Below are 72,089 nucleotides of genomic sequence, written 5' to 3'. Positions count from 1 at the left end.
TTACTGTGGAATGCGAATCCAATGGCTCCATTCCTCTTCTGGAAACGCTCGCAAAACGCGTTTCCTACAGCATCAGAAGCTTTGTTTAACGTTACTGTGGAATACGAATCCAATGGCGCCATTCCTTTTCTGGAAACGCTCACAAAACGCGTTTCCTAAAGCATGAGAAGCTTCGATCAACTTTACAGTGGAATACGAATCCAATGGCCCCATTCCTTTTCTGGAAACGCTCGCAAAACGCGTTTCCTACAGCATCAGAAGCTGTGATCAACGTTACTGTGGAATACGAATCCAATGGCTCCATTCCTTTTCTGGAAACGCTCGCAAAACGCGTTTCCAACCGCATCAGAAGCTTTGATCAACGTTACAGTGGAATACGAATAAAATGGCCCCATTCCTTTTCTGGAAACGCTCACAAAACGCGTTTTCTACAGCATCAGAAGCTTCGATCAACTTTACTGTGAAATACGAATCCAATGGCTCCATTCCTTTTGTGGAAACGCTCGAAAAACGTGTTTCCTACAGCATCAGAAGCTTTGATCAACGTTGCCGTGGAATACGAATCCAATGGCTCCACTCCCCTTCTGGAATTGCTCGCAAAACGCGTTTCCTACAGCATCAGAAGCTTCGATCAACTTTACAGTGGAATACAAATCCAATGGCCCCATTCCTTTTCTGGAAATGCTCGCAAAACGCGTTTTCTACGGCATCAGAAGCTTCGATCAACATAACTGTGGAATACGAATCCAATGGCTCCATTCCTTTTGTGGAAACGCTCGAAAAACGCGTTTCCTACAGCATCAGAAGCTTTGACCAACGTTGCCGTGGAATACGAATCCAATGGCTCCACTCCCCTTCTGGAAACGCTCGCAAAACGCGTTTCCTACAGCATCAGAAGCTTCGATCAACTTTACAGTGGAATACAAATCCAATGGCCCCATTCCTCTTCTGGAAACGCTCACAAAACACGTTTCCTCCAGCATCAGAAGCTTTGATCAACGTTACTGTGGAATACGAATCCAATGGCTCCATTCCTCTTCTGGAAACGCTCGCAAAACGCATTTCCTACAGCATCAGAAGGTTCGATCAACTTTACTGTGGAATACGAGTCCAATGGCTCCATTCCTCTTCTGGCAACGCTCGCAAAACGCGTTTTCTACAGCATCAGAAGCTTCGATCAACTTTACTGTGGAATACCAATCCAATGGCTCCATTCCTTTTGTGGAAACGCTCCCAAACGCGTTTCCTACAGCATCAGAAGCTTTGATCAAGGTTACTGTGGAATACGAATCCAATGGCTCCACTCATCTTCTGGAAACGCTCGCCAAACGCGTTTCCTACAGCATCAGAAGCTTCGATCAACTTTACAGTGGAATACGAATCCAGTGGCTCCATTCCTCTTCTGGAAACGCTCGCAAAACGCGTTTCCTACAGCATCAGAAGCTTTGATGAATGCTACTGTGGAATACAATTCCAATGGCTCCATTCCTCTTCTGGAACGCTCGCAAAACGCGCTTCCCAAAGCATCAGAAGCTTCGATCAACTTTACTGTGGAATACGAATCCAATGGCTCCATTCCTCTTCTGGAAACGCTCGCAAAACACGTTTCCTCCAGCATCAGAGTCTTTGATCAACGTTACTGTGGAATACGAATCCAATGGCTCCACTCCCCTTCTGGAAACGCTCGCAAAACGCGTTTCCTACAGCATCAGAAGCTTCGATCAACTTTACAGTGGAATACAAATCCAATGGCCCCATTCCTTTTCTGGAAATGCTCGCAAAACGCGTTTTCTACAGCATCAGAAGCTTCGATCAACATTACTGTGGAATACGAATCCAATGGCTCCATTCCTCTTCTGGAAACGCTCGCAAAACGCGTTTCCTGCAGCATCAGAAGCTTTGATGAATGCTACTGTGGAATACAAATCCAATGGCTCCATTCCTCTTCTGGAACGCTCGCAAAACGCGCTTCCCACAGCATCAGAAGCTTCGATCAACTTTACTGTGGAATACGAATCCAATGGCTCCATTCCTCTTCTGGAAACGCTCGCAAAACACGTTTCCTACAGCATCAGAAGCTTTGATCAACGTTACTGTGGAATACGAATCCAATGGCTCCATTCCTCTTCTGGAAACGCTCGCAAAACGCGTTTCCTACGGCATCAGAAGCTTCGATCAACTTTACTGTGGAATACGAATCCAATGGCTCCATTCCTCTTCTGGAAACGCTCGCAAAACGCGTTTCCTACAGCATCAGAAGCTTTGATCAACATTACTGTGGAATACGAATCCAATGGCTCCATTCCTCTTTTGGAAACGCTCGAAAAACGCGTTTCCTACAGCATCAGAAGCTTCGATCAACTTTACAGTGGAATCCGAATCCAATGGCTCCATTCCTTTTCTGGAAACGCTCGCAAAACGCGTTTCCAACCGCATCAGAAGCTTTGATCAACGTCACAGTGGAATACGAATAAAATGGCCCCATTCCTTTTCTGGAAACGCTCGCAAAACGCGTTTTCTACAGCATCAGAAGCTTCGATCAACTTTACTGTGGAATACGAATCCAATGGCTCCATTCCTTTTGTGGAAACGCTCGAAAAACGCGTTTCCTACAGCATCAGAAGCTTTGATCAACGTTGCTGTGGAATACGAGTCCAATGGCTCCACTCCCCTTCTGGAAACGCTCGCAAAACGCTTTTCCTACAGCATCAGAAGCTTCGATCAACTTTACAGTGGAATACAAATCCAATGGCCCCATTCCTTTTCTGGAAAAGCTCGCAAAACGCATTTTCTACAGCATCAGAAGCTTCGATCAAAATTACTGTGGAATACGAATCCAATGGCTCCATTCCTCTTCTGGAAACGCTCGCAAAACGCGTTTCCTACAGCATCAGAAGCTTTGATGAATGCTACTGTGGAATACAAATCCAATGGCTCCATTCCTCTTCTGGAACGCTCGCAAAACGCGCTTCCCAAAGCATCAGAAGCTTCGATCAACTTTACTGTGGAATACGAATCCAATGGCTCCATTCCTATTCTGGAAACGCTCGCAAAACACGTTTCCTACAGCATCAGAAGCTTTGATCAACGTTACTGTGGAATACGAATCAAATGGCTTCATTCCTCTTCTGGAAACGCTCGCAAAACGCGTTTCCTACGGCATCAGAAGCTTCGATCAACTTTACTGTGGAATACGAATCCAATGGCTCCATTCCTCTTCTGGAAAAGTTCGCAAAACGCGTTTCCTACAGCATCAGAAGCTTTGATCAACGTTACTGTGGAATACCAATCCAATGGCCCGATTCCTTTTCTGGAAACGCTCGCAAAACGCGTTTCCTACAGCATCAGAAGCTTCGATCAACTTTGGTGTGGAATACGAATCCAATGGCTCCATTCCTCTTCTGGAAACGTTCGCAAAACGCGTGTCCTACGGCATCAGAAGCTTTGATCAACGTTACTGTGGAATACGAATTCAATGGCTCCATTCCTCTTCTGGAAACGCTCGCAAAACGCGTTTCCTACAGCATCAGAACCTTTGATCAACGTTACTGTGGAATACAAATCCAATGACTCCATTCCTTTTCTGGAAACGCTCGCAAAACGCGTTTCCTACAGCATCAGAAGCTTCGATCAACTTTACAGTGGAATTCGAATCCAATGGCTCCATTCCTTTTCTGGAAACGCTCGCAAAACGCGTTTCCTACAGCATCAGAAGCTTCGATCAACTTTGGTGTGGAATACGAATCCAATGGCTCCATTCCTCTTCTGGAAACGTTCGCAAAACGCGTTTCCTACGGCATCAGAAGCTTTGATCAACGTTACTGTGGAATACGAATTCAATGGCTCCATTCCTCTTCTGGAAATGCTCGCAAAACGCGTTTCCTACAGCATCAGAAGCTTTGATCAACGTTACTGTTGAATACGAATCCAATGACTCCATTCCTTTTCTGGAAACGCTCGCAAAACGCGTTTCCTACAGCATCAGAAGCTTCGATCAAATGTACAGTGGAATACGAATCAAATGGCCCCATTCATTTTCTGGAAACGCTCGCAAAACGCGTTTTCTACGGCATCAGAAGCTTCGATCAACTTTACTGTGGAATACCAATCCAATGGCTCCATTCCTTTTGTGGAAACGCTCCCAAACGCGTTTCCTACAGCATCAGAAGCTTTGATCAAGGTTACTGTGGAATACGAATCCAATGGCTCCACTCCTCTTCTGGAAACGCTCGCCAAACGCGTTTCCTACAGCATCAGAAGCTTTGATCAACTTTACAGTGGAATACGAATCCAATGGCTCCATTCCTCTTGTGGAAACGCTCGCAAAACGCATTTCATACAGCATCAGAAGGTTCGATCTACTTTAATGTGGAATACGAGTCCAATGGCTCCATTCCTCTTCTGGCAACGCTCGCAAAACGCGTTTTCTACAGCATCAGAAGCTTCGATCAACTTTACTGTGGAATACCAATCCAATGGCTCCATTCCTTTTGTAGAAACGCTCCCAAACGCGTTTCCTACAGCATCAGAAGCTTTGATCAAGGTTACTGTGGAATACGAATCCAATGGCTCCACTCCTCTTCTGGAAACGCTCGCCAAACGCGTTTCCTACAGCATCAGAAGCTTTGATCAACTTTACAGTGGAATACGAATCCAATGGCTCCATTCCTCTTCTGGAAACGCTCGCAAAACGCGTTTCCTACAGCATCAGAAGCTTTGATGAATGCTACTGTGGAATAGAAATCCAATGGCTCCATTCCTCTTCTGGAACGCTCGCAAAACGCGCTTCCCACAGCATCAGAAGCTTCGATCAACTTTACTGTGGAATACGAATCCAATGGCTCCATTCCTCTTCTGGAAACGCTCGCAAAACACGTTTCCTCCAGCATCAGAAGCTTTGATCAACGTTACTGTGGAATACGAATCCAATGGCTCCACTCCCCTTCTGGAAACGCTCGCAAAACGCGTTTCCTACAGCATCAGAAGTTTCGATCAACTTTACAGTGGAATACAAATCCAATGGCCCCATTCCTTTTCTGGAAATGCTCGCAAAACGCGTTTTCTACAGCATCAGAAGCTTCGATCAACATTACTGTGGAATACGAATCCAATGGCTCCATTCCTCTTCTGGAAACGCTCGCAAAACGCGTTTCCTACAGCATCAGAAGCTTTGATGAATGCTACTGTGGAATACAAATCCAATGGCTCCATTCCTCTTCTGGAACGCTCGCAAAACGCGCTTCCCACAGCATCAGAAGCTTCGATCAAGTTTACTGTGGAATACGAATCCAATGGCTCCATTCCTCTGCTGGAAACGCTCGCAAAACACGTTTCCTACAGCATCAGAAGCTTTGATCAACGTTACTGTGGAATACGAATCCAATGGCTCCATTCCTCTTCTGGAAACGCTCGCAAAACGCGTTTCCTACGGCATCAGAAGCTTCGATCAACATTACTGTAGAATACGAATCCAATGGCTCCATTTCTCTTGTGGAAACGCTCGCAAAACGCGTTTCCTACAGCATCAGAAGCTTTGATGAATGCTACTGTGGAATACAAATCCAATGGCTCCATTCCTCTTCTGGAACGCTCGCAAAACGCGCTTCCCACAGCATCAGAAGCTTCGATCAACTTTACTGTGGAATACGAATCCAATGGCTCCATTCCTCTTCTGGAAACGCTCGCAAAACACGTTTCCTACAGCATCAGAAGCTTTGATCAACGTTACTGTGGAATACGAATCCAATGGCTCCATTCCTCTTCTGGAAACGCTCGCAAAACGCGTTTCCTACGGCATCAGAAGCTTCGATCAACTTTACTGTGGAATACGAATCCAATGGCTCCATTCCTCTTCTGGAAACGCTCGCAAAACGCGTTTCCAACAGCATCAGAAGCTTTGATCAACATTACTGTGGAATACGAATCCAATGGCTCCATTCCTCTTTTGGAAACGCTCGAAAAACGCGTTTCCTACAGCATCAGAAGCTTCGATCAACTTTACAGTGGAATCCGAATCCAATGGCTCCATTCCTTTTCTGGAAACGCTCGCAAAACGCGTTTCCAACCGCATCAGAAGCTTTGATCAACGTCACAGTGGAATACGAATAAAATGGCCGCATTCCTTTTCTGGAAACGCTCGCAAAACGCGTTTTCTACAGCATCAGAAGTTTCGATCAACTTTACTGTGGAATACGAATCCAATGGCTCCATTCCTTTTGTGGAAACGCTCGAAAAACGCGTTTCCTACAGCATCAGAAGCTTTGATCAACGTTGCTGTGGAATACGAGTCCAATGGCTCCACTCCCCTTCTGGAAACGCTCGCAAAACGCGTTTCCTACAGCATCAGAAGCTTCGATCAACTTTACAGTGGAATACAAATCCAATGGCCCCATTCCTTTTCTGGAAAAGCTCGCAAAACGCATTTTCTACAGCATCAGAAGCTTCGATCAAAATTACTGTGGAATACGAATCCAATGGCTCCATTCCTCTTCTGGAAACGCTCGCAAAACGCGTTTCCTACAGCATCAGAAGCTTTGATGAATGCTACTGTGGAATACAAATCCAATGGCTCCATTCCTCTTCTGGAACGCTCGCAAAACGCGCTTCCCAAAGCATCAGAAGCTTCGATCAACTTTACTGTGGAATACGAATCCAATGGCTCCATTCCTATTCTGGAAACGCTCGCAAAACACGTTTCCTACAGCATCAGAAGCTTTGATCAACGTTACTGTGGAATACGAATCAAATGGCTCCATTCCTCTTCTGGAAACGCTAGCAAAACGCGTTTCCTACGGCATCAGAAGCTTCGATCAACTTTACTGTGGAATACGAATCCAATGGCTCCATTCCTCTTCTGGAAAAGTTCGCAAAACGCGTTTCCTACAGCATCAGAAGCTTTGATCAACGTTACTGTGGAATACCAATCCAATGGCCCGATTCCTTTTCTGGAAACGCTCGCAAAACGCGTTTCCTACAGCATCAGAAGCTTCGATCAACTTTGGTGTGGAATACGAATCCAATGGCTCCATTCCTCTTCTGGAAACGTTCGCAAAACGCGTTTCCTACGGCATCAGAAGCTTTGATCAACGTTACTGTGGAATACGAATTCAATGGCTCCATTCCTCTTCTGGAAACGCTCGCAAAACGCGTTTCCTACAGCATCAGAAGCTTTGATCAACGTTACTGTTGAATACGAATCCAATGACTCCATTCCTTTTCTGGAAACGCTCGCAAAACGCGTTTCCTACAGCATCAGAAGCTTCGATCAAATTTACAGTGGAATACGAATCCAATGGCCCCATTCATTTTCTGGAAACGCTCGCAAAACGCGTTTTCTACGGCATCAGAAGCTTCGATCAACTTTACTGTGGAATACCAATCCAATGGCTCCATTCCTTTTGTGGAAACGCTCCCAAACGCGTTTCCTACAGCATCAGAAGCTTTGATGAATGCTACTGTGGAATACAAATCCAATGGCTCCATTCCTCTTCTGGAACGCTCGCAAAACGCGCTTCCCACAGCATCAGAAGCTTCGATCAACTTTACTGTGGAATACGAATCCAATTGCTCCATTCCTCTTCTGGAAACGCTCGCAAAACACGTTACCTCCAGCATCAGAAGCTTTGATCAACGTTACTGTGGAATACGAATCCAATGGCTCCATTCCTCTTCTGGAAACGCTCGCAAAACGCGTTTCCTACAGCATCAGAAGCTTTGATCAACGATACTGGGGAATACGAATTCAATGGCTCCATTCCTCTACTGGAAACGCTCGCAAAACGCGTTTCCTACAGCATCAGAAGCTTCGATCAACTTTACTGTGGAATACGAATCCAATGGCTCCATTCTTCTTCTGGAAACGCTCGAAAAACGCGTTTCCTAAACCATCAGAAGCTTCGATCAACTTTACAGTGGAATACGAATCCAATGGCTCCATTCCTCTTCTGGCAACGCTCGCAAAACGCGTTTTCTACAGCATCAGAAGCTTCGATCAACTTTACTGTGGAATACCAATCCAATGGCTCCATTCCTTTTGTAGAAACGCTCCCAAACGCGTTTCCTACAGCATCAGAAGCTTTGATCAAGGTTACTGTGGAATACGAATCCAATGGCTCCACTCCTCTTCTGGAAACGCTCGCCAAACGCGTTTCCTACAGCATCAGAAGCTTTGATCAACTTTACAGTGGAATACGAATCCAATGGCTCCATTCCTCTTCTGGAAACGCTCGCAAAACGCGTTTCCTACAGCATCAGAAGCTTTGATGAATGCTACTGTGGAATAGAAATCCAATGGCTCCATTCCTCTTCTGGAACGCTCGCAAAACGCGCTTCCCACAGCATCAGAAGCTTCGATCAACTTTACTGTGGAATACGAATCCAATGGCTCCATTCCTCTTCTGGAAACGCTCGCAAAACACGTTTCCTCCAGCATCAGAAGCTTTGATCAACGTTACTGTGGAATACGAATCCAATGGCTCCACTCCCCTTCTGGAAACGCTCGCAAAACGCGTTTCCTACAGCATCAGAAGTTTCGATCAACTTTACAGTGGAATACAAATCCAATGGCCCCATTCCTTTTCTGGAAATGCTCGCAAAACGCGTTTTCTACAGCATCAGAAGCTTCGATCAACATTACTGTGGAATACGAATCCAATGGCTCCATTCCTCTTCTGGAAACGCTCGCAAAACGCGTTTCCTACAGCATCAGAAGCTTTGATGAATGCTACTGTGGAATACAAATCCAATGGCTCCATTCCTCTTCTGGAACGCTCGCAAAACGCGCTTCCCACAGCATCAGAAGCTTCGATCAAGTTTACTGTGGAATACGAATCCAATGGCTCCATTCCTCTGCTGGAAACGCTCGCAAAACACGTTTCCTACAGCATCAGAAGCTTTGATCAACGTTACTGTGGAATACGAATCCAATGGCTCCATTCCTCTTCTGGAAACGCTCGCAAAACGCGTTTCCTACGGCATCAGAAGCTTCGATCAACATTACTGTAGAATACGAATCCAATGGCTCCATTTCTCTTGTGGAAACGCTCGCAAAACGCGTTTCCTACAGCATCAGAAGCTTTGATGAATGCTACTGTGGAATACAAATCCAATGGCTCCATTCCTCTTCTGGAACGCTCGCAAAACGCGCTTCCCACAGCATCAGAAGCTTCGATCAACTTTACTGTGGAATACGAATCCAATGGCTCCATTCCTCTTCTGGAAACGCTCGCAAAACACGTTTCCTACAGCATCAGAAGCTTTGATCAACGTTACTGTGGAATACGAATCCAATGGCTCCATTCCTCTTCTGGAAACGCTCGCAAAACGCGTTTCCTACGGCATCAGAAGCTTCGATCAACTTTACTGTGGAATACGAATCCAATGGCTCCATTCCTCTTCTGGAAACGCTCGCAAAACGCGTTTCCAACAGCATCAGAAGCTTTGATCAACATTACTGTGGAATACGAATCCAATGGCTCCATTCCTCTTTTGGAAACGCTCGAAAAACGCGTTTCCTACAGCATCAGAAGCTTCGATCAACTTTACAGTGGAATCCGAATCCAATGGCTCCATTCCTTTTCTGGAAACGCTCGCAAAACGCGTTTCCAACCGCATCAGAAGCTTTGATCAACGTCACAGTGGAATACGAATAAAATGGCCGCATTCCTTTTCTGGAAACGCTCGCAAAACGCGTTTTCTACAGCATCAGAAGTTTCGATCAACTTTACTGTGGAATACGAATCCAATGGCTCCATTCCTTTTGTGGAAACGCTCGAAAAACGCGTTTCCTACAGCATCAGAAGCTTTGATCAACGTTGCTGTGGAATACGAGTCCAATGGCTCCACTCCCCTTCTGGAAACGCTCGCAAAACGCGTTTCCTACAGCATCAGAAGCTTCGATCAACTTTACAGTGGAATACAAATCCAATGGCCCCATTCCTTTTCTGGAAAAGCTCGCAAAACGCATTTTCTACAGCATCAGAAGCTTCGATCAAAATTACTGTGGAATACGAATCCAATGGCTCCATTCCTCTTCTGGAAACGCTCGCAAAACGCGTTTCCTACAGCATCAGAAGCTTTGATGAATGCTACTGTGGAATACAAATCCAATGGCTCCATTCCTCTTCTGGAACGCTCGCAAAACGCGCTTCCCAAAGCATCAGAAGCTTCGATCAACTTTACTGTGGAATACGAATCCAATGGCTCCATTCCTATTCTGGAAACGCTCGCAAAACACGTTTCCTACAGCATCAGAAGCTTTGATCAACGTTACTGTGGAATACGAATCAAATGGCTCCATTCCTCTTCTGGAAACGCTAGCAAAACGCGTTTCCTACGGCATCAGAAGCTTCGATCAACTTTACTGTGGAATACGAATCCAATGGCTCCATTCCTCTTCTGGAAAAGTTCGCAAAACGCGTTTCCTACAGCATCAGAAGCTTTGATCAACGTTACTGTGGAATACCAATCCAATGGCCCGATTCCTTTTCTGGAAACGCTCGCAAAACGCGTTTCCTACAGCATCAGAAGCTTCGATCAACTTTGGTGTGGAATACGAATCCAATGGCTCCATTCCTCTTCTGGAAACGTTCGCAAAACGCGTTTCCTACGGCATCAGAAGCTTTGATCAACGTTACTGTGGAATACGAATTCAATGGCTCCATTCCTCTTCTGGAAACGCTCGCAAAACGCGTTTCCTACAGCATCAGAAGCTTTGATCAACGTTACTGTTGAATACGAATCCAATGACTCCATTCCTTTTCTGGAAACGCTCGCAAAACGCGTTTCCTACAGCATCAGAAGCTTCGATCAAATTTACAGTGGAATACGAATCCAATGGCCCCATTCATTTTCTGGAAACGCTCGCAAAACGCGTTTTCTACGGCATCAGAAGCTTCGATCAACTTTACTGTGGAATACCAATCCAATGGCTCCATTCCTTTTGTGGAAACGCTCCCAAACGCGTTTCCTACAGCATCAGAAGCTTTGATGAATGCTACTGTGGAATACAAATCCAATGGCTCCATTCCTCTTCTGGAACGCTCGCAAAACGCGCTTCCCACAGCATCAGAAGCTTCGATCAACTTTACTGTGGAATACGAATCCAATTGCTCCATTCCTCTTCTGGAAACGCTCGCAAAACACGTTACCTCCAGCATCAGAAGCTTTGATCAACGTTACTGTGGAATACGAATCCAATGGCTCCATTCCTCTTCTGGAAACGCTCGCAAAACGCGTTTCCTACAGCATCAGAAGCTTTGATCAACGATACTGGGGAATACGAATTCAATGGCTCCATTCCTCTACTGGAAACGCTCGCAAAACGCGTTTCCTACAGCATCAGAAGCTTCGATCAACTTTACTGTGGAATACGAATCCAATGGCTCCATTCTTCTTCTGGAAACGCTCGAAAAACGCGTTTCCTAAACCATCAGAAGCTTCGATCAACTTTACAGTGGAATACGAATCCAATGGCCCCATTCCTTTTCTGGAAACGCTCGCAAAACGCGTTTTCTACGGCATCAGAAGCTTCGATCAACATTACTGTGGAATACAAATCCAATGGCCCCATTCCTCTTCTGGAAACGCTCGCAAAACACGTTTCCTCCAGCATCAGAAGGTTTGATCAACGTTACTGTGGAATACGAATCCAATGGCTCCACTCCCCTTCTGGAAACGCTCGCAAAACGCGTTTCCTACAGCATCAGAAGCTTTGTTTAACGTTACTGTGGAATACGAATCCAATGGCGCCATTCCTTTTCTGGAAACGCTCACAAAACGCGTTTCCTAAAGCATCAGAAGCTTCGATCAACTTTACAGTGGAATACGAATCCAATGGCTCCATTCCTCTTCTGGAAACGCTCGAAAAACGCGTTTCCTAAACCATCAGAAGCTTCGATCAACTTTACAGTGGAATACGAATCCAATGGCCCCATTCCTTTTCTGGAAACGCTCGCAAAACGCGTTTCCTACGGCATCAGAAGCTTCGATCTACATTACTGTGGAATACGAATCCAATGGCTCCATTCCTCTTCTGGAAACGCTCGCAAAACGCGTTTCCTACAGCATCAGAAGCTTTGATCAACGTTACTGTGGAATACGAATCCAATGGCTCCATTCCTCTTTTGGAAACGCTCGAAAAACACGTTTCCTACAGCATCAGAAGCTTCGATCAACTTTACAGTGGAATACGAATCCAATGGCCTCATTCCTTTTCTGGAAACGCTCGCAAAACGCGTTTCCTACAGCATCAGAAGCTTCGATCAACTTTGGTGTGGAATACGAATCCAATGGCTCCATTGCTCTTCTGGAAACGTTCGCAAAACGCGTTTCCTACGGCATCAGAAGCTTTAATCAACGTCACTGTGGAATACGAATTCAATGGCTCCATTCCTCTTCTGGAAACGCTCGCAAAACGCGTTTCCTACAGCATCAGAAGCTTTGATCAACGTTACTGTGGAATACGAATCCAATGACTCCATTCCTTTTCTGGAAACGCTCGCAAAACGCGTTTCCTACAGCATCAGAAGCTTCGATCAACTTTACAGTGGAATACGAATCCAATGGCCCCATTCATTTTCTGGAAACGCTCGCAAAACGCGTTTTCTACGGCATCAGAAGCTTCGATCAACTTTAGTGTGGAATACGAATCCAATGGCTCCATTACTCTTGTGGAAACGCTCGCAAAACGCATTTCCTACAGCATCAGAAGGTTCGATCAACTTTACTGTGGAATACGAGTCCAATGGCTCCATTCCTCTTCTGGCAACGCTCGCAAAACGCGTTTTCTACAGCATCAGAAGCTTCGATCAACTTTACTGTGGAGTACCAATCCAATGGCTCCACTCCTCTTCTGGAAACGCTCGCCAAACGCGTTTCCTACAGCATCAGAAGCTTCGATCAACTTTACAGTGGAATACGAATCCAATGGCTCCATTCCTCTTCTGGAAACGCTCGCAAAACGCGTTTCCTACAGCATCAGAAGCTTTGATGAATGCTAGTGTGGAATACAAATCCAATGGATCCATTCCTCTTCTGGAACGCTCGCAAAACGCTCTTCCCACAGCATCAGAAGCTTCGATCAACTTTACTGTGGAATACGAATCCAATGGCTCCATTCCTCTTCTGGAAGCGCTCGCAAAACACGTTTCCTCCAGCATCAGAAGCTTTGATCAACGTTAATGTGGAATACGAATCCAATGGCTCCATTCCTCTTCTGCAAACGCTCGCAAAACGCGTTTCCTACAGCATCAGAAGCTTTGATCAACGATACTGGGGAATACGAATTCAATGACTCCATTCCTCTACTGGAAACGCTCGCAAAACGCGTTTCCTACAGCATCAGAAGCATCGATAACTTTACTGTGGAATACGAATCCAATGGCTCCATTCCTCTTCTGGAAACGCTCGAAAAACGCGTTTCCTAAACCATCAGAAGCTTCGATCAACTTTACAGTGGAATACGAATCCAATGGCTCCATTCCTCTTCTGGAAACGCTCGCAAAACGCGTTTCCTACAGCATCAGAAGCTTTGTTTAACGTTACTGTGGAATACGAATCCAATGGCGCCATTCCTTTTCTGGAAACGCTCACAAAACGCGTTTCCTAAAGCATCAGAAGCTTCGATCAACTTTACAGTGGAATACGAATCCAATGGCCCCTTTCCTTTTCTGGAAACGCTCGCAAAACGCGTTTCCTACAGCATCAGAAGCTGTGATCAACGTTACTGTGGAATACGAATCCAATGGCTCCATTCCTTTTCTGGAAACGCTCGCAAAACGCGTTTCCAACCGCATCAGAAGCTTTGATCAACGTTACAGTGGAATACGAATAAAATGGCCCCATTCCTTTTCTGGAAACGCTCGCAAAACGCGTTTCCTACAGCATCAGAAGCTTCGATCAACTTTACAGTGGAATACAAATCCAATGGCCCATTCCTTTTCTGGAAATGCTCGCAAAACGCGTTTTCTACAGCATCAGAAGCTTCGATCAACATAACTGTGGAATACGAATCCAATGGCTCCATTCCTCTTCTGGAAACGCTCGCAAAACGCGTTTCCTACAGCATCAGAAGCTTTGATGAATGCTACTGTGGAATACAAATCCAATGGCTCCATTCCTCTTCTGGAACGCTCGCAAAACGGGCTTCCCACAGCATCAGAAGCTTCGATCAACTTTACTGTGGAATACGAATCCAATGGCTCCACTCCCCTTCTGAAAACGCTCGCAAAACGCGTTTCCTACAGCATCAGAAGCTTCGATCAACTTTACAGTGGAATACAAATCCAATGGCCCCATTCCTTTTCTGGAAATGCTCGCAAAACGCGTTTTCTACAGCATCAGAAGCTTCGATCAACATAACTGTGGAATACGAATCCAATGGCTCCATTCCTTTTGTGGAAACGCACGAAAAACGCGTTTCCTACAGCATCAGAAGCTTTGATCAACGTTGCCGTGGAATACGAATCCAATGGCTCCACTCCCCTTCTGGAAACGCTCGCAAAACGCGTTTCCTACAGCATCAGAAGCTTCGATCAACTTTACAGTGGAATACAAATCCAATGGCCCCATTCCTCTTCTGGAAACGCTCGCAAAACACGTTTCCTCCAGCATCAGAAGCTTTGATCAACGTTACTGTGGAATACGAATCCAATGGCTCCACTCCCCTTCTGGAAACGCTCGCAAAACGCGTTCCTACAGCATCAGAAGTTTCGATCAACTTTACAGTGGAATACAAATCCAATGGCCCCATTCCTTTTCTGGAAATGCTCGCAAAACGCGTTTTCTACAGCATCAGAAGCTTCGATCAACATTACTGTGGAATACGAATCCAATGGCTCCATTCCTCTTCTGGAAACGCTCGCAAAACGCGTTTCCTACAGCATCAGAAGCTTTGATGAATGCTACTGTGGAATACAAATCCAATGGCTCCATTCCTCTTCTGGAAAGCTCGCAAAACGCGCTTCCCACAGCATCAGAAGCTTCGATCAAGTTTACTGTGGAATACGAATCCAATGGCTCCATTCCTCTTCTGGAAACGCTCGCAAAATACGTTTCCTACAGCATCAGAAGCTTTGATCAACGTTACTGTGGAATACGAATCCAATGGCTCCATTCCTCTTCTGGAAACGCTCGCAAAACGCGTTTCCTACAGCATCAGAAGCTTTGATGAATGCTACTGTGGAATACAAATCCAATGGCTTCATTCCTCTTCTGGAACGCTCGCAAAACGCGCTTCCCACAGCATCAGAAGCTTCGATCAAGTTTACTGTGGAATACGAATCCAATGGCTCCATTCCTCTTCTGGAAACGCTCGCGAAACACGTTTCCTACAGCATCAGAAGCTTTGATCAACGTTACTGTGGAATACGAATCCAATGGCTCCATTCCTCTTCTGGAAACGCTCGCAAAACGCGTTTCCTACGGCATCAGAAGCTTCGATCTACATTACTGTGGAATACGAATCCAATGGCTCCATTCCTCTTCTGGAAACGCTCGCAAAACGCGTTTCCTACAGCATCAGAAGCTTTGATCAACGTTACTGTGGAATACGAATCCAATGGCTCCATTCCTCTTTTGGAAACGCTCGAAAAACACGTTTCCTACAGCATCAGGAGCTTCGATCAACTTTACAGTGGAATACGAATCCAATGGCCTCATTCCTTTTCTGGAAACGCTCGCAAAACGCGTTTCCTACAGCATCAGAAGCTTCGATCAACTTTGGTGTGGAATACGAATCCAATGGCTCCATTGCTCTTCTGGAAACGTTCGCAAAACGGGTTTCCTACGGCATCAGAAGCTTTAATCAACGTCACTGTGGAATACGAATTCAATGGCTCCATTCCTCTTCTGGAAACGCTCGCAAAACGCGTTTCCTACAGCATCAGAAGCTTTGATCAACGTTACTGTGGAATACGAATCCAATGACTCCATTCCTTTTCTGGAAACGCTCGCAAAACGCGTTTCCTACAGCATCAGAAGCTTCGATCAACTTTACAGTGGAATACGAATCCAATGGCCCCATTCATTTTCTGGAAACGCTCGCAAAACGCGTTTTCTACGGCATCAGAAGCTTCGATCAACTTTAGTGTGGAATACGAATCCAATGGCTCCATTACTCTTGTGGAAACGCTCGCAAAACGCATTTCCTACAGCATCAGAAGGTTCGATCAACTTTACTGTGGAATACGAGTCCAATGGCTCCATTCCTCTTCTGGCAACGCTCGCAAAACGCGTTTTCTACAGCATCAGAAGCTTTGATCAACTTTACTGTGGAGTACCAATCCAATGGCTCCACTCCTCTTCTGGAAACGCTCGCCAAACAAGTTTCCTACAGCATCAGAAGCTTCGATCAACTTTACAGTGGAATACGAATCCAATGGCTCCATTCCTCTTCTGGAAACGCTCGCAAAACGCGTTTCCTACAGCATCAGAAGCTTTGATGAATGCTAGTGTGGAATACAAATCCAATGGATCCATTCCTCTTCTGGAACGCTCGCAAAACGCGCTTCCCACAGCATCAGAAGCTTCGATCAACTTTACTGTGGAATACGAATCCAATGGCTCCATTCCTCTTCTGGAAGCGCTCGCAAAACACGTTTCCTCCAGCATCAGAAGCTTTGATCAACGTTACTGTGGAATACGAATCCAATGGCTCCATTCCTCTTCTGCAAACGCTCGCAAAACGCGTTTCCTACAGCATCAGAAGCTTTGATCAACGATACTGGGGAATACGAATTCAATGGCTCCATTCCTCTACTGGAAACGCTCGCAAAACGCGTTTCCTACAGCATCAGAAGCATCGATAACTTTACTGTGGAATACGAATCCAATGGCTCCATTCCTCTTCTGGAAACGCTCGAAAAACGCGTTTCCTAAACCATCAGAAGCTTCGATCAACTTTACAGTGGAATACGAATCCAATGGCTCCATTCCTCTTCTGGAAACGCTCGCAAAACGCGTTTCCTACAGCATCAGAAGCTTTGTTTAACGTTACTGTGGAATACGAATCCAATGGCGCCATTCCTTTTCTGGAAACGCTCACAAAACGCGTTTCCTAAAGCATCAGAAGCTTCGATCAACTTTACAGTGGAATACGAATCCAATGGCCCCTTTCCTTTTCTGGAAACGCTCGCAAAACGCGTTTCCTACAGCATCAGAAGCTGTGATCAACGTTACTGTGGAATACGAATCCAATGGCTCCATTCCTTTTCTGGAAACGCTCGCAAAACGCGTTTCCAACCGCATCAGAAGCTTTGATCAACGTTACAGTGGAATACGAATAAAATGGCCCCATTCCTTTTCTGGAAACGCTCGCAAAACGCGTTTTCTACAGCATCAGAAGCTTCGATCAACTTTACTGTGGAATACGAATCCAATGGCTCCATTCCTTTTGTGGAAACGCTCGAAAAACGCGTTTCCTACAGCATCAGAAGCTTTGATCAACGTTGCCGTGGAATACGAATCCAATGGCTCCACTCCCCTTCTGGAAACGCTCGCAAAACGCGTTTCCTACAGCATCAGAAGCTTCGATCAACTTTACAGTGGAATACAAATCCAATGGCCCATTCCTTTTCTGGAAATGCTCGCAAAACGCGTTTTCTACAGCATCAGAAGCTTCGATCAACATAACTGTGGAATACGAATCCAATGGCTCCATTCCTCTTCTGGAAACGCTCGCAAAACGCGTTTCCTACAGCATCAGAAGCTTTGATGAATGCTACTGTGGAATACAAATCCAATGGCTCCATTCCTCTTCTGGAACGCTCGCAAAACGGGCTTCCCACAGCATCAGAAGCTTCGATCAACTTTACTGTGGAATACGAATCCAATGGCTCCATTCCTCTTCTGGAAACGCTCGCAAAACACGTTTCCTACTGCATCAGAAGCTTTGATCAACGTTACTGTGGAATACGAATCCAATGGCTCCATTCCTCTTCTGGAAACGCTCGCAAAACGTGTTTCCTACGGCATCAGAAGCTTGGATCAACTTTACTGTGGAATACGAATCCAATGGCTCCATTCCTCTTCTGAAAACGCTCGCAAAACGCGTTTCCTACGGCATCAGAAGCTTTGATCAACGTTACTGTGGAATACGAATTCAATGGCTCCATTCCTCTTCTGGAAACGCTCGCAAAACGCGTTTCCTACAGCATCAGAAGCTTTGATCAACGTTACTGTGGAATACGAATCCAATGACTCCATTCCTTTTCTGGAAACGCTCGCAAAACGCGTTTCCTACAGCATCAGAAGCTTCGATCAACTTTACAGTGGAATACGAATCCAATGGCCCCATTCATTTTCTGGAAACGCTCGCAAAACGCGTTTTCTACGGCATCAGAAGCTTCGATCAACTTTAGTGTGGAATACGAATCCAATGGCTCCATTCCTCTTCTGGAAACGCTCGCAAAACGCGTTTTCTACAGCATCAGAAGCTTCGATCAACTTTACTGTGGAATACCAATCCAATGGCTCCATTCCTTTTGTGGAAACGCTCCCAAACGCGTTTCCTACAGCATCAGAAGCTTTCATCAAGGTTACTGTGGAATACGAATCCAATGGCTCCACTCCTCTTCTGGAAACGCTCGCCAAACGCGTTTCCTAGAGCATCAGTAGCTTCGATCAACTTTACAGTGGAATACGAATCCAATGGCTCCATTCCTCTTCTGGAAACGCTCGCAAAACGCGTTTCCTACAGCATCAGAAGCTTTGATGAATGCTACTGTGGAATACAATTCCAATGGCTCCATTCCTCTTCTGGAACGCTCGCAAAACGCGCTTCCCACAGCATCAGAAGCTTCGATCAACTTTACTGTGGAATACGAATCCAATGGCTCCATTCCTCTTCTGAAAACGCTCGCAAAACACGTTTCCTCCAGCATCAGAATCTTTGATCAACGTTACTGTGGAATACGAATCCAATGGCTCCACTCCCCTTCTGGAAACGCTCGCAAAACGCGTTTCCTACAGCATCAGAAGCTTCGATCAACTTTACAGTGGAATACAAATCCAATGGCCCCATTCCTTTTCTGGAAATGCTCGCAAAACGCGTTTTCTACAGCATCAGAAGCTTCGATCAACTTTACTGTGGAATACCAATCCAATGGCTCCATTCCTTTTGTGGAAACGCTCCCAAACGCGTTTCCTACAGCATCAGAAGCTTTCATCAAGGTTACTGTGGAATACGAATCCAATGGCTCCACTCCTCTTCTGGAAACGCTCGCAAAACGCGTTTTCTACAGCATCAGAAGCTTCGATCAACATTACTGTGGAATACGAATCCAATGGCTCCATTCCTCTTCTGGAAACGCTCGCAAAACGCGTTTCCTACAGCATCAGAAGCTTTGATGAATGCTACTGTGGAATACAAATCCAATGGCTCCATTCCTCTTCTGGAACGCTCGCAAAACGCGCTTCCCACAGCATCAGAAGCTTCGATCAACTTTACTGTGGAATACGAATCCAATGGCTCCATTCCTCTTCTGGAAACGCTCGCAAAACGCGTTTCCTACGGCATCAGAAGCTTCGATCAACTTTACTGTGGAATACGAATCCAATGGCTCCATTCCTCTTCTGGAAACGCTCGCAAAACGCGTTTCCTACAGCATCAGAAGCTTTGATCAACGTTACTGTGGAATACGAATCCAATGGCTCCATTCCTCTTTTGGAAACGCTCGAAAAACGCGTTTCCTACAGCATCAGAAGCTTCGATCAACTTTACAGTGGAATACGAATCCAATGGCCCCATTCCTTTTCTGGAAACGCTCGCAAAACGCGTTTCCTACAGCATCAGAAGCTTCGATCATCTTTGGTGTGGAAGACGAATCCAATGGCTCCATTCCTCTTCTGGAAACGTTCGCAAAACGCGTTTCCTACGGCATCGGAAGCTTTTATCAACGTTACTGTGGAATACGAATTCAATGGCTCCATTCCTCTTCTGGAAACGCTCGCAAAACGCGTTTCCTACAGCATCAGAAGCTTCGATCAACTTTACTGTGGAGTACCAATCCAATGGCTCCATTCCTTTTGTGGAAACACTTCCAAACGCATTTCCTACAGCATCAGAAGCTTTGATCAAGGTTACTGTGGAATACGAATCCAATGGCTCCACTCCTCTTCTGGAAACGCTCGCCAAACGCGTTTCCTACAGCATCAGAAGCTTCGATCAACTTTACAGTGGAATACGAATCCAATGGCTCCATTCCTCTTCTGGAAACGCTCGCAAAACGCGTTTCCTACAGCATCAGAAGCTTTGATGAATGCTACTGTGGAATACAAATCCAATGGCTCCATTCCTCTTCTGGAACGCTCGCAAAACGCGCTTCCCACAGCATCAGAAGCTTCGATCAACTTTACTGTGGAATACGAATCCAATTGCTGCAGTCCTCTTCTGGAAACGCTCGCAAAACACGTTTCCTCCAGCATCAGAAGCTTTGATCAACGTTACTGTGGAATACGAATCCAATGGCTCCATTCCTCTTCTGGAAACGCTCGCAAAACGCGTTTCCTACGGCATCAGAAGCTTCGATCAACTGTACTGTGGAATACGAATCCAATGGCTCCATTCCTCTTCTGGAAACGCTCGCAAAACGCGTTTCCTACAGCATCAGAAGCTTTGATCAACGTTACTGTGGAATACGAATCCAATGGCTCCATTCCTCTTTTGGAAACGCTCGAAAAACGCGTTTCCTACAGCATCAGAAGCTTCGATCAACTTTACTGTGGAATACGAATCCAATGGCCCCATTCCTTTTCTGGAAACGCTCGCAAAACGCGTTTCCTACAGCATCAGAAGCTTCGATCAACTTTGGTGTGGAATACGAATCCAATGGCTCCATTCCTCTTCTGGAAACGTTAGCAAAACGCGTTTCCTACCGCATCAGAAGCTTTGATCAACGTTACTGTGGAATACGAATTCAATGGCTCCATTGCTCTTGTGGAAACGCTTGCCAAACGCGTTTCCTACAGCATCAGAAGCTTTGATCAACGTTACTGTGGAATACGAATCCAATGACTCCATTCCTTTTCTGGAAACGCTCGCAAAACGCGTTTCCTACAGCATCAGAAGCTTCGATCAACTTTACAGTGGAATACGAATCCAATGGCCCCATTCATTTTCTGGAAACGCTCGCAAAACGCGTTTTCTACGGCATCAGAAGCTTCGATCAACTTTAGTGTGGAATACGAATCCAATGGCTCCATTCCTCTTCTGGAAACGCTCGCAAAACGCATTTCCTACAGCATCAGAAGGTTCGATCAACTTTACTGTGGAATACGAGTCCAATGGCTCCATTCCTCTTCCGGCAAAGCTCGCAAAACGCGTTTTCTACAGCATCAGAAGCTTCGATCAACTTTACTGTGGAATACCAATCCAATGGCTCAATTCCTTTTGTAGAAACGCTCCCAAACGCGTTTCCTACAGCATCAGAAGCTTTGATCAAGGTTACAGTGGAATACGAATCCAATGGCTCCACTCCTCTTCTGGAAACGCTCGCCAAACGCGTTTCCTACAGCATCAGAAGCTTCGATCAACTTTACAGTGGAATACGAATCCAATGGCCCCATTCCTTTTCTGGAAACGCTCGCAAAACGCGTTTCCTACAGCATCAGAAGCTTTGATCAACGTTACTGTGGAATACGAATTCAATGGCTCCATTCCTCTTCTGGAAACGCTCGCAAAACGCGTTTCCTACAGCATCAGAAGCTTCGATCAACTTTACTTGGGAATACGAATCCAATGGCTCCATTCCTCTTCTGGAAACGCTCGCAAAACGCGTTTCCTACAGCATCAAAAGCTTTGTTCAACGTTACTGTGGAATACGAATCCAATGGCGCCATTCCTTTTCTGGAAACGCTCACAAAACGCGTTTCCTAAATCATCAGAAACTTCGATCAACTTTACAGTGGAATACAAATCCAATGGCTCCATTCCTCTTCTGGAAACGCTCGCAAAACACGTCCTACAGCATCAGAAGCTTTGATCAACGTTACTGTGGAATACGAATCCAATGGCTCCATTCCTCTTCTGGAAACGCTCGCAAAACGCGTTTCCTACGGCATCAGAAGCTTCGATCAACTTTACTGTGGAATACGAATCCAATGGCTCCATTCCTCTTCTGGAAACGCTCGCAAAACGCGTTTCCTACAGCATCAGAAGCTTTGATCAACGTTACTGTGGAATACGAATCCAATGGCTCCATTCCTCTTTTGGAAACGCTTTCAAAACGCGTTTCCTACAGCATCAGAAGCTTCGATCAACTTTACAGTGGAATACGAATCCAATGGCCCCATTCCTTTTCTGGAAACGCTCGCAAAACGCGTTTCCTAGAGCATCAGAAGCTTCGATCAACTTTGGTGTGGAATACGAATCCAATGGCTCCATTCCTCTTCTGCAAACGTTTGCAAAACGCGTTTCCTACGGCATCAGAAGCTTTGATCAACGTTACTGTGGAATACGAATTCAATGGCTCCATTCCTCTTCTGGAAACGCTCGCAAAACGCGTTTCCTAAAGCATCAGAAGCTTTGATCAACGTTACTGTGGAATACGAATCCAATGACTCCATTCCTTTTCTGGAAACGCTCGCAAAACGCGTTTTCTACAACATCAGAAGCTTCGATCAACTTTACTGTGGAATACGAATCCAATGGCTCCATTACTTTTGTGGAAACGCTCGCAAAACGCGTTTCCTACAGCATCAGAAGCTTTCATCAACGTTACTGTGGAATACGAATCCAATGGCTCCATTCCTCTTCTGGAAACGCTCGCAAAACGCGTTTCCTACAGCATCAGAAGCTTCGATCAACTTTACTGTGGAATACGAATTCAATGGCTCCATTCCTTTTCTGGAAACACTCGCAAAACGCGTTTTCTACAGCATCAGAAGCTTTGATCAACGTTACTGATCAACAAGAGAATTGTACAATAAGGTGTGCCATCGAAGTGACTATGACTACAATTACGTAGGCCTGCAGGACAGTCTTGGTACGTGCCACAGTGTGCGACGAACCTCGGCGATGATTTAGGAAAAAGGTACAATTAGTGTGCAAGCGGAGTGACTATGACTACAATTACGTACGCCTGCACGACAGTCTTGGTACGTGCCACAGTGTGCGACGAGCCTCTGGGATGATTAAGGAAAATTGTACAAATAGGTGTGCAAGCGGAGTGACTATGACTACAGTTAGGTAGACCTGCAGGCCAGGCTTGGTACGTGCCACAGTGTGCGACGAGCATCGGCCATGATTTAGGAGAATTGTACAAATAGGTGCGCAAGCGGAGTGACTATGACTACAATTACGTAGGCCTGCAGGACAGTCTTGCTACATGCCACAGTGTGCGACGAACCTTGGCGATGATTTAGGAGAATGGTAGAATTAGTGTGCAAGCGGAGTGACTATGACTACAATTACGTAGGCCTGCAGGACAGTCTTTGTACGTGCCACAGTGCGCGACGAGCCTCGGCCATGATTTAGGAGAATTGTAGAAATAGGTGCGCCAGTGGAGTGACTATGACTGAAATTACGTAGGCCTGCCGGACAGTCTTTGTACGTGCCACAGTGCGCGACGAGCCTCGGCCATGATTTAGGAGAATTGTTGAAATAGGTGCGCCAGCGGAGTGACTATGACTGAAATTACTGAGGCCTGCCGGACAGTCTTGGTACGTGGCACAGTGTGCGATGAGCCTCGGCCATGATTTAGGAGAATTGTACAAAAAGGTGTGTGAGCGGAGTGACTATGACAACAATTACGTAGTTCTGCCTATGACTACAATTACGTAGGCCTGCAGGACAGTCTTGGTACGTGCCAGAGTGTGCGACGAGCCTCGGCCATGATTTAGGGGAATTGTACAATAAGGTGTGCCATTGAAGTGACTATGACTAAAATTACGTAGGCCTGGAGGACAGTCTTGCTACGTGCCACAGTGTGCGACGGGCCTCTGGGAAGATTTAGGACAATTGTACAAATAGGTGTGCAAGCACAGTGACTATGACTACAATTACGTAGGCCTGCCGGACAGTCTTTGTACGTGCCACAGTGCGCGACGAGCCTCGGCCATGATTTAGGAGAATTGTAGAAATAGGTGCGCCAGCGGAGTGACTATGACTGAAATTACTGAGGCCTGCCGGACAGTCTTGGTACGTGGCACAGTGTGCGATGAGCCTCGGCCATGATTTAGGAGAATTGTACAAAAAGGTGTGCGAGCGGAGTGACTATGACTACAATTACGAAGACCTGCAGGACAGTCTTGGTACGTGCCAGTGTGCGACGAGCCTCGCCCATGATTTCGGAGAATTGTAGAAATAGGTGCGCAAGCGTAGTGACTATGACTACAATTGCGTAGGCCTGCAGGACAGTCTTGGTACGTGCCACAGTGTGCGACGAGCCTCAGCCATGATTTAGGAGAATTATCCCATTAGGTGTGCAGGCGGAGTGACTATGACTACAACTACGTAGGCCTGCAGGACAGTCTTGGAACGTGCCACAGTGTGCGACGAGCCTCGGCCATGCCTTAGGAGAATTGTAGAATTAGGTGCGCCAGCGGAGTGACTATGACTAATATTATTTAGGCCTGCCGGATAGAGTTGGAACGTGCCACAGTATGCAACGAGCCTCGGCCATGATTTAGGAGAAATTACAATTTGGTGTGCAAGCGGAGTGACTATGACTACAGTTACGTAGACCTGCAGGACAGTCTTGGTACGTGCCACATTGTGCGACGAGCCTCGGCCATGATTTAAGAGAATTGTACAAATAGGTGTGCCATCGAAGTGACTATGACTACAATTACGTAGGCCTGCAGGACAGTCTTGCTACATGCCACAGTGTGCGACCAGCCTTGGCGATGATTTAGGAGAATGGTACAATTATTCCGCAAGCGGAGTGACTATGACTACAATTACGTAGGCCTGCAGGACAGTCTAGGTACTTGCCACAATGTGCGACGGGCCTCTGGGAAGATTTAGGAGAATTGTACATATAGGTGTGCTAGCGGAGTGACTATGACTACAATTACGTAGGCCTGCCGGACAGTCTTTGTACGTGCCACAGTGCACGACGAGCCTCGGCCATGATTTAAAAGAATTGTAAAAATAGGTGCGCCAGCGAAGTGACTATGACTGCAATTACTGATGCCCTCCGGACAGTCTTGGTACGTGCCACAGTGTGCGATGAGCTTCGGCCATGATTTAGGAGAATTGTACAAAAAGGTGTGTGAGCGGAGTGACTATGACAACAATTACGTAGTTCTCCCTATGACTACAATTACGTAGGCGTGCAGGACAGTCTTGGTACGTGCCAGAGTGTGCGACCAGCCTCGGCAATGATTTAGGGGAATTGTACAATAGGGTGTGCCATTGAAGTGACTATGACTAAAATACGTAGGCCTGGAGGAGAGTCTTGCTACGTGCAACAGTGTGCGACGAGCGTTGGCGATGATTTAGGAGAATTGTACAATAAGCGCGCAAGCGGAGTGACTATGACTACAATTACGCAGGCCTGCAGGACAGTCTTGGTATGTGTCACAGTGTGCGACGAGCCTCGACCATGATTTAGGAGAAGTGTACAAATAGGTGTGCAAGCGGAGTGACTATGACTACAATTACATATGCCTGCTGGTCAGTCTTGGAACGTGCCACAGTGTGCGACGAGCCTCGGCCATGATTTAAGAGAATTGAACAATAAGGTATGCCATCGAAGTGACTATGACTACAATTACGTAGGCCTGCAGGACAGTCTTGGTACGTGCCACAGTGTGCGACGAACCTCGACGATGATTTAGGAGAAAGGTACAATTAGTGTGCAAGCGGAGTCACTATGACTACAATTACGTAGGCCTGTACGACAGTCTTGGTACGTGCCACAGTGTGCGACGAGCCTCGACTATGATTTAGGAGAAGTGTACAAATAGGTGTGCAAGCGGAGTGACTATGACTACAATTACGTAGGCCTGCCGGACAGTCTTTGTACGTGCCACAGTGCGCGACGAGCCTCGGCCATGATTTAGGAGAATTGTAGAAAGAGGTGCGCCAGCGGAGTGACTATGACTACAATTACTGAGGCCTTCCGGACAGTCTTGGTACGTGCCACAGTGTGCGATGAGCCTCGGCCATGATTTAGGAGAATTGTACAAAAAAGTGTGCGAGCAGAGTGACTATGACAACAATTACGTAGTTCTGCTATGACTACAATTAGGTAGGCCTGTAGGACAGTCTTGGTACGTGCCAGAGTGTGCGGCGAGCCTCGGCCATGATTTAGGAGAATTGTACAATAAGGTGTGCAATTGAAGTGACTATGACTACAATTACGTAGGCCTGGAGGACAGTCTTGCTACGTGCCACAGTGTGCGACGGGCCTCTGGGAAGATTTAGGAGAATTGTACAAATAGGTGTGCAAGCGGAGTGACTATGAGTACAATTACGGAGGCCTGCCAGACAGTCTTTGTACGTGCCACGGTGCGCGACGAGCCTCGGCCATGATTTAGGAGAATTGTAGAAATAGGTGCGCCAGCGGAGTGACTATTACTGAAATTATTGAGGCCGGCCGGACAGTCTTGGTACATGCCACAGTGTGCGATGAGCCTCGGCCATGATTTAGGAGAATTGTACAAAAAGGTGTGCGAGCGGAGTGACTATGACTACAATTACGTAGACCTGCAGGACAGTCTTGGTACGTGCCAGTGTGCGACGAGCCTCGCCCATGATTTTGGAGAATTGTAGAAATAGGTGCGCAAGCGTAGTGACTATGACTACAATTACGTAGTCCTGCAGGACAGTCTTGGTACGTGACACAGTGTGCGACGAGCCTCAGCCATGATTTAGGAGAATTATCCTATTAGATGTGCAGGCGGAGTGACTATGACTACAACTACGTAGGCCTGCAGGACAGTCTTGGTACGTGCCACAGTGTGCGACGAGTCTCGGCTATGACTTAGGAGAATTGTAGAATTAGGTGCGCCAGCGGAGAGACTATGACTACAATTATTTAGGCCTGCCGGATAGTCTTGGTGCGTGCCACAGTATGCAACGAGCCTCGGCCATGATTGAGGAGAATTGTACAATTTGGTGTGCAAGCGGAGTGACCATGACTACAGTTACCTTGACCTGCAGGACAGTCTTTGTACGTGCCACATTGTGCGACGAGCCTCGGCCATGATTTAAGAGAATTGTACAAATAGGTGTGCCATCGAAGTGACTATGACTACAATTACGTAGGCCTGCAGGACAGTCTTGCTACATGCCACAGTGTGCGACGAACCTTGGCGATGATTTAGGAGAATGGTACAATTAGTCCGCAAGCGGAGTGACTATGACTACAATTCCGAAGGCCTGCAGGACAGTCTTGGTACGTGCCACTGTGTGCGACGGGCCTCTGGGAAGATTTAGGAGTATTGTACAAATAGATGTGCAAGCGGAGTGACTATGACTGAAATTACTGAGGCCTGCCGGACAGTCTTGGTACGTGCCACAGTATGCGATGAGCCTCGGCCATGATTTAGGAGAATTGTACAAAAACCACTGCCGAAGCATATGCACCCAACACATCACCAATACAGACGAGAACTTAGGGCAATTACCTACAAAAAGACATCCCCCTCGCGAGGGGCACGATCAAAAACACAGCATTTCCGAGGGGGTGCGCCGGCAAGTCGTATCTCTCGATCGCGGGACCCGTGTCGCGATCTTTCGGAGGCGCGGGACAACTTGTGGCGCTTTTGAAACAAACCAGAAATGAGTGAAGGATATAAGGCGCGTTCGGTGCATCGAAATCTGTGTCGGTTTCGTGGCTCGGTGGGTAGTGCGCCGGGCACCTTGCGCTCCGCCCGCGGCGTCATGGGTTTGAAACCGGGCGCCGGAAACTGTTATTTCTTTTATAGTGTAGTGGCCTGGCTGCGGACTACGACAAGGCGCGCCTGCGGACTACGACAAGGCGCGCAGGGCGGACTACGACAAGGCGCGCCTGCGGACTACGACAAGGCACGCCAACGCCGCGTGACATTGTGAGTTACTAAAATGCTATGCATTTAAAAAAGGTGTACGAGGGGAGTGACTATGACAACAATTTCGTAGTTCTGCCTATGACTACAATTACGTAGGCCTGCAGGACAGTCTTGGTACGTGCCACATTGTTCGACGAGCCTCGGCCATCATTTAAGAGAATTGTACAAATAGGTGTGCAAGCGGAGTGACTATGACTACAGTTAGGTAGACCTGCAGGACAGCCTTGGTACGTGCCACAGTGTGCGACGAGCATCGGCCATGATTTAGGAGAATTGTACAAATAGGTGGGCAAGGAGTGACTATGACTACAATTACGTAGGCCTGCAGGATAGTCTTGGTATGTGTCACAGTGTGCGACGGGCCTCGACCATGATTTAGGAGAAGTGTACAAATAGGTGTGCAAGCGGAGTGACTATGACTACAATCACATATGCCTGCTGGACAGCCTTGGCACGTGCCACAGTGTTCGACGAGCCTCGGCCATGATTTTTGAGAATTGTAAACATAGGTGTGCGAGCGGAGTGATTATGACTACAATTACGTAGGCCTGCAGGACAGTCTTGGTACATGCCACTGTGTGCGACGAGCCTCGGCCATGATTTAAGAGAATGGTACAATAAGGTGTGCCATCGAAGTGACTATGAATACAATTACGTAGGCCTGCAGGACAGTCTTGCTACATGCCACAGTGTGCGACGAACCTTGGCGATGATTTAGGAGAATGGTAGAATTAGTGTGCAAGCAGAGTGACTATGACTACAATTACGTAGGCCTGCAGGACAGTCTTGGTACGTGCCACAGTGCGCGACGAGCCTCGGTCATGATTTAGGAGAATTGTAGAAAGAGGTGCGCCAGCGGAGTGACTATAACTACAATTACTGAGGCCTTCCGGACAGTCTTGGTACGCGCCACAGTGTGCGACGAGCATCGGCCATGACTTACGAGAATTGTAGAATTAGGTGTGCCAGCGGAGTGACTATGACTACAATTATTTAGGCCAGCCGAAATAGTCTTGGTACGTGCCACAGTGTGCAACGAGCCTCGGCCATGATTTAGGAGAATTGTACAATTTGGTGTGCAAGCGGAGTGACTGCCGAGGCTCGTCGCACACTGTGGCACGTACCAAGGCTGTCCTGCAGGCCTACGTAATTGTTGTCATAGTCGCTCCGCTTGCACACCTAATTGTATAATTCTCCTCAATCATAGCCGAGGCTCGTCGAACACTGTGGCACGTACCAAGGCTGTCCAGCAGGCATATGTAATTGTAGTCATAGTCACTCTGCTTGCACACCTATTGGTACACTTCTCCTAAATCATGGTCGAGGCTCGTCGCACACTGTGACACATACCAAGATTGTCCGGCAGGCCTACGTAATTGTAGTCATAGTCACTCCGCTTGCGCGCTAATTGTACAATTTTCCTAAATCATCGCCAACGCTCGTCGCACACTGTTGCACGTAGCAAGACTGTCCTCCAGGCCTACGTATTTGTAGTCATAGTCACTTCAATGGCACACCTTATTGTACAATTCTCCTAAATCATGGTAGAGGCTCATCGCACACTGTGGCACGTACCAAGACTGTCCGGCAGGCCTCAGTAATTGCAGTCATAGTCACTCGGCTGGCGCACCTATTTTTACAATTCTCCTAAATCATGGCCGAGGCTCGTCGCACACTGTTGCACGTACCAAGACTGTCCTGCAGGCCTACGTAATTGTAGTCATAGTCCCTCTGCTTGCGGACTAATTGTACCATTCTCCTAAATCATCGCCAAGGTTCGTCGCATACTGTGGCATGTAGCAAGACTATCCTGCAGGCCTACGTAATTGTAGTCATAGTCACTTCGATGGCACACCTATTTGTTCAATTCTCTTAAATCATGGCCGAGGCTCGTCGCACAATGTGGCGCATACCAAGACTGTCCTGCAGGTCTACGTAACTGTAGTCATAGTCACTCCGCTGGCACACCAAATTGTACAATTCTCCTAAATCATGGCCGAGGCTCGTTGCATACTTTGGCACGTACCAAGAATATCCGGCAGGACTAAATAATTGTAGTCATAGTCACTCCGCTGGCGCACCTAATTCTACAATTCTCCTAAGTCATGGCCGAGGCTCGTCGCACACTGTCGCACGTACCAAGACTGTCCTGCAGGCCTAGGTATTTGTAGTCATAGTCACCCTGCCTGCACACCTAATTGTATAATTCTTTTAAATCATAGCCGAGGCTCATCGAACACTGTGGCACGTACCAAGACTGTCCTGCAGGCCTACGTAATTGTAGTCATAGTCACTCCGCTTGCACACTAATTCTACCATTCTCCTAAATCATCGCCAAGGTTCGTCGCACACTGTGGCACGTAGCAAGACTGTCCTGCAGGCCTACGTAATTGTATTCATAGTCACTTCGATGGCACACCTTATTGTACAATTCTCTTAAATCATGACCGAGGCTCATCGCACACTGTGGCACGTACCAAGACTGTCCTGCACGCCTACGTAATTGTTGTCATAGTCGCTCCGTTTGCACACCTAATTGTATAATTCTCCTTAATCATAGCCGAGGCTCGTCGAACACTGTGGCACGTACCAAGGCTGTCCAGCGGGCATATGTAATTGTAGTCATAGTCCCTCCGCTCGCACACCTATTTGTACACTGCTCCTAAATCATGGTCGAAGCTCGTCGCACACTGTGACACATACCAAGACTGTCGTGCAGGCCTACGTAATTGTAGTCATAGTCACTTCAATGGCACACCTTATTGTACAATTCTCCTAAATTATGGCCGAGGCTTGTCGCACACTCTTGCACGTACCAAGACTGTGCTGCAGGCCTACGTAATTGTAGTCATAGGCAGAACTACGTAATTGTTGTCATAGTCACTCCGCTCGCACACCTTTTTGTACAATTCTCCTAAATCATGGCCGAGGCTCATCGCACACTGTGGCACGTACCAAGACTGTCCCGCAGGCCTCAGTAATTGAAGTCATAGTCACTCCGCTGGCGCACCTATTTCTACAATTCTTCTAAATCATGGCCGAGGCTCGTCGCGCACTGTGGCACGTACAAAGACTGTCCGGCAGGCCTACGTAATTGTAGTCATAGTCACTCCGCTTGCACACCTATTTGTACAATTCTCCTAAATCTTCCCAGAGGCCCGTCGCACACTGTGGCACGTACCAAGACTGTCCTGCAGGCCTACGTAATTGTAGTCATAGTCACTCCGCTTGAGGACTAATCATACCCTTCTCCTAAATCATCGCCAAGGTTCGTCGCACACTGTGGCATGTAGCAAGACTGTCCTGCAGGCCTACGTAATTGTAGTCATAGTCACTTCGATGGCACACCTTAGTGTACAATTCTCCTAAATCAGGGCCGGGGCTCGTCGCACACTGTGGCACGTACCAAGGCTGTCTGGCAGGCCTCAGTAATTGTAGTCATACTGACTCCGCTGGCACACCTAATTGTGCAATTCTCCTAAATCATGGGCGAGGCTTGTCGCACACCGTGGCACGTACCGAGACTGTCGTGCAGGCCTACGAAATTGTAGTTATAATAACTCTGCTGGTACACCTAATTATACAAATCTCTTAAATCATAGCCGAGGCTCGTCGCACACTGTGGCACGTACCAAGACTGTCCTGCAGGCCTATGTAATTGTAGTCATAGTCACTCCGCTATCACATCTAATTATACAAATCTCTTAAATCATATCCGAGGCTCGTCGCACACTGTGGCACGTACCAAGACTGTCCTGCAGGCCTCAGTAATTGTAGTCATAGTCACTCTGCTCGCACGCCTATTTGTACAATTCTCCTAAATCATCACCGAGGCTCGTCGCACACTGTGGCACGTACCAAGACTGTCCTGCAGGCCTACGTATTTGTAGTCATAGTAACTCCGCTTGCACACTAATTGTACATTTCTCCTAAATCATCGCCAAGGCTCGTCGCACACTGTGGCATGTAGCAGGACTGTCCTGCAGGCCTACGTAATTGTAGTCATAGTCACTTCGATGGCACACCTTATTGTACAATTCTCCTAAATCATGGCCTGGGCTCGTCGCACACTGTGGCACGTACCAAGACTGTCCAGCAGGCATATGTAATTGTAGTCATAGTCACTCCGCTTGCACACCTACTTGTACACTTCTCCTAAATCATGGTCGAGGCTCGTCGCACACTGTGACACATACCAAGACTGTCCTGCAGGCCTACGTAATTGTAGTCATAGTCACTACGCTTGCGCCCCTATTTGTACAATTCTCCTAAATCATGGCCGATGCTCGTCGCACACTGTGGCACGTACCAAGCCTGTCCTGCAGGTCTACGTAATTGTAGTCATAGTCACTCTTCTTGCACACTAATTGTACCTTTCTCCTAAATCATCGCCAAGGTTTGTCGCACACTGTGGCACGTACCAAGACTCTCGTGCAGACCTACGTAATTGTAGTCATAGTCACTCCTCTTCCACACAAATTGTACCTTTCTCCTAAAACATCGCCGAGGTTCGTCGCACACTGTGGCACGTACCAAGACTGTCCTGCAGGCCTACGTAATTGTAGTCATAGTCACTTCATTGGCACACCTTATTGCACAATTCTCCTAAATGATGGCCGAGGCTCGTCACACACTGTGGCACGTACCAAGACTGTCCTGCAGGCCTACGTAATTCTTGTCATAGTCGCTCCGCTTGCACACCTAATTGTATATGTCTCCTAAATCATAGCCGAGGCTCGTCGAACACTGTGGCACGTACCAGGGCTGTCCAGCAGGCATATGTAATTGTAGTCGTAGTCACTCCGCTTGCACCCCTACTTGTACACTTCTCCTAAATCATGGTCGAGGCTCGTCGCACACTGTGACACATACCAAGACTGTCCTGCAGGCCTAAGTAATTGTAGTCATAGTCACTTCAATGGCACACCTTATTGTAATATTCTCCTAAATCTTCTCAGAGGCCCGTCGCACACTGTGGCACGTAGAAAGACTGTCCTGCAGGCATACGTAATTGTAGTCATAGTCACTCCGCTTGCGGACTAATTGTACCATTCTCCTGAATTATCGCCAAGGTTCGTCGCACACTGTGGCATGTAGCAAGACTGTCCTGCAGGCCTACGTAATTGTAGTCATAGTCACTTCGATCGCACACCTATTTGTACAATTCTCTTAAATCATGGCCGAGGCTCGTCGCACAATGTGGCACGTACCAAGACTGTCCTGCAGGTCTACGTAACTGTAGTCATAGTCACTCCGCTTGCACACCAAATTGTACAATTCTCCTAAATCATGGCCGAGGCTCGTTACATACTGTGGCACGGACCAAGACTATCCGGCAGGCCTAAATAATTGTAGTCATAGTCACTCCGCTGGCGCACCTAATTCTACAATTCTCCTAAGTTATGGCCGAGGTTCGTCGTACACTGTGGCACGTACCAAGCCTGTCCTGCAGGCCTACGTAGTTGTAGTCATAGTCACTCCGCCTGCACACCTAATGGCATAATTCTCTTAAATCATGGCTGAGGCTCGTCGAACACTGTGGCACGTACCAAGGCTGTCCAGCAGGCACATGATTGTAGTCATAGTCACTCCGCTTGCACACCTATTTGTACACTTCTCCTAAATCATTGTCGAGGCTCGTCGCACACTGTGGCACGTACCAAGGCTGTCGTGCGGGTCTACGTAATTGTAGTCATTGTCACTCCGCTTGCACAATAATTGTCCCTTTCTCCTAAATCATCGCCAAGGTTCGTCGCACACTGTGGCACGTACCAAGACTGTCCTACAGGCCTACGTAATTGTAGTCATAGTCACTCCGCTTGCGCGCTAGTTCTACAATTCTCTTAAATCATCGCCAACGCTCGTCGCACACTGTTCCACGTAGCAAGACTGTCATCCAGGCCTACCTAATTGTAGTCATAGTCACTTCGATGGCACACCTTATTGTACAATTCTCTGAAATCATGGCCGAGGCTCGTCGCACACTGTGGCACGTACCAAGACTGTCCTGCACGCCTACGTAATTGTTGTCATAGTCGCTCCGCTAGCACACCTAATTGTATAATTATCCTAAATCATAGCCGAGGCTCGTCGAACACTGTGGCACGTGCCAAGGCTGTCCAGCAGGCATATGTAATTGTAGTCATAGTCACTCCGCTTGCACACCTATCTGTACACTTCTCCTAAATCATGGTCGAGGCTCGTCGCACACTGTGACACATACCAAGACTGTCCTGTAGGCCTACGTAATTGTAGTCATAGTTACTCCGCTTGGGCTCTAATTGTATTATTCTCCTAAATTATCGCCAACGCTCGTCGCACACTGTGGCACGTAGCAAGACTGTCCGGCAGGCATATGTAATTGTAGTCATAGTCACTCTGCTTGCACACCTATTTGTGCACTTCTCCTAAATCATGGTCGAGGCTCGTCGCACACTGTGACACATACCAAGACTGTCCTGCAGGCCTACGTAATTGTAGTCATAGTCACTCCGCTTGCGTGCTAGTTGTACAATTCTCCTAAATCATCAACAACGCTCGTCGCACACTGTTGCACATAGCAAGACTGTCCTCCAGGCCTACGTAATTGTAGTCGTAGTCACTTCAATGGCACACCTTATTGTACAATTCTCCTAAATCATGGCCGAGGCTCGTCGCACACTCTGGCACGTACCAAGACTGTCCTGCAGGCCTACGTAATTGTAGTCATGGGCAGAACTACGTAATAGTTGTCATAGTCACTCCGCTCGCACACCTTTTTGTACAATTCTCCTAAATCATGGCCGAGGCTCATCGCACACTGTGGCACGTACCAAGACTGTCCTGCAGGCCTAAGTAATTGTAGTCATAGTCCCTCCGCTTGCGGTCTAATTGTACCATTCTCCTAAATCATCGCCAAGGTTCGTCGCACACTGTGGCATGTAGCTAGACTGTCCTGCAGGCCTACGTAATTGTAGTCATAGTCACTTCGATGGCACACCTATTTGTACAATTCTCTTAAATCATGGCCGAGGCTCGTCGCACAATGTGGCACTTACCAAGACTGTCCTGCAGGTCTACGTAACTGTAGTCATAGTCACTCTGCTTGCACACCAAATTGTACAATTCTCCTAAATCATGGCCGAGGCTCGTTGCATACTGTGGCACGTACCAAGAATATCCGTCAGGCCTAAATAATTGTAGTCATAGTCACTCCGCAGCGCACCTAATTCTACAATTCTCCTAAGTCATGGCCGAGGCTCGTCGCAAACTGTCGCACGTACCAAGACTGTCCTGCAGGCCTAGGTATTTGTAGTCATAGTCACTACGCTTGCGCACCTATTTCTACAATTCTCCGAAATCATGGGCGAGGCTCGTTGCACACTGGCACGTACCAAGACTGTCCTGCTGGTCTACGTAATTGTAGTCATAGTCACTCTGATTGCACACCTAATTGGATAATTCTCCTAAATCATGGCCGAGGCTCGTCGCAGACTGTGGCACGTACCAAGACTGTCCGGCAGGCCGACGTTATTGTAGTCATAGTCACTCCGCTTGCACACTAATTGTACAATTCTCCTAAGTCATGGCCGAGGCTCGTCGCACACTGTGGCACGTACCAACAGTGTCCTGCAGGCCTACGTAATTGTAGTCATAGTCACTCCGCTTGCACACTTTTTTGTACAATTCTCCTAAATCAAAGCCGAGGCTCGTCGCACACTGTGGCAAATACTAAGACTATCCTGCAGGGCTATGTAATTGCTGTCATAGTCGCTCCGCTTGCACACCTAATTGTATAATTCTTCTAAATCAAAGCCGAGGCTCATCGCACACTGTGGCACGTACCGAGACTGTCCAGAAGGCCTCAGTAATTGTAGTCATAGTCACTCCGCTGGCGCACCTCTTTCTACAATTCTCCTAAATCATGGCCGAGGCTCGTCGCGCACGGTGGCACGTACCAAGACTGTCCTGCAGGCCTACGTAATTGTAGTCATAGTCACTCCGCTTGCACACTAATTCTACCATTCTCCTAAATCATCGCCAAGGTTCGTCGCACACTGTGGCATGTAGCAAGACTGTCCTGCAGGCCTACGTAATTGTATTCATAGTCACTTCGATGGCACACCTTATTGTACAATTCTCTTAAATCATGGCCGAGGCTCGTCGCACACAGTGGCACGTACCAAGACTGTCCTGCAGGCCTACGTAATTATAGTCGCACTCACTCCGCTCGCACACCTATTTATACAATTCTCAAAAATCATCGCCGAGGCTCGTCGAACACTTTGGGACGTACCAAGGCTGTCCAGCAGGCATATGTAATTGTAGTCATAGTCACTCCGCTCGCACACCTATTTGTACACTGCTCCTAAATCATGGTCGAAGCTCGTCGCACACTGTGACACATACCAAGACTGTCGTGCAGGCCTACGTAATTGTAGTCATAGTCCCTCCGCTTGCGCGCTAATTGTAATTTTCTCCTAAATCATCGCCAACGCTCGTCGCACACTGTTGCACGTAGCAAGACTGTCCTCCAGGCCTACGTAATTGTAGTCATAGTCACTTCAATGGCACACCTTATTGTACAATTCTCCTAAATCATGGCCGAGGCTCGTCGCACACTCTGGCACGTTCCAAGACTGTCCTGCAGGCCTACGTAATTGTAGTCATAGGCAGAACTACGTAATTGTTGTCATAGTCACTCCGCTCGCACACCTTTTTGTACAATTCTCCTAAATCATGGCCGAGGCTCATCGCACACTGTGCCACGTACCAAGACTGTCCCGCAGGCCTCAGTAATTGCCGTCATAGTCACTCCGCTGGCGCACCTATTTCTACAATTCTCCTTAATCATGGCCGAGGCTCGTCGTGCACTGTGGCACGTACAAAGACTGTACGGCAGGCCTACGTAATTGTAGTCATAGTCACTCCGCTTGCACACCTATTTGTACAATTCTCGTAAATCTTCCCAGAGGCCCGTCGCACACTGTGGCACGTACCAAGACTGTCCTGCATGCCTACGTAATTGTAGTCATAGTCACTGCGCTTGCGGACTAATCATACCATTCTCCTAAATCATCGCCAATGTTCGTCGCACACTGTGGCATGTAGCAAGACTGTCCTGCAGGCCTACGTAATTGTAGTCATAGTCACTTCGATGGCACACCTTAGTGTACAATTCTCCTAAATCAGGGCCGGGGCTCGTCGCACACTGTGGCACGTACCAAGACTGTCGTGCAGGCCTACGTCATTGTAGTTATAATACCTCCGCTGGCACACCTAATTGTACAATTCTCTTAAATCATAGCCGAGGCTGGTCGCACACTGTGGCACGTACCAAGACTGTCCTGCAGGCCTACGTAATTGTAGTCATAGTCTCTCTGCTCGCACACCTATTTGTACAATTCTCCTAAATCATGGCCGAGGCTCGTCGCACACTGTGGCCCGTACCAAGACTGTCCGGCAGGCCCCTGTAATTGTAGCCATAGTCAATCTGCTGGCGCACCTAATTCTACGATTCTCCTAAATCATGGCGGCGGCTCGTCGCACACTGTGGCAGGTACCAAGACTGTCCGGCAGGCCTACGTAATTGTAGTCCTAGTCACTCCGATTGCACACCTATTTGTACAATTCTCCTAAATCAACACCGAGGCTCGTCGCACACTGTGGCACGTATTAAGACTGTCCTGCAGGCCTACGTCATTGTAGTTATAATACGTCCGCTGGCACACCTAATTGTACAATTCTCTTAAATCATAGCCGAGGCTGGTCGCACACTGTGGCACGTACCAAGACTGTCCTGCAGGCCTACGTAATTGTAGTCATAGTCACTCCGCTATCACACCTAATTCAACAAATCTCTTAAATCATAGCCGAGGCTCGTCGCACACTGTGGCACGTACCAAGACTGTCCTGCAGGCCTACCTAATTGTAGTCATAGTCACTCTGCTCGCACACCTAATTCTACAATTCTCCTAAATCATGGCGGCGGCTCGTCGCACACTGTGGCAGGTACCAAGACTGTCCGGCAGGCCTACGTAATTGTAGTCCTAGTCACTCCGATTGCACACCTATTTGTACAATTCTCCTAAATCAACACCGAGGCTCGTCGCAGACTGTGGCACGTACCAAGACTGTCCTGCAGGCCTACGTAATTGTAGTCATAGTCACTCCGCTTGCACACTAATTGTACATTTCTCCTAAATCATCGCCAAGGCTCGTCGCACACTTTGGCATGTTGCAAGACTGTCCTGCAGGCCTACGTAATTGTAGTCATAGTCACTTCGATGGCACACTGTCACAAACTCGAGCGTACGACGTCTAAAAGTACTGTATAAATTTTTCATTTTATTGTACAGCGCCTAATTCTTCCTACACTCGGTTCTATTCGCCCTGATACAAGGCTGGAACTTTCGCGAACGAAGAGGCAGTAACGTAATCGCCCGCCGGCTCGCCGGCAAGAAAACAACCAAAATAAAACCTCCGCCGCTCCGGTTTCGTCGAAGCTTCCAGTACTTTCGAGGAGGTGCGCGTGGCCTTGCCAGTGCTAAAGAGCGTCGATCATTCTAGAATGGAGAAGAGGGAAGTTATTTCGCTGACGGCGGCGGGCGCGTTGTGTCTGTGCTCTCCTTCTCCGCGCCGGCACGGTTATAAAAGGAGGAGCCGCGCCTAAGCAAGCCAGCTACGTTTGGACGTCCTGATTGACAACTGCACCTGCCAGTTTGTACATCACACCATCGGCGACCCGCGCCCTGGAGGACCCCAACGTGCTCCCGGGCCTCGAATGACCGTGATCGTCTCGGACGGCCTGGCCTACAGCGAAGCCACGCTTCCCAGGTAGCCGACTCGCCTCCGACAGCGGTGCATCGTCCGGCCCGGTCGGTGAATATGCTGGGACTCTGTCTCTCATAAGCATCGAACTGTTCATTTTCTTTTAGTTAACTGCTCCGATTCGTAATCTTCATTTGTTAACGCTCCTGTTTGTATCATTTTGTCGAATTGGAGTGTTTCTTGTATTTGAATTCCATCTAAGTTGCCTGTAATTATCGATCCGTTACCTCGTGCTTGTGTTTGTAACTTGCCTGTCTGAATATAAGTCTTTGTGATGTTTTTTTTTGTTCAAGGCTCTTGCTCATTCTTGCCGCTCTGTTCGGCGAAAGCCGCACATCAGACGGCCACCCCCTTTGTCACCTGTGCCCTGTGGATTCGGTGGGGTTTGTTGGCTCTCTTGAGTCGACTCCCCATATCTTCCGACAGTGCACCCTAAATTTAAGGAAACGGGTGACAATTTCTGGCGTCCGCGACAGGACGTCTGATGTGAGCGGTAGGGAGGAGAAAGAGCCTGGAACTTTTTTTTTTGGCATAGGTTGCTACTACCTTTATAAGCGGGTGCTCTTGTTCACTTGCTCTGTGTAGATATACCTAGCTAGAGGCTAGAGTATTGTGGCTAGATTGCGATACATTTGCAATCATGGATTTAGAGAAAATAGTAGCGTTGGGCTGTCAGCTGGGCCTGTCAGGGGCCGAATTACGAAAATGGGTCGCGCAGAAAGAAAAGGAAGAAAACGAGAAAGCTGAGAAAGCAAGACAGGCAGCACGAGAAGAAAGACAGGCAGCACGAGAAGAGGCTGAGAGGACTGAAAGAGAAAGAGAGAAAGAATTTCAGAGACAACTTCAGTTGGAGCGAGAGAAAGCGAAGCTAGAAGAGAAAGCCCGCCAGGCAGAGGCAGAAAGGGAGCGAGCGAGAGCGGAGCGAGAAGAGAAAGCACGCAATGATGAGATAGAGAAATTAAAAACAGAAATCGAGGCACTGGGTTTGGAGAGAGACTCTACGTCAGTCGATCGGAGCATAAGAGAAGAAAATAACGGCGTACGCCTGAACCCGAGCAAGCTCCTTGTGGCATTTGACGAAAAAAAAGATGATCTCGACGCTTACATTCGTCGGTTCGAAGGAATAGCCAGAAGCCAAAACTGGCCGGAGGACCAACGGTCTACTGCTCTCAGCACACGTTTAAGCGGCGAAGCACTGAGCGTGTTTGGGAGATTGACCCCAGAGGACGCCGCTGATTACAGCAAGGTCAAGGCCGCGCTGTTGAAAAGGTTTCGCTTCACAGTAGATGGCTTCCGAGAGAAGTTCAGAAGTGAAACGCCCGCAGATGGCGAAACCGCCACGCAATTTGCGGCTCGCCTGAGCCACTACTTCGACCGCTGGACAGAGCTAGCCGAAATAGGAAAGGAGTATGCATCACTGCGGGAGCTGCTGATAAAAGAGCAATTTCTGAATGGGTGTCACCCAAATCTTTCTCTGTACCTGAAAGAAAGAAGAGCGAAGTCTCTTGCCGAAATGCTGGAACTGGCCGACCAGTATCTTGAGGCGCAGAGAAGCACCAATCTAGGAAGGGCAAAAAGGGACAAACGAGAAGACTCTGGACGCGTTGAGCCGGAGAGGAAAACGGCCAGTCAGAAGCCCCCGCCCAAGTGCTACCTGTGTAACAAGTTGGGACACCACGCAAATAACTGCCGGAGTAATTTCGCGGGAAGCAACGCTCCAAAATGCTTCAAGTGCGGGCGCTACGGACACAGGGCAGACGTTTGCAGGAGTAACAACAAAGTGCCGCCTCAGGTTTCCTGCGTCTACGCACCACCTAAGCAGCCAAAGCCCGACGAGATCAGCGAAGGCTTTGTAGAACTCAAGAATGGCAAGAAGATCCCGGTCGTGAACGCGGTCATTATGACGGGATCGCAGTTCCGAGGGGAGCGTATGCCCGTTGCTCAGGGAAAGTTGGCCGATCAAGATGTTTCGGTTTTGCGTGACACAGGATGCAGCCTAGTGATCGTGCGAAAAGACCTGGTACGAGATGAAGATCTCACAGGGGAGACTAGCCCCGTGTATTTAGCGGACGGCACCATTCGGAATTTGCCCGAGGCTCAGATCGAGGTACAGACTCCATACTACAGCGGAAGGGTTAACGCCCTCTGCATGAAGACGCCGCTGTACGACCTCATTCTCGGCAACATCAACGGAGTGAGAGCCCCCGACGACCCCATAACTTCACCGACCCAGGAAGAAATACCCCCAGACACGATCACACAGCAAGCTATGGACGAGCCACACCCCGATGTCTCGGCCGAAGGGGAAGTCGCGGCCGTGGTAACACGAGCACAGTCACAAAAGAAGGCGCGACGTTTTCAGCCGTTAAGGACTCCTGCGCCGACGTCCGAACCACTTGAAGAGTGCAGTTATGCCTAAGAACAAGAAAAGGACCACTCTTTGAAATCCTGCTTCGCACAAATCGGCAAGGAGACGAAAAACTCGAAGAATAAGCATAAGATCGAGTTCAAGCTGGAAGATAACCTCCTTTACCGCCGATTCACCGAGAAGAGCGGTCGGGAAGTACGGCAACTAGTCGTCCCCATAGGCCACCGACCAACCGTCCTGAAAACGGCCCACGACGGCATCATGGCTGGCCACTTGGGTGTGGAGAAAACGAAGGACCGGATACTGGAAGACTTTTACTGGCCGGGTATCACAGCAGACGTGAAGCGGTTCGTCGCTTCGTGTGACATTTGCCAACGAACGATCCCCAAGGGAAGAGTGCCACGAGTACCCCTGGGAAGAACGCCGGTTATAGAAACACCGTTCACCGAGTGGCGATTGACATCGTCGGTCCGATCCACCCACCGTCGAAGGCCAGAAACCGATTTATCCTCACGCTGATGGACTGTGCAACCAGGTACCCGGATGCTATTGCACTGCCAAGCATCGAGACGGAACGCGTCGCCGAAGCGCTAGTCGAGATGTTTTCTCGAGTGGGAGTCCCCAAAGAGGTGTTGAGTGACCGGGGGACCAACTTCACATCCGAACTCATGAAGGAAGTGGCGCGGCTGCTCTCAGTACGCCAACTCCACACTAGCCCATACCACCCGATGGCCAACGGGATGGTTGAAAAGTTCAATGGAACCTTAAAACTCATGTTGAAGCGAATGTGTGCGGAGAAACCCCGGGACTGGGATCGCTACCTAGCTCCACTACTCTTCGCGTACAGAGAAGTGCCGCAAGCAAGCCTCGGATTCTCTCCCTTCGAGCTACTGTACGGCCGCCACATCCGAGGTCCCCTGACCATCCTTAAGGAGATGTGGAGTAATGAAAGTCTGGATGAGGAGACCAAAACTACGTATCAACATGTTCTCGATCTTCGTAACAGGCTGGAAGAAACCTGTCGCGTAGCGCACGAAGAACTCGAGGAATCGACGATTCCAGACCGGAGACAAAGTCTTAGTCCTGCTATGGACAGATAACAACAAGCTCCTCCACTGGAAAGGACCATTCGAGGTGAAAGAAAGAAAAGGGGAAGCTGACTACGTCATCGAGACACCCAGTGGGCCCAAAATCTTTCACGCCAACCTGCTGAAGAAGTACGAAGAAAGGAAACCCAACCCCGAAAAGACAATGTGCAACGCGATTTGCGGCGTGTCTGAAACTAGTGAAGAAAGCAGCATACCAGTTCCGGAATTTGTCAAGACGGAAGGCATCGCTGACGTCAAACTTTCGCCGCACCTTACAACAATGCAAAAGGCCCAAATTGAGGTAGAACTGAAGCAACATTCTAAGATTTTCTCGAACGTTCCAGGAAAAACTCATTTGGTGGAATGTCACCTGGAGCTCACCACCGACACCCCAGTTCACGTAAAACAATACCCACTGCCGTTTGCCACGGTGGAGAACGTGGAGAAGGAAGTGCAGGACATGAAGGCCCTGGACATCATAGAAGAATCAGTGTCCCCGTATAACTCCCCGGTGTTGCTTGTGAAAAAGCCCGACCACACCAATCGGTTCGTCGTAGACTACCGAAAACTCAACAACATACTAGTCGCCGATTCAGAACCAATGCCCCGAGCCGATGCCGTATTTGTGGCCGAAGGCGGCAAAAAGTACTTTTCCAAATTGGACTTTGTAAAGGGGTACTGGCAAATTCCTCTTTCGGAGGAGTCCAAACCCAAGACTGCCTTTTCCACAACGTCGGGACTTTACCAGTTCCGTTACATGCCGTTCGGAATCAAAACCGCTCCCGCCGTCTTCGCCAAGCTGATGCGGAGAATCGTCAACGGTGTCCCCGGGGTTAATCATTACTACGACGACGTGTTAATTGCCAGCAGCACGTGGGAAGAGCACGTTGCATCCCTCCGAAAGCTTTTCAGCAGAATTCAAGCGGCTGGACTGACCGTACGCCCAAGCAAGTGTGAGTTCGGGGCAACAGAGATTGACTTCCTCGGACATCGAATTGGGCAAGGAGAACTAGCACCGCTGGAAAAGAACCTGGAAAAGATCCAGACAGCGCCGCCTCCGAAAACAAAACAGCAAGTTTGGGCATTCCTCGGCCTAACAGGCTATTATCGCGAATTTATTCCGAACTATGCCGAGATCAGCGCACCGCTAACCGAACTCACCAAAAAAGGGGAAAACAACATCGTCAAGTGGAGCACCGCTCAAGAAGAAGCCTTCCAAGAGCTCAAATGGCGCATCTCTAGCCCACCTATACTTAGACTCCCAGACTTCACTAAGACATTCGTACTCCGCACTGACGCCTCCCAAACCAGCCTCGGCGCCGTGCTCCTGCAACGCTACGAGGGCACGCTTCACCCTATAGCGTACGCCAGCAGGAAACTTGTGCCCCGAGAGGCCTCTTATAGCACTATTGAAAGAGAATGTCTTGCCCTTGTTTGGGGAGTCCAAAAGTTCAACGCGTACTTGTACGGACGGTCGTTTATCGTGCAAACCGACCACCAGCCACTCCGTTACATTCAGCAAGCAAAACAGCTGAATAGTAGAGTCCTCCGCTGGAGTCTGCTTTTACAGGAATACCAGTTCACAGTCGAACATATTAAAGGGAGCGATAATGTGGGAGCAGACTACCTAAGCAGAGTGTAAACCCAGGTATACCTGTAATTGTGTACCGCGAGTACAACGTTTAGGTTGTATATTCACAAGGTGGTGCCTGACGTTTACATTCGCGACTTCTATATTGTACCAAACGTGAAGTGTGTAATTATGCGTATTACCTATTGTACAGTACATTTGCCGTGTATTGTTGGCGTTACTAGGGGTGGCATTCGTGAACGTTGCGGTTGTCGACTGCTAGAGCTTTATTGTGCACAAACTTATGAGTTGTCCCTAGGATGTGTATTTGTTGAAAAATCTGCGCCAAACCGCTGTTCTGTACGCGAATTCTGTACCTGTCATCATTATTATGAAGAACACTGGGCTGTACTTTATTTTGTGTTCGTAGGCACAGCCTCTTTTTGTTCCCTAAGTGCGAACGACGCGAACGCACGACTTTGTGAGTTTTGAGAATATTCTTGCATAATATTCTGAAACTGGGGGGCTGTGTCACAAACTCGAGCGTACGACGTCTAAAAGTACCGTATAAATTTTTCATTTTATTGTACAGCGCCTAATTCTTCTTACACTCGGTTCTATTCGCCCTGAGACAAGGCTGGAACTTTCGCGAACGAAGAGGCAGTAACGTGATCGCCCGCCGGCTCGCCGGCAAGAAAACAACAAAAATAAAACCTCCGCCGCTCCGGTTTCGTCGAAGCTTCCAGTACTTTCGAGGAGGTGCGCGTGGCCTTGCCAGTGCTAAAGAGCGTCGATCATTCTAGAATGGAGAAGAGGGAAGTTATTTCGCTGACGGCGGCGGGCGCGTTGTGTGTGTGCTCTCCTTCTCCGCGCCGGCACGGTTATAAAAGGAGGAGCCGCGCCTAAGCAAGCCAGCTACGTTTGGACGTCTTGATTGACAACTGCACCTGCCAGTTTGTACATCACACCATCGGCGACCCGCGCCCTGGAGGACCCCAACGTGCTCCCGGGCCTCGAATGACCGTGATCGTCTCGGACGGCCTGGCCTACAGCGAAGCCACGCTTCCCAGGTAGCCGACTCGCCTCCGACAGCGGTGCATCGTCCGGCCCGGTCGGTGAATATGCTGGGACTCTGTCTCTCATAAGCATCGAACTGTTCATTTTCTTTTAGTTAACTGCTCCGATTCGCAATCTTCATTTGTTAACGCTCCTGTTTGTATCATTTTGTCGAATTGGACTGTTTCTTGTATTTGAATTCCATATAAGTTGCCTGAAATTATCGATCCGTTACCTAGTGCTTGTGTTTGTAACTTGCCTGTCTGAATATAAGTCTTTGTGCTGTTTTTTTTTTTGTTCAAGGCTCTTGCTCATTCTTGCCGCTCTGTTCGGCGAAAGCCGCACATCAGACGGCCACCCCTTTGTCACCTGTGCCTTGTGGATTCGGTGGGGTTTGTTGGCTCTCTTGAGTCGACTCCCCATATCTTCCGACAGTGCACCCTAAATTTAAGGAAACGGGTGACACACACCTTATTGTACAATTCTCCTAAATCATGGCCTGGGCTCGTCGCACACTGTGGCACGTACCAAGACTGTCCAGCAGGCATATGTAATTGTAGTCATAGTCACTCCGCTTGCACACCTATTTGTACACTTTTCCTAAATCATTTTCGAGGCTCGTCGCACACTGTGACACATACCAAGACTGTCCTGCAGGCCTACGTATTTGTAGTCATAGTCACTCCGCTTGCGCCCCTATTTTTACAATTCTCCTAAATCATGGCCGATGCTCGTCGCACACTGTGGCACGTACCAAGCCTGTCCTGCAGGTCTACGTAATTGTAGTCATAGTCACTCCGCTTGCACACTAATTGTAGATTTTTCCTAAATCATCGCCAAGGTTCGTCGCACACTGTGGCACGTACCAAGACTCTCGTGCAGGCCTACGTAATTGTAGTCATAGTCACTCCGCTTGCACACTAATTGTACCAACAGGTAAGCGGCACCTGTTGTTTCCAAATTTATTGCCGCACCGTGAGTACCACAGACTTTTCAGGCCCTGAAAGTCTCGAAGCTCAGTAAGCCTAACGGATCCGATACGGGTGCAGCCGCCGCCGCTCTCATCTTCACCCGCGTCCCAGAGCATTTGTGCCGCCGTAGTACTGGTACCTAGAAGTGGCTGCGTACACACCACCAGACACAGCGTGGCGAAGCAAAATCCCCGCCAGGCTTCAAGCCCACAACGCCCCGCCAGCGCCCGCCGCCTCGGTTCGTCCCCGCCGCGGCGCCCGTCATCCACGCGTGCCGGTTACTACGGGCGAGGCCTCTACCACGACCCAACAACGCCATCAGCAGCCGCTTCTTCTCGAGCGGGTGCGATCTTCCAGCCTCCGAAGCTACTCGATGCCCCCCCCCCCCCGAGGGGAACGAACGGGACCGTTCTCTTACGCCGGGAGGTAACGTGACACCTCGCAGCTCGGTGCTCGCCGTCTCTCTCGCAAGCTGTGTCTGCCCGCTTTCGAGGGGAGTGAGTGCCCACTACAGACGTATTTTGTGGTGTGTGTTTTCTGGTGCCTGTGATGGACGCGTGGTTTCCAACGCCTGACCCTATGAGTGCGATTGTGGCTCAAAGGGCGACGATTGACCGCCGAAGGCTTCGCGATGGGCGTTGATCTTTGCACGTACCGTATTAGAGTGGGCTGCTTTGTTCGCGCCGGTTGCTCTACGCGCAATGATTGTCTGGTGTGGCTTCAAGCCGAAAGTCTTACTCGACATCTGAGTACTGGGGCAAGGTTCTCGCTGGTCTTGTTTTGTCTTGCCCACTTGCTTGTCTGTGCTGGCGACGTGGAAACAAACCCCGGGCCGGATAAATTAGATCAGGTGTTGACACTTGTTAAGCAATCGATAACATCAAACCACAAATTTCAGGAGGAGGTATCTGGCAGATTGAAAGACCTCCAGCTCAGTGTGACGGATATCAAAAGACGCCTGTCTGAGCTCGAGCAATCTGATTCTGTCAGGGACCTCCGTGTAGACGTCAGTAGTGTCAGCTCCCTTCTAAAGGAATCATGCGATCAGCTTAGGAACATTGATTCAAGGCAAACTCAGCGATCGAGCCTTGTTGTGGACGACCTAGACAACCGCATACGGCGCAATAACCTCATATTTAAGGGCCTTCCTGAGACCAGCCCGGAAACGTGGGCAGACACTGAGGAAACAATTACCAAGTTTGTTAGCGAAAACTTAGACATAGACGTCGGTGAGATCGAGCGGGCACACAGAATAGGTGAATGGAAAGAAGGAACTGTCCGCCCTGTAGTTGTAAAATTTCTCAACTTTAAAGACAAACATAACATCCTAAAGAATGCATCGAAGCTGAAAGGCGTATTGGCGCCACGTGTATGGATCGAGGAAGACTTTTCTCCAAGAATGCAATTAATCAGAAAACAGCTCAGAGACTTTGCCCACGCAACGAAGCAACCAGGTGAAAAATACAAGGTAATTTCTGATAAACTTCTCCTGAATGGCCGACTTTACCACCTCGACCCGGTAACTAATGGTGTCGTGCCCTTGCCGAGGCGCGGAACCCCTGCTACGGAACAGGGTGAGACACTTTTAGAGGAGTCAAGCGCCACGGCTGCTAAAGAAAAGTGACTGAAAAATCGTTCGTCCTCAAAGCTGTCAATCCTCCTGGCAAATTTTCGCAGCCTATTTAATAAACAGGACCTCCTATGCTCGTTCACTGAATCATGTTCGGCGGATATTGTGCTTGGAACTGAAACGTGGCTTTCCTCTGATGTTAGTGATTGCGAGTTGTCATTGGCTAAACACTTTTCTGTATTTAGGAAAGATAGAACAGTGTCTCGCGGTGGTGGTGTTATTGTGGCCGTTAAAAAGAATTTGCAAGCCCATTTAGTCGATACAATTTCATGTATAGAGATCCTATGGGTGATAGTACGCGTATCTGCCTCTGTGCGTTGTGCTGTCGGGGTCTGCTACCGTCCGCCAGATTCTTCTCCCGAATTTATTGAGCACTTAAACGAATCGCTGTGCTTTATACAAAACAAGTACCCAAAATACCCAATAATTCTTGCTGGAGACTTCAATTACCCAGGGATTGATTGGCGGTCAGGCATTCCACATGGCAGCACAAAAAGGCATGAATGTCAAGAATTTCTGGATGTGTTGTCTGCCTTTAGTTTGAGTCAAATGGTCAGATTGCCTACACGTGTCGACAGAATTTTAGATCTTGTGCTGACCACAGAACCAAGCAATATGCTCGTACATGTTTTAGATAACATCAGCGATCACAACGTAGTGCATTGTGAGGTAACACTAGAAAGCTCGAAAACCGAGAAAAAACGAAAACAATTTTTGATTACAGCCGCGCGAACCGCGCCATAATAGAAACCGAATTGTTATCATTTTCCGCGCAGTTCTTCACTTCCTTTGCTCTCAGAAATGTAAATGAAAACTGGCAAATTGTTTGCGATAAGCTTCTGGAACTGAAAGAAAAATACGTTCCAAGAATCAGTATCACGTCATCGACGCAAAGCGCGCGGTTTACGACCGGCGTTAAACGCTGCATCAATAAGAAAAAGCGACTTTATTCCAAGGCCAGACGATCTGATTCAGCGGATGACTGGAAGCGCTACAAAGAACACTCTAAACTGTGCAAAGCAGAAATCTAGGCAGCCAAGGAAAAATTTTTCAACAACGATATAACAAACCTACTGCAGACCAACACGAGAAAATTTTGGAAAGTGATAAATCCAAAGTACTCATCATCATCGTCCATATCATTGTCTAAAAATGGTACAGACCTTTCCTCATCAGAGGCTGCAGAGGAATTCAATTCTGTTTTTTGTTCTGTGTTTACAAATGAAAGCCCATTACCAGCCACTCTTACTTTACAGTCATTAGATTCAGCAATGGATGACCTGCTTATCACTCAGGAGGGTATTGCTGCAGCCATTGATAGACTCCCGACCAACTCTGCACCAGGCCCCGATGAAATATGCACCAAACTACTAAAAATGACTAAAGTGGTCATATCCCCGATCTTAGCTGCTTTATTTCAGCAATCGATAGACACAGGATGCGTACCGTTTGCTTGGAGAATTGCCCGTGTTATCCCCATCTTTAAGTCAGGCGACCCATCTGTGCCTCTTAACTACAGACCGATTTCCTTAACCAGCATAGTTTGCAAACTTCTAGAACGCATAATATCATCTGCCGTAATGAGCTACCTAACAAAACAGAGCTTCTTTTTTTCTAATCAACATGGTTTTTTGAGAGGCCGTTCTTGTGAAACTCAGTTATTCGAATTAATGACTGATCTCCATAATGCAGTACATTCGTCCTCACAAATAGATGCTATATTCATAGATTTCGCCAAGGCCTTCGACAAAGTCCCTCACATCCGTCTAATGGAAAAACTTTCTGCTCTTAATATCAACCCTAAGATTAACAGGTGGATTAAGAACTTCCTAACCCATCGGTTTCAGTCAGTAACCATTAATGATAATTCCTCCTCTTTAGCTCAAGTAACTTCCGGTGTTCCACAGGGCTCAGTCTTGGGTCCTATCTTATTTTTAATATATATCAATGACATTAACACAAATATCTCTTCTACTATCCGATTATTTGCGGATGACTGCGTCATTTATAAGCAAATTAAAAACCCCCAAGGTTTCTTATCCTTGCAAGCAGACCTTAATCAACTGACGAAATGGTGTAGGGATTGGCAGATGGAAGTAAATGTGCCCAAAACTAACGCCATAACATTTACCAAAACTAGCGCGTCTGAGCCCCGTCACTATTTTCTCAATAGTATGCCTGTACAAACCGTAACCATGGTAAAATACTTGGGGGTCCACATAATGTCTGATCTAACCTGGAATCACCATATCGATACAATAACCAGCAAAGCTTCTAAATCACTCGGATTCATTAGGCGCAATCTGCATTCAGCTAACACATCCACAAAGCTTCTGGCCTACGAAACACTTGTTCGATCAAAGATTGAATATGCAGCGCTAATCTGGAACCCCCATCAGTCGTATCTCGTAAATAAACTAGAGGCACTCCAAAATAAAGCTGCCCGATTCATTCTCAGGAACTACTCACGAACATCAAGTATAACAGAAATGAAACAATCCCTGAACTTACCACCTCTACAACAACACCGGCTTTATAGTCTTTTATCGGTTTTCCATAGGCTATACCACAGCCAGTCTTCTTTCGGTGCCTCGCACATAAGACCCGCTGGTCGCGTTTTTTCCCGTTTAGATCATGCATTCAAAGTTCAACCAATATTCGCGCGTACCAACCTATTTTTCTTTTCGCCACTCTTACTTGCTATTCGTCACTGGAATCAGCTCCCAGGTAACATCGTCACACTCAGTAATCACGACTCATTTATCAAAGAGTTGCAGTTATTCCTCAATGTATAAATCATTTTCCAGTGTTTGTGTCATTTTTGAACCTCTTAGATTGGTTCAATGTTCGATGTTTGTGTTATTTTGAACCTGGGTCATTTTTTAACCCTCGCATTTTAGGGATTGGATAACTGTTGTGCGCCTTTTGTGTACCCTTTTTTTGAAACTATGCAGTTCGACATGAATGTATTTGTATTCGCATTTTTTTTGGTGTTGCTGTTTTTAATGTTGCAATGTGTTCTTTTTTTCATTGCGACCCCTATGTGACGCCCGCAAGGGCCTTTAGGGTAAATGCATAAATAAATAAATAAATAAATAAATAAATCATCGCCGAGGTTCGTCGCACACTGTGGCACATACCAAGACTGTCCTGCAGGCCTACGTAATTGTAGTCATAGTCACTTTGATGGCACACCTTATTGTACAATTCTCTTAAATCATGGCCGAGGCTCGTCACACACTGTGGCACGTACCAAGACTGTCCTGCAGGCCTACGTAATTGTTGTCATAGTCGCTCCGCTTTCACACCTAATTGTATATTTCTCCTAAATCATCGCCAACGCTCGTCGCACACTGTTGCACGTAGCAAGACTGTCCTCCAGGCCTACGTAATTTTAGTCATAGTCACTTCAATGGCACACCGTATTGTACAATTCTCCTAAATCTTCCCAGAGGCCCGTCGCACACTGTGGCACGCACCAAGACTGTCCTGCAGGCCCACGTAATTGTAGTCATAGTCACTCCGCTTGCGGACCAATTGTACCATTCTCCTAAATCATCGCCAAGGGTCGTCGCACACTGTGGCATGTAGCAAGACTGTCCTGCAGGCCTACGTAATTGTAGTCATAGTCACTTCGATGGCACACCTATTTGTACAGTTCTCTTAAATCATGGCCGAGGCTCGTCGCACAATGTGGCACGTACCAAGACTGTCCTGCAGGTCTACGTAACTGTAGTCATAGTCACTCCGCTTGCACACCAAATTGCACAATTCTCCTAAATCATGGCCGAGGCGCGTTACATACTGTGGCACGTACCAAGACCATCCGGCAGGCCTAAATAATTGTAGTCATAGTCACTCCGCTGGCGCACCTAATTCTACAATTCTCCTAAGTCATGGCCGAGGCTCGTCGCACACTGTGGAACGTACCAAGACTGTCCTGCAGGCGTACGTAGTTGTAGTCATAGTCACTCCGCCTGCACACCTAATGGGATAATTCTCCTAAATCACGGCTGAGGCTTGTCGCACACTGTGGCACGTATCAAGACTGTCCTGCAGGCCTACGTAATTGTAGTCATAGTCACTCTGATTGCGCACCTAATTGGATAATTCTCCTAAATCATGGCCGAGGCTCGTCGCACACTGTGGCACGTACCAAGACTGTCCGGCAGGCCGACGTAATTGTAGTCATAGTCACTCCGCTTGTCACTAATTGTACAATTCTCCTAAGTCATGGCCGAGGCTCGTGGCACACTGTGGCACGTACCAACAATGTCCTGCAGGCCTACGTAATTGTAGGCATAGTCACTCCGCTTGCACACCTATTTGTACAATTCTCCTAAATCATGGCCGAGGCTCGTCGCACACTGTGGCACGTACCAACAGTGTCCTGCAGGCCTACGTATTTGTAGGCATAGTCACTCCGCTTGCACACCTATTTGTACAATTCTCCTAAATCATGGCCGAGGCTCGTCGCACACTGTGGCACGTACCAAGACTATCCTGCAGGCCTACGTAATTGTAGTCATAGTTACTTCGATGGCACACCTTATTGTACAATTCTCCTAATCAAAGCCGAGGCTCGTCGCACACTGTGGCAATTACGAAGACTATCCGGCAGGCCTACGTAATTGTCGTCATAGTCGCTCCGCTTGCACACCTAATTGTATAATTCTTCTAAATCATAGCCGAGGCTCGTCGAAAACTGTGGCACGTGCCAAGGCTGTCCAGCAGGCATATGTAATTGTAGTCATAGTCACTCCGCTTGCACACCTATTTGTACACTTCTCCTAAATCATGGTCGAGGCTCGCTCGCACTTTGACACATACCAAGACTGTCCTGCAGGCCTACGTAATTGTAGTCATAGTCACTCCGCTTGCGCTCTAATTGTACAATTCTCCTAAATCATCGCCAACGCTCGTCGCACACTGTGGCACGCACCAAGACTGTACTGCAGGCCTACGTAATTGTAGTCATAGCAGAACTACGTAATTGTTGTCATAGTTATTCCGCTCGCACATCTTTTTGTACAATTCTCCTAAATCATGGGCGAGGCTCATCGCACACTGTGGTACGTACCAAGACTGTCCGGAAGGCCTCAGTAATTGTAGTCATAGTCACTCCGCTGGCGCACCTTTTTCTACAATTCTGCTAAATCATGGCCGAGGCTCGTCGCGCACTGTGGCACGTACAAATACTGTCCGGCAGGCCTACGTATTGGTAGTCATAGTCACTCGGCTTGCACACCTATTTGTAGAATTCCCCAAAATCATTCCAGAGGCTCGTCGCATACTATGGCACGTACCAAGACTGTCCTGCAGGCCTACGTAATTGTAGTCATAGTCACTCCGCTTGCACACTAATTCTACCATTCTCCTAAATCATCGCCAAGGTTCGTCGCACACTGTGGCATGTAGCAAGACTGTCCTGCAGGCCTACGTAATAGTATATATATTCACTTCGATGGCACACCTTATTGTACAATTCTCTTAAATCATGGCCGAGGCTCGTCGCACACAGTGGCACGTACCAAGACTGACCTGCAGACCTACGTAATTGTAGTCATAGTCACTCCGCTCGCACACCTATTTTTACAATTCTCAAAAATCATGGCCGAGGCTCTTCGAACACTGTGGCACGTACCAAGGCTGTCCAGCAGGCATATGTAATTGTAGTCATAGTCACTCCGCTTGCCCACCTATTTGTACACTTCTCCTAAATTGTGGTTGAGGCTCGTCGCACACTGACACATACCAAGACTGTCCTACAGGCCTACGTAATTGTAGTCATAGTCACTCCACTTGCGCACCTATTTGTACAATTCTTCCAAATAATGGCCGATGCTCGTGGCACACTGTGGCACGTACCAAGCCTGTCCTGCAGGTCTACGTATTTGTAGTCATAGTCACTCCGCTTGCCCGCTAATTGTACCTTTCTCCTAAATCCTTGCCAAGGTTCGTCGCACACTGTGGCACGTACCAAGACTGTCCTGCAGGCCTATCTAATCGTAGTCATAGTCACTTCGATGGCACACCTTATTGTAAGATTCTCTTAAATCATGGCCGAGGCTCGTCGTACACTGTGGCACGTTCCAAGACTGTCCTGCAATCCTACGTAATTGTAGTTATAGGCAGAACTACGTAATTGTTGTTGTGGAATCTATCATCGTCAGCGTTGCACCGAAGACATCAACATCATCGAAGCCTGTCGTGATTGCACGATCGGCGTGCGCTCGCGCTACATCTTCTTTTAAGTCGCCATTAAACCTTCCGACCGCTCGGTCGCTCCCTCCCTTGTCGGAAGGCCTCTCTCGTCCACAGTGGCTAAAGAATCCCACAGTTGTCATAGTCACTCCGCTCGCACACCTTTTTGTACAATTATCCTAAATCATGGCCGAGGCTCATCGCACACTGTGGCACGTACCAAGACTGTCTCGCAGGCCTCAGAAATTGCAGTCATAGTCACTCCGCTGGCGAACCTATTTCTACAATTCTCCTAAATCATGGCCGAGGCTCGTCGCGAACTGTGGCACGTACAAAGACTGTCCGGCAGGCCTAAGTAATTGTAGTCATAGTCACTCCGCTTGCACACCTATTTGTAGAATTCTCCTAAATCTTCCCAGAGGCCCGTCGCACACTGTGGCACGTCCCAAGACTGTCCTGCAGGCCTACGTAATTGTAGTCATAGTCACTCCGCTTGCGGACTAATTGTACCATTCTCCTAAATCATCGCCAAGGTTCGTCGCACACTGTGGCATGTAGCAAGACGGTCCAGCAGGCCCACGTAATTGTAGTCATAGTCACTTCGATGGCACACCTTATTGTACAATTCTCTTAAATCATGGCCGAGGCTCGTCGTACACTGTGGCATGTAGCAAGACTGTCCTGCAAGCCTACGTAATTGTAGTCATAGTCACTTCGATGGCACACCTTAGTGTACAATTCTCCTAAATCATGGCCGGGGCTCGTCGAACACTGTGGCACGTACCAAGACTGTCCGGCAGGCCTCAGTAATTGTAGTCATAGTCACTCCGCTGGCACACCTAATTGTGCAATTCTCCTAAATCATGGGCGAGGCTTGTCGCACACCAAGGCACCTACCAACACTCTCCTGCAGGCCTACGTTATTGTAGTTATAATAAATCCGCTGGCACACCGAATTGTACAATTCTCTTAAATCATAGCCAAGGCTGGTCGCACACTGTGGCACGTACCAAGACTGTCCTGCAGGCCTACGTAATTGTAGTCATAGTCACTCCACTATCACACCTAATTATACAATTCTCTTAATTCATAGCCTAGGCTCGTCGCACACTGTGGCACGTACCAAGACTGTCCTGCAGGTCTACGTATTTGTATTCATAGTCACTCTGCTCGCACGCCTATTTGTACAATTCTCCTAAATCATGGCCGAGGCTCGTTGCACACTGTGGCACGTACCAAGACTGTCCGGCAGGCCCCTGTAATTGTAGTCATAGTCACTCTGCTGGCGCACCTAATTCTACAATTCTCCTAAATCATGGCGGCGGCTCGTCGTACACTGTGGCAGGTACCAAGACTGTCCGGCAGGCCTACGTAATTGTAGTCCTAGTTACTCCGATTGCACACCTATTTGTACAATTCTCCTATATCATCACCGAGGCTCGTCGCACACTATGGCACGTACGAAGACTGTACTGCAGGCCTACGTAATTGTAGTCATAGTCACTCCGCTTGCACACTAATTGTACATTTCTCCTAAATCATCGCCAAGGCTCGTCGCACACTGTGGCATGTACCAAGAATGTCCTGCAGGCCTACGTAATTGTAGTCATAGTCACTTCGATGGCACACCTTATTGTACAATTCTCCTAAATCATCGCCAAGGCTCGTCGCACACTGTGGCACGTACCAAGACTGTCCGGCAGGCCTACGTAATTGTAGTCATAGTCACTCCGCTTGCACACCTATTTGTACACTTCTCCTAAACCATGGTCGAGGCTCGTCGCACTCGGTGACACATACCAAGAGTGTCCTGCAGGCCTACGTAATTGTAGTCATAGTCACTCCGCTTGCGCCCCTATTTGTACAATTCTCTTAAATCATGGCCGATGCTTGTCGCACACTGTGGCACGTACCAAGCCTGTCCTGCAGGTCTACGTAATTGTAGTCATAGTCACTCCGCTTGCACACTAATTGTACCTTTCTCCTAAATCATCGCCAAGGTTCGTCGCACACTGTGGCACGTACCAAGACTCTCGTGCAGGCCTACGTAATTGTAGTCATAGTCACTCCGCTTGTACTCTAATTGTACCTTTCTCCTAAATCATCGCCGAGGTTCGTCGCACACTGTGGCACGTACCAAGACTGTCCTGCAGGCCTACGTAATTGTACTCATAGTCACTTCGATGGCACACCTTATTGTACCTTCCCTTAAATCATGGCCGAGGCTCGTCAGACACTGTGGCACCTACCAAGACTGTCCGGCAGGCCTACGTAATTGTAGTCATAGTCACTCCGCTCGCACACCTATTTTTACTATTCTCCAAAAATCATGGCCGAGGCTCGTCGAACACTATGGCACGTACCAAGGCTGTCCAGCAGGCATATGTAATTGTACTCATAGTCACTCTGCTTCCACACCTATTTGTACACTTCTCCTAAATCATGGTCGAGGCTCGCCGCGCACTGTGACACATACCAAGACTGTCCTGCAGGCCTACGTAATTGTAGTCATAGTCACTCCGCTTGCGCCCCTATTTGTACAATTCTCCTAATTCACGGCCGATCGTCGCACACTGTGGCACGTACCAATACTCTCGTGCAGGCCTACGTAATTGTAGGCATAGTCACTCCGCTTGCACACCAATTTGTACAATTCTCCTAAATCATGGCCGAGGCTCGTCGCACACTGTGGCACGTACCAACAGTGTCCTGCAGGCCTACGTAATTGTAGGCATAGTCACTCCGCTTGCACACCTATTTGTACAATTCTCCTAAATCATGGCCGAGGCTCGTCGCACACTGTGGCACGTACCAAGACTATCCTGCAGGCCTACGTAATTGTAGTCATAGTTACTTCGATGGCACACCTTATTGTACAATTCTCCTAATCAAAGCCGAGGCTCGTCGCACACTGTGGCAATTACGAAGACTATCCGGCAGGCCTACGTAATTGTCGTCATAGTCGCTCCGCTTGCACACCTAATTGTAAAATTCTTCTAAATCATAGCCGAGGCTCGTCGAACACTGTGGCACGTGCCAAGGCTGTCCAGCAGGCATATGTAATTGTAGTCATAGTCACTCCGCTTGCACACCTATTTGTACACTTCTCCTAAATCATGGTCGAGGCTCGCTCGCACTTTGACACATACCAAGACTGTCCTGCAGGCCTACGTAATTGTAGTCATAGTCACTCCGCTTGCGCTCTAATTGTACAATTCTCCTAAATCATCGCCAACGCTCGTCGCACACTGTGGCACGCACCAAGACTGTACGGCAGGCCTACGTAATTGTAGTCATAGCAGAACTACGTAATTGTTGTCATAGTTATTCCGCTCGCACATCTTTTTGTACAATTCTCCTAAATCATGGCCGAGGCTCATCGCACACTGTGGTACGTACCAAGACTGTCCGGAAGGCCTCAGTAATTGTAGTCATAGTCACTCCGCTGGCGCACCTTTTTCTACAATTCTGCTAAATCATGGCCGAGGCTCGTCGCGCACTGTGGCACGTACAAATACTGTCCGGCAGGCCTACGTATTGGTAGTCATAGTCACTCGGCTTGCACACCTATTTGTAGAATTCCCCAAAATCATTCCAGAGGCTCGTCGCATACTATGGCACGTACCAAGACTGTCCTGCAGGCCTACGTAATTGTAGTCATACTCACTCCGCCTGCGCGCTAATTGTACAATTCTCCTAAATCATCTCCAACGCTCGTCGCACACTGTTGCACGTAGCAAGACTGTCCTCCAGGCCTACGTAATTTTAGTCATAGTCACTTCAATGGCACACCTTATTGTACAATTCTCCTAAATCTTCCAAGAGAACCGTCAGACACTGTGGCATGTAGCAAGACTGTCCTGCAGGCCCACGTAATTGTAGTCATAGTCACTTCGATGGCACACCTTATTGTACAATTCTCTTAAATCATGGCCGAGGCTCGTCACACGCAGTGGCACGTAATAAGACTGTCCTGCAGGCCTACCTAATTGTAGTCATAGTCACTCCGCTTGCGCACCTATTTCTACAATTCTCCGAAATCATGGGCGAGGCTCGTCGCACACTGGCACGTACCAAGACTGTCCGGCAGGCCGAAGTAATTGTAGTCATAGTCACTCCGCTTGCACACTAATTGTACAATTCTCCTAAGTCATGGCCGAGGCTCGTCGCACACTGTGGCCCGTACCAACAGTGTCCTGCAGGCCTACGTAATTGTAGTCATAGTCACTCCGCTAGCACACCTATTTATACAATTCTCCTAAATCATGGCCGAGGCTCGTCGCACACTATTTATACACACGTACCAAGACTGTCCTGCAGGCCTACGTAATTGTAGTCATAGTTACTTCGATGGCACACCTTATTGTACAAATCTCCTAAATCAAAGACGAGGCTCGTCACACACTGTGGCAATTACTAAGACTATCCTGCAGGCCTACGTAATTGTTGTCATAGTCGCTCCGCTTGCACACCTAATTGTATAAATCTTCTAAATCATAGCCGAGGCTCGTCGAACACTGTGACACATACCAAGACTGTCCTGCAGGCCTACGTAATTGTAGTCATAGTCACTCCGCTTGCGCTCTAATTGTACAATTCTCCTAAATCATCGCCAATGCTCGTCGCACACTGTGTCACGTCGCAAGACTGTCGTCCAGGCCTACGTAATTGTAGTCATAATCATTTCGATGGCACACCGTATTGTACAATTCTCCTAAATCATGGCCGAGGTTCGTCGAACACTCTGACACGTACCAAGACTGTCCTGCAGATCTACCGAATTGTAGTCATAGCAGAACTACGTATTTGTTGTCATAGTCACTCCGCTCGCACACCTTTTTTGTACAATTCTCCTAAATAATGGCCGAGGCTCATCGCACACTGTGGCACGTACCAAGACTTTCTGGAAGGCCTCAGTAATTGTAGTCATAGTCACTCCGCTGGCGCACCTCTTTCTACAATTCTCCTAAATTATGGCCGAGGCTCGTCGCGCACTGTGGCACGTACAAAGACTGTCTGGCAGGCCTAAGTAATTGTAGTCATAGTCACTCCGCTTGCACACCTATTTGTACAATTCTCCAAAATCATCCCAGAGGCTCGTCGCATACTATGGCACGTACCAAGACTGTCCTGCAGGCCTACGTAATTGTAGTCATAGTCACTCCGCTTGCACACTAATTCTACCATTCTCCTAAATCATCGCCAAGGTTCGTCGCACACTGTGGCATGTAGCAAGACTGTCCTGCAGGCCTACGTAATTGTATTCATAGTCACTTCGATGGCACACCTTGTTGTAGAATTCTCCTAAATAATGGGCGAGGCTCGTCGCACACAGTGGCACGTACCAAGACTGCCCTGCAGGCCTACGTAATTGTAGTCATACTCACTCCACTCGCACACCTATTTTTAAAATTCTCAAAAATCATGGCCGACGCTCGTCGAACACTGTGGCACGTACCAAGGCTGTCCAGCCGGCATATGATTGTAGTTATAGTCACTCCGCTTGCACACCTATTTGTACACTTCTCCTAAATCATGGTCGATGCTCGTCGCACACTGTGACACATACCTAGACTGTCCTGCAGGCCTACGTAATTGTAGTCATAGTCACTCCGCTTGCGCGCTAATGTACAATTCTCCTAAATCATCGCCAACGCTCGTCGCACACTGGTGCACGTAGCAAGACTGTCCTCCAGGCCTACGTAATTGTAGTCATAGCCACTTCGATGGCACACCTTATTGTACAATTCTCTTAAATCATGGCCGAGGCTCGTCGCACACTGTGACACATACCAAGACTGTCCTGCAGGCCTACGTAATTGTAGTCATAGTCACTCCACTTGCGCTGTAATTGTACAATTCTCCTAAATCATCGCCAACGCTCGTCGCACACTGTGGCACGTAGCAAGACTGTCCTCCAGGCCTATGTAATTGTAGTCATAGTCCCTTCAATGGCACACCTTATTGTACAATTCTCCTAAATCATGGCCGAGGCTCGTCGCACACTTTGGCACGTACCAAGACTGTCCTGAGGGCCTACGTAATTGTAGTCATAGCAGAACTACGTAATTGTTGTCATAGTCATTCCGCTCGACACCTTTTTGTACAATTCTCCTAAATCATGGCCGAGGCTCATCGCACACTGTGGCACGTACCAAGACTGTCCGGAAGGCATCAGTAATTGTAGTCATAGTCACTCCGCTGGCGCACCTCTTTCTACAATTCTCCTAAATCATGGCCGAGGCTCGTCGCGCACTGTGGCACGTACAAAGACTGTCCGGCAGGCCTACGTATTTGTAGTCACAGTCACTCGGCTTGCACACCTATTTGTACAATTCTCCAAAATCATCCCAGAGGCTCGTCGCATACTATGGCACGTACCAAGACAGTCCTGCAGGCCTACGTAATTGTAGTCATAGTCACTCCGCTTGCACACTAATTCTACCATTCTCCTAAATCATCGCCAAGGTTCGTCGCACACTGTGGCATGTAGCAAGACTGTCCTGCAGGCCTACGTAATTGTATTCATAGTCACTTCGATGGCACACCTTATTGTACAATTCTCTTAAATCATGGGCGAGGCTCGTCGCACACAGTGGCACGTACCAAGACTGTTCTGCAGGCCTACGTAATTGTAGTCATAGTCACTCCGCCCGCACACCTATTTTTACAATTCTCAAAAATCATGGCCGAGGCTCGTCGAACACTGTGGCACGTACCAAGGCTGTCCTGCAGGCATATGTAATTGTAGTCATAGTCACTCCGCTTGCACACTAATTCTACCATTCTCCTAAATCATCGCCAAGGTTCGTCGCACACTGTGGCATGTAGCAAGACTGTCCTGCAGGCCTACGTAATTGTATTCATAGTCACTCCGCTTGCACACCTATTTGTACACTTCTCCTAAATCATGGTCGAGGCTCGTCGCACATTGACAAATACCAAGACTGTCCTGCTGGCCTACGTAATTGTAGTCATAGTCACTCCGCTTGCGCACCTATTTGTACAATTCTTTTATATAATGGCCGATGCTCGTGGCACACTGTGGCACGTACCAACCCTGTCCTGCAGGGCTACGTAATTGTAGTCATAGTCACTTCGATGGCACACCTTATTGTACAATTCTCTTAAATCAGGGCCGAGGCTCGTCGCACACTGTGGCACGTACCAAGACTGTCCTGCACGCCTACGTAATTGCTGTCATAGTCGCTCCGCTTGCACACCTAATTGTATAATTCTCCTAAATCATAGCCGAGGCTCGTCGAACACTGTGGCACGTACCAAGGCTGTCCAGCAGGCATATGTAATTGTAGTCATAGTCACTCCGCTCGCAAACCTATTTGTACACTGCTCCTAATTCATGGTCGAGGCTCGTCGCACACTGTGACACATACCAAGACTGTCCTGCAGGCCTACGTAATTGTAGTCATAGTCACTCCGCTTGCGCGCTAATTGTACAATTCTGCTAAATCATCGCCAACGCTCGTCGCACACTGTTGCACGTAGCAAGACTGTCCTCGAGGCCTACGTAATTGTAGTCATAGTAACTTCAATGGCACACCTTCTCCTAAATCATGGCCGAGGCTCGTCGCACACTCTGGCACGTACCAAGACTGTCCTGCAGGCCTACGTAATTGTAGTCATAGGCAGAACTACGTAATTGTTGTTGTGGAATCTATCGTCGTCGGCGTTGCACCGAAGACATCAACATCATCGAAGCCTGTCGTCATTGCATGATCGGCGTGCGCTCGCGCTACATCTTCTTTTAAGTCGCCATTAAACCTTCCGACCGCTCGGTCGCTCCCTCCCTTGTCTGAAGGCCTCTCTCATCCTTAGTGGCTAAAGAATCCCACAGTTGTCATAGTCAGTCCGCTCGCACACCTTTTTGTACAATTCTCCTAAATCATGGCCGAGGCTCATCGCACACTGTGGCACGTACCAAGACTGTCCCGCAGGCCTCAGTAATTGCAGTCATAGTCACTCCGCTGGCGCACCTATTTCTACAATTCTCCTAAATCATGGCCGAGGCTCGTCGCGCACTGTGGCACGTACAAAGATTATCCGGCAGACCTACGTAATTGTAGTCATAGTCACTCCGGTTGCACACCTATTTGTAGAATTCTCCTAAATCTTCCCAGAGGCCCGTCGCACACTGTGGCACGTCCCAAGACTGTCCTGCAGGCCTACGTAATTGTAGTCATAGTCACTCCGCTTGCACACTAATTGTACAATTCTCCTAAGTCATGGCCGAGGCTCGTCGCACACTGTGGCACGTACCAACAGTGTCCTGCAGGCCTACGTAATTGTAGTCATAGTCACTCCGCTAGCACACCTATTTGTACAATTCTCCTAAATCATGGCCGAGGCTCGTCGCACACTGTGGCACGTACCAAGACTGTCCTGCAGGCCTACGTAATTGTAGTCATAGTTACTTCGATGGCACACCTTATTGTACAATTCTCCTAAATCAAAGCCGAGGCTCGTCACACACTGTGGCAATTACTAAGACTATCCTGCAGGCCTACGTAATCGTTGTCATAATCATTTCAATGGCACACCGTATTGTACAATTCTCCTAAATCATGGCCGAGGCTCGTCGAACACTCTGACACGTACCAAGACTGTCCTGCAGGCCTACGTAATTGTAGTCATAGTCACTCCGCTTGCTGACTAATTGTACCATTCTCCTAAATCATCGCCAAGGTTCGTCGCACACTGTGGCATGTAGCAAGACTCTCTTGCAGGCCTACGTAATTGTAGTCATAGTCACTCCGCTTGCGCGCTAATTGTACAATTCTACTAAATCATCGCCAACGCTCGTCGCACACTGTTGCACGTAGCAAGACTGTCCTCCAGGCCTACGTAATTTTAGTCATAGTCACATCAATGGCACATCTTATTGTACAATTCTCCTAAATCTTCCCAGAGAACCGTCGCACACTGTGGCACGCACCAAGACGGTCCGGCAGGCCTACGTAGTTGTAGTCATAGTCACTCCGCCTGCACACCTAATGGGATAATTCTCCTAAATCATGGCTGAGGCTCGTCGCACACTGTGGCACGTACCAAGACTGTCCTGCAGGCCTACGTAATTGTAGTTATAGTCACTACGCTTGCGCACCTATTTCTACAATTCTCCGAAATCATGGGCGAGGCTCGTCGCACACTGGCACGTACCAAGACTGTCCTGCAGGTCTACGTAATTGTAGTCATAGTGACTGTGATTGCCCACCTAATTGGATAATTCTCCTAAATCATGGCCGAGGCTCGTCGCACACTGTGGCACGTGCCAAGGCTGTTCAGCAGGCATATGTAATTGTAGTCATAGTCACTCTGCTTGCACACCTATTTGTACACTTCTCCTAAATCATGGTCGAGGCTCGTCGCACACAGTGACACATACCAAGACTGTCCTGCAGGCCTACGTAATTGTAGTCATAGTCACTTCGCTTGGGCTCTAATTGTACCATTCTCCTAAATCACCGCCAATGCTCGTCGCACACTGTGGCACGTCGCAAGACTGTCCTCCAGGCTTACGTAATTGTACTCATAATCATTTCAATGGCACACCTTATTGTACAATTCTCCTAAATCATGGCCGAGGCTCGTCGCACACTCTGACACGTACCAAGACTGTCCTGCAGGCCTACGTAATTGTAGTCATAGCAGAACTACGTAATTGTTGTCATAGTCACTCCGCTCGCATACCTTTTACTACAATTCTCCTAAATAATGGCCGAGGCTCATCGCACACTGTGGCACATACCAAGACTGTCCGGAAGGCCTCAGTAATTGTAGTCATAGTCACTCCGATGGCGCACCTCTTTCTACAATTCTCCTAAATTATGGCCGAGGCTCGTCGCGCACTGTGGCACGTACAAAGACTGTCCGGCAGGCCTACGTAATTGTAGCCATAGTCACTCCGCTTGCACACCTATTTGTACAATTCTCCAAAATCATCCCAGAGGCTAGTCGCATTCTATGGCACGTACCAAGACTGTCCTGCAGGCCTATGTAATTGTAGTCATAGTCACTCCGCTTGCACACTAATTCTACCATTCTCCCTAATCATCGCCAAGGTTCGTCGCACACTGTGGCATGTAGCAAGACTGTCCTGCAGGCCCACGTAATTGTAGTCATAGTCACTTCGATGGCACACCTTATTGTACAATTCTTTTAAATCATGGCCGAGGCTCGTCACACGCAGTGGCACGTACCAAGACTGTCCTGCAGGCCTACCTAATTGTAGTCATAGTCACTCCGCTTGCGCACCTATTTCTACAATTCTCCGAAATCATGGGCGATGCTCGTCGCACACTGGCACGTACCAAGACTGTCCTGCAGGTCTACGTAATTGTAGTCATAGTCACTCTGATTGCACACCTAATTGGATTATTCTCCTAAATCATGGCCGAGGCTCGTCGCACACTGTGGCTCGTACCAAGACTGTCCGGCAGGCCGACGTAATTGTAGTCATAGTCACTCCGCTTGCACACTAATTGTACAATTCTCCTAAGTCATGGCCGAGGCTCGTCGCACACTGTGGCACGTACCAACAGTGTCCTGCAGGCCTACGTAATTGTAGTCATAGTCACTCCGCCAGCACACCTATTTGTACAATTCTCCTAAATCATGGCCGAGGCTCGTCGCACACTGTGGCACGTACCAAGACTGTCCTGCAGGCCTACGTAATTGTAGTCATAGTTACTTCGATGGCACACCTTATTGTACAATTCTCCTAAATCAAAGCCGAGGCTCGTCACACACTGTGGCAATTACTAAGACTATCCTGCAGGCCTACGTAATTGTTGTCATAGTCGCTCCGCTTGAACACCTAATTGTATAATTCTTCTAAATCATAGCCGAGGCTCGTCGAACACTGTGGCACGAGCCAAGGCTGTCCAGCAGGCAAATGTAATTGTAGTCATAGTCACTCCGCTTGCACACCTATTTGTACACTTCTCCTAAATCATCGCCAAGGTTCGTCACACACTGTGGCATGTAGCAAGACTGTCCTGCAGGCCCACGTAATTGTAGTCATAGTCACTTCGATGGCACACCTTATTGTACAATTCTCTTAAATCATGGCCGAGGCTCGTCACACGCAGTGGCACGTACCAAGACTGTCCTGCAGGCCTACCTAATTGTAGTCATAGTCACTCCGCTTTCACACCTATTTGTACAATTCTCCTAAATCATGGACGAGGCTCGTCGCACCCTGTGGCACGTACCAAGACTGTGCTGCAGGCCTACGTAATTGTAGTCATAGTCACTCCGCTTGCACACTAATTGTACAATTCTCCTAAATCGTCGCCAAGTCTCGTCGTACACTGTGGCATGTAGCAAGACCGTCCGGCAAGCATACGTAATTGTAGTCATAGTCACTTCGATGGCACACCTTAGTGTACAATTCTACTAAATCATGGCCGGGGCTCCTCGCACACTGTGGCACGTACCAAGACTGTGCGGCAGGCCTCAGTAATTGTAGTCATAGTCACTCCGCTGGCACACCTAATTGTGCAATTCTCCTAAATCATAGGCGAGGCTTGTCGCACACCGTGGCACGTACCAAGACTGTCCTGCAGGCCTACGTTATTGTAGTTATAATAACTCCGCTGGCACACCTAATTGTACAATTCTCTTAAATCATAGCCGAGGCTGGTCGCACACTGTGGCACGTACCAAGACTGTCCTGCAGGCCTACGTAATTGTAGTCATACTCACTCCGCTATCCCACCTAATTATACAATTCTCTTAAATCATAGCGGAGGCTCGTCGCACACTGTGGCACGTACCAAGACTGTCCTGCAGGCCTACGTAATTGTAGTCATAGTCACTACGCTTGCACACCCATTGTTACAATTCTCCTAAATCATGGCCGAGGCTCGTCGCACACTGGCACGTACCAAGACTGTCCTGCAGGTCTACGTAATTGTTGTCATAGTCACTCTGCTCGCACGCCTATTTGTACAATTCTCCTAAATCATGGCCGAGGCTCGTCGCACACTGTGGCACGTACCAAGACTGTCCGGCAGGCCCGTGTAATTGTAGTCATTGTCACTCTGCTGGCGCAATTAATTCTACAATTCTCCTAAATCATGGCGGCGGCTCGTCGCACACTGTGGCAGGTACCAAGAACGTCCGGCAGGCCTACGTAATTGTAGTCCTAGTCACCCCGATTGCACACCTATTTGTACAATTCTCCTAAATCATCACCGAGGCTCGTCGCACACTGTGGCACGTACCAAGACTGTCCTGCAGGCCTACGTAATTGTAGTCATAGTCACTCCGCTTGCACACTAATTGTACATTTCTCCTAAATCATCGCCAAGGCTCGTCGCACATTGTGGCATGTACCAAGACTGTCCTGCAGGCCTACGTTATTGTAGTCATAGTCACTTCGATGGCACACCTTATTGTACAATTCTCCTAAATCATGGCCGGGGCTCGTCGCACATTGTGGCACGTGCACAGACTGTCCGGCAGGCCTAAGTAATTGTAGTCATAGTCACTCCGCTCGCACGAAAATTTCTTCAATTCTCCTAAATCATGGCCGAGGCTCGTCGCAGACTGTGGCACATACCAAGACTGTCCTGCAGGCCTACGTATTTGTAGTCATAGTCACTCCGCTTTCACACCTATATGTACAATTCCCCTAAATCATCGCCAACGCTCGTCGCACACTGGTGCACGTAGCAAGACTGTCCTCCAGGCCTACGTAATTGTAGTCATAGCCTCTTCGATGGCACACCTTATTGTACAATTCTCCTAAATCATAGCCGAGGCTCGTCGCACACTGTGGCACGTCAGAGACCTGTCCTGCACGCCTACGTAATTGTTGTCATAGTCGCTCCGCTTGCACACCTAATTGTATAATTCTCCTAAATCATAGCCGAGGCTCGTCGAACACTGTTGCACGTACCAAGGCTGTCCAGCAGGCATATGTAATTGTAGTCATAGTCACTCCGCTCGCACACCCATTTGTACACTGCTCCTAAATCATGGTCGAGGCTCGTCACACACTGTGACACATACGAAGACTGTCCTGCAGGCCTACGTAGTTGTTGTCATAGTCGCTCCGCTTGCACACCTAATTGTATAATTCTTCTAAATCATAGCCGAGGCTCGTCGAACACTGTGGCACGTGCCGAGGCTGTCGAGCAGGCATATGTAATTGTAGTCATAGTCACTCCGCTTGCACACCTCTTTGTACACTTCTCCTAAATCATGGTCGAGGCTCTTCGCACACTGTGACGCATACCAAGACTGTCCTGCAGGCCTACGTAATTGTAGTCATAGTCATTCCGCGTGCGCTGTAATTGTACAATTCTCCTAAATCATCGCCAACGCTCGTCGCACACTGTGGCACGTAGCAAGACTGTCCTCCAGGCCTATGTAATTGTAGTCATAGTCCCTTCAATTTCACACCTTATTGTACAATTCTCCTAAATCATGGCCGAGGCTCGTCGCACACTCTGGCACGTACCAAGACTGTCCTGCAGGCCTACGTAATTGTAGTCATAGCAGAACTACGTAATTGTTATCATAGCCATTCCGCTCGACACCTTTTTGTACAATTCTCCTAGATCATGGCCGAGGCTCATCGCACACTGTGGCGCGTACCAAGACTGTCCGGAAGGCCTCAGTAATTGTAGTCATAGTCACTCCGCTGGCGCACCTCTTTCTACAATTCTCCTAAATCATGGCCGAGGCTCGTCGCGCACTGGGGCACGTACAAAGACTGTCCGGCAGGCCAACGTATTTGTAGTCACAGTCACTCGGCTTGCACACCTATTTGTACAATTCTCCAAAATCATCCCAGAGGCTCGTCGCATACTATGGCACGTACCAAGACAGTCCTGCAGGCCTACGTAATTGTAGTCATAGTCACTCCGCTTGCACACTAATTCTACCATTCTCCTAAATCATCGCCAAGGTTTCATTTCATTTCATTTCATTTATTTCCACCTTAAAGGCCCGAACGCATTACATAAGGGGGGGGCGTACAAGGTATGAATTTCTGCTCAATCAGGAACACAAACAGCAGGGAAAAAAAAAGAAAAAAGGAAAAACAAGGTTCGTCGCACACTGTGGCATGTAGCAAGACTGTCCTGGAGGCCTTCGTAATTGTATTCATAGTCACTTCGATGGCACACCTTATTGTACAATTCTCTTAAATCATGACCGAGGCTCGTCGCACACAGTGGCACGTACCAAGACGGTTCTGCAGGCCTACGTAATTGTAGTCATAGTCACTCCGCTCGCACACCTATTTTTACAATTCCCAAAAATCATGGCCGAGGCTCGTCGAACACTGTGGCACGTACCAAGGCTGTCCTGCAGGCATATGTAATTGTAGTCATAGTCATTCCGCTTGCACACTAATTCTACCATTCTCCTAAATCATCGCCAAGGTTCGTCGCACACTGTGGCATGTAGCAAGACTGTCCTGCAGGCCTACGTAATTGTATTCATAGTCACTCCGCTTGCACACCTATTTGTACACTTCTCCTAAATCATGGTCGAGGCTCGTCGCACATTGACAAATACCAAGACTGTCCTGCTGGCCTACGTAATTGTAGTCATAGTCACTATGCTTGCGCACCTATTTGTACAATTATTTTATATAATGGCCGATGCTCGTGGCACACTGTGGCACGTACCAACCCTGTCCTCCAGGCCTACGTAATTGTAGTCATAGTCACTTCGATGGCACACCTTATTGTACAATTCTCTTAAATCAGGGCCGAGGCTCGTCGCACACTGTGGCATGTACCAAGACTCTCCTGCACGCCTACGTAATTGCTGTCATAGTCGCTCCGCTTGCACACCTAATTGTATAATTCTCCTAAATCATAGCCGAGGCTCGTCGAACACTGTGGCACGTACCAAGGCTGTCCAGCAGGCATATGTAATTGTAGTCATAGTCACTCCGCTCGCACACCTATTTGTACACTGCTCCTAAATCATGGTCGAGGCTCGTCGCACACTGTGACACATACCAAGACTGTCCTGCAGGCCTACGTAATTGTAGTCATAGTCACTCCGCTTGCGCGCTAATTGTACAATTCTGCTAAATCATCGCCAACGCTCGTCGCACACTGTTGCACGTAGCAAGACTGTCCTCCAGGCCTACGTAATTGTAGTCATAGTAACTTCAATGGCACACATTCTCCTAAATCATGGCCGAGGCTCGTCGCACACTCTGGCACGTACCAAGACTGTCCTGCAGGCCTACGTAATTGTAGTCATAGGCAGAACTACGTAATTGTTGTTGTGGAATCTATCGTCGTCAGCGTTGCACCGAAGACATCAACATCATTGAAGCCTGTCGTCATTGCACGATCGGCGTGCGCTCGCGCTACATCTTCTTTTAAGTCGCCATTAAACCTTCCGACCGCTCGGTCGCTCCCTCCCTTGTCTGAAGGCCTCTCTCATCCTCAGTGGCTAAAGAATCCCACAGTTGTCATAGTCACTCCGCTCGCACACCTTTTTGTACAATTCTCCTAAATCATGGCCGAGGGTCATCGCACACTGTGGCACGTACCAAGACTGTCCCGCAGGCCTCAGTATTTGCAGTCATAGTCACTCCGCTGGCGCACCTATTTCTACAATTCTCCTAAATCATGGCCGAGGCTCGTCGCGCACTGTGGCACGTACCAAGATTGTCCGGCAGGCCTACGTAATTGTAGTCATAGTCACTCCGGTTGCACACCTATTTGTAGAATTCTCCTAAATCTTCCCAGAGGCCCGTCGCACACTGTGGCACGTCCCAAGACTGTCCTGCAGGCCTACGTAATTGTAGTCATAGTCACTTCGATGGCACACCTTATTGTACAATTCTCTTAACCCTTTCAGCCCTGAATTTTTTCTTTCCACTGAAAAGATTTTTTCTATATGTTTTCTTTAATATTTGTACCCTATTAGTTTACAAACAAAAAAATTGAGCTTGTGATGCATGTAATTAGCGATCTACAGGCATGACAATTAATTAGGTCATTAGGCAATTAAAATTTTAAAGTCGAGTAGAAAAAATATTTTTGCTTGTTTTCCTAAATTTTGGAAAGAACTTAACCCACATACAAAAATTGAAGCTGGTAGTGCAAATATTTTTCGATTTACAGCCATGTAATCTAACTATGACTTCAGTCCTTGGAGTCACCGTGACGTCAATTTGGTCTTCACTGCAATGCCTTCCTCTTTCATGTGTTCAGCTATAGCAAAAAACGAACAAAAGTTATATCAATCGGAAGGGGCATCCTTAAAGAACTATTTCCCCGAAAACTATCTGTTTTCGTTTTGTTCTCAAATTGCTAGAAGACTTTTGGTTAATGTCCTAAATATAGGACACCAGGGCCGAAAGGGTTAAATCATGGCCGAGGCTCGTCACACGCAGTGGCACGTACCAAGACTGTCCTGCAGGCCTACCTAATTGTAGTCATAGTCACTCTGATTGCACACCTAATTGGATTATTCTCCTAAATCATGGCCGAGGCTCGTCGCACACTGTGGCTCGTACCAAGACTGTCCGGCAGGCCGACGTAATTGTAGTCATAGTCACTCCGCTTGCACACTAATTGTACAATTCTCCTAAGTCATGGCCGAGGCTCGTCGCACACTGTGGCACGTACCAACAGTGTCCTGCAGGCCTACGTAATTGTAGTCATAGTCACTCCGCTAGCACACCTATTTGTACAATTCTCCTAAATCATGGCCGAGGCTCGTCGCACACTGTGGCACGTACCAAGACTATCCTGCAGGCCTACGTAATTGTAGTCATAGTTACTTCGATGGCACACCTTATTGTACAATTCTCCTAAATCAAAGCCGAGGCTCGTCACACACTGTGGCAATTACTAAGACTATCCTGCAGGCCTACGTAATTGTTGTCATAGTCGCTCCGCTTGCACACCTAATAGTATAATTCTTCTAAATCATAGCCGAGGCTCGTCGAACACTGTGGCACGTGCCAAGGCTGTCCAGCAGGCATATGTAATTGTAGTCATAGTCACTCCGCTTGCACACCTATTTGTACACTTCTCCTAAATCATGGTCGAGGCTCGTCACTCACTGTGACACATACCAAGACTGTCGTGATGGCCTACGTAATTGTAGTCATAGTCACTCCGCTTGCGCTCTAATTGTACAATTCTCCTAAATCATCGCCAATGCTCGTCGCACACTGTGGCACGTCGCAAGACTGTCCTCCAGGCCTACGTAATTGTAGTCATAATCATTTCAATGGCACACCGTATTGTACAATTCTCCTAAATCATGGCCGAGGCTCGTCGAACACTCTGACACGTACCAAGACTGTCCTGCAGGTCCTAAATCATGGTCGAGGCTCGTCGCACACAGTGACACATACCAAGACTGTCCTGCAGGCCTACGTAATTGTAGTCATAGTCACTTCGCTTGCGCTCTAATTGTACCATTCTCCTTAATCACCGCCAATGCTCGTCGCACACTGTGGCACGTCGCAAGACTGTCCTCCAGGCCTACGTAATTGTACTCATAATCATTTCAATGGCACACCTTATTGTACAATTCTCCTAAATCATGACCGAGGCTCGTCGCACACTCTGACACGTACCAAGACTGTCCTGCAGGCCTACGTAATTGTAGTCATAGCAGAACTACGTAATTGTTGTCATAGTCACTCCGCTCGCATACCTTTTACTACAATTCTCCTAAATAATGGCCGAGGTTCATCGCACACTGTGGCACATACCAAGACTGTCCGAAGGCCTCAGTAATTGTAGTCATAGTCACTCCGATGGCGCACCTCTTTCTACAATTCTCCTAAATTATGGCCGAGGCTCGTCGCGCACTGTGGCACGTACAAAGACTGTCCGGCAGGCCTACGTAATTGTAGCCAGAGTCACTCCGCTTGAACACCTATTTGTACAATTCTCCAAAATCATCCCAGAGGCTAGTCGCATACTATGGCACGTACCAAGACTGTCCTGCAGGCCTACGTAATTGTAGTCATAGTCACTCCGCTTGCACACTAATTCTACCATTCTCCTAAATCATCGCCAAGGTTCGTCGCACACTGTGGCATGTAGCAAGACTGTCCTGCAAGCCCACGTAATTGTAGTCATAGTCACTTCGATGGCACACCTAATTGTACAATTCTCTTAAATCATAGCCCAGGCTGGTCGCACACTGTGGCACGTACCAAGACTGTCCTGCAGGCCTACGTAATTGTTGTCATAGTCACTCTGCTCGCACGCCTATTTGTACAATTCTCCTAAATCATGGCCGAGGCTCGTCGCACACCGTGGCACGTACCAAGACTGTCCGGCAGGCCCGTGTAATTGTAGTCATAGTCACTCTGCTGGCGCAATAAATTCTACAATTCTCCTAAATCATGGCGGCGGCTCGTCGCACACTGTGG

At 47.9% G+C, this 72,089-nt stretch overlaps 1 protein-coding gene across 1 annotated transcript; it reads left to right on the top strand.

Annotated features, from left to right (window-relative positions):
- The first annotated feature begins 38,745 nt into the window (after window positions 1–38,745).
- On the top strand, window positions 38,746–43,193 carry LOC144143472 (uncharacterized). Its single transcript, XM_077675218.1, has 5 exons — window positions 38,746–41,122; window positions 41,273–41,517; window positions 41,706–41,865; window positions 42,200–43,079; window positions 43,174–43,193. Exons 1-5 carry the CDS (start codon window positions 39,443–39,445, stop codon window positions 43,191–43,193), a joined length of 2,985 nt encoding a protein of 994 aa, XP_077531344.1. The 5' UTR covers window positions 38,746–39,442.
- Window positions 43,194–72,089: the final 28,896 nt, after the last annotated feature.

Source organism: Haemaphysalis longicornis, unplaced genomic scaffold, assembly GCF_048455015.1.
Source record: "Haemaphysalis longicornis isolate Haplotype H1 unplaced genomic scaffold, Haemaphysalis longicornis Haplotype H1 scaffold_6, whole genome shotgun sequence".
Classification (NCBI taxonomy): Eukaryota; Metazoa; Arthropoda; class Arachnida; order Ixodida; family Ixodidae; genus Haemaphysalis; species Haemaphysalis longicornis.
This window is presented reverse-complemented; position numbering and strand designations above follow the sequence as displayed.

What these genes read in the sequence shown, in the direction of transcription:
- LOC144143472 (XM_077675218.1), top strand. Translation starts at nt 39,443, where the DNA reads ATGGATTTAGAGAAAATAGTAGCGTTGGGCTGTCAGCTGGGCCTGTCA. An exon ending in AAGGGGAAGTCGCGGCCGTG is followed by an intron (nt 41,123 to 41,272) that starts GTAACACGAGCA and finishes CAAATCGGCAAG; the next exon opens with GAGACGAAAAACTCGAAGAA. An exon ending in AAGTGGCGCGGCTGCTCTCA is followed by an intron (nt 41,866 to 42,199) that starts GTACGCCAACTC and finishes CCTGTCGCGTAG; the next exon opens with CGCACGAAGAACTCGAGGAA.